Below are 61,426 nucleotides of genomic sequence, written 5' to 3'. Positions count from 1 at the left end.
TTTAAAATTCACATATACAGCCATATACCGTATATACAATGACACAATGCCTTTCTACATGCCACAACAAAACTCCATTTAAAAATATTTCTCTCTCTACGTACAATGAAGTAGAGTCACAATCACTAACAAATAAAATATTAAAGGAATACTAAAAGTTGATATGTTTTATCATAATATTATATCACAAAATATATTTACGAAACTTTTTTAGGCTGGAACTGTGTATGTCAGAGAAAGAACAAAAAGTAAGAAACGCGAAGGAGAAAGGAAATACAAGAGGTATAATTGAAAATATAAAATTTGAAGTTGAACTAACTGATTTTTTTTTAAAATTAAACAATTTTAATTAATTAACAAAATAAATACTATTAATTGAATTTTTATGAAAAATAGCTCCACCAATTGTAAAAGAATCTACATCCCAGCAATTTAAATGAGTTTCTAAATAACTATTAACTACTTTTTAGAAATTAAGGTCTTGAAGTTTCTAATTCTCATATTCCTGAAATTAATTTTAGAGTTTTTATTAAGACATGTTAGTAACAAATTAAACAGAACTAATAATTGAGCCAATCATTTAAGTCAGTATGGAGTTTATAAACAGTTTATTAATAAAAAAAACTTTACTATATAGTTTCTAAATAAAAAACTCTCTCACATTCCTGAAACTGAATTATAAACTCTAATAATATCAGGGATGTAAATGCTCTAAGGATCGGTGGAAAGAAAAATTAAATTTTGTTATAAGGGATTTGCAATTATACATCACTGCTTATTCATAAAAATCAAATTAATAATACTTTTAAAATAATTAAAATTGATTCTATTTAAAAAAAAAAATCCTACCTGTTAAAATAAATGAGAAAAAAAATTGAAAGAGTTGAAAAGGAAGTATATCATATAGAAGTATTAAGGAGTAATAAGAAAATTAATAAGGGCTAGAGAAGAAACAATAAATTAAACCTAAATCTAAGGGTGAAAATGTGAAATGAATATCTAACGGCGGAGTTCGAAAAGATCCGACCTGATAACTCTTCTCCTCCCGAGTCCCGAGCACCACTTTCCCGGGTTTAGGGTTTAACTGGCTTCCTATATCGATACCAGCAATGGAGATGGAGATGGAGGTCGATGCGCCTCCAAGCCTCTTCGATCCCACTAACGACACCCACAGAGAACAGTACCGCCGCTACAGGTTCGCCTTTTCTTCTCGCCTTTGTGTTTTTTTTTTTTTTTGGTTCTCAGTACTCTCTGAAGAAACTCAGCTTCTGTATCAATCTTAGTTAGAGTTTAATTAATGAAAAAAACAGTGGTATCACAGTGTGAGAGTTAGTCTTTTTTCGGATTCAAATAATGTACCCTCCAGGTCTGGTATAAGAACTTTGTCATTACATATCTATGAAAAATGTGACATGATTTATTTTTAGCCTTTTGTATTTGTTCTAACCTGTAAAGGCACAGGAGAAGGCAATCTGCCTCATCCAATGTATCACCCCTCCTACAGGGCCCTGTGTCCAGATTCTCTGACGCGAGTCTCTTATACGAAGGAAATACAATACAAAGGCGTCCTAACTCGGCTTTACTTCTGGAAGAGATTAAACAGGAGGTATTACACTATCACTGTTATGTGTTGTACTATGATTTTCTACTCGTGTAGGTGTGTGAACCAGCTGGTAACAGGATGAACTGTCTGGTCTTACAGCAATCTCTGAGCTGAACTGAAGTAAAACAAAATGCTAATTTTTCATTCCCTTAAATAATTAGCGTAGGAATTACTGCTATTTTTTTGCAGCTGTCCCAAGCAAGGATAGAAATAGTGGACTTCTGGCCTTTGAAACTTGAATTACAGATTATTGCTGAGAGTATAAAGTAAATTCCTGAATGAGGTGCCAGAGAGAGACTATAATCGTTCTTTTCTTTCTATTTATATATGATTTTCCATCTTCTACAAATTTTTGGTAAATCCTGTTCCATCTAAATCATCACACTCTTCACAATTAGTGTAGAATTTATATGATTTCTTCCTCTTCTTCAATTCTCACGTAAATCCCTTTTCTAAATTACTACTGTCTTGAATGTAAGTAGAGTTGTGCTTGCTTCCTTATTTCATTGCATTCCATCTTTACTGAGCCAATAACTTAGTTTTTTAGTTGGAGACCGACGATGTTCATCTTTGCCGAGCCACTAACTTAGTTGTTTTTCAGTTGGAGACCGACGATGTTGATGGCATGGATGGAAATACCCCTTTAAATTCTGCAATGAGAAGGGCATCTATTGATAGTCGTGCAGCTGGTGAGTTCAGCTCCAGCTTTGGCCCTGCACGTCAGACAGGAAGGAACTCACTTCGACTGATCAAAAGCGAGGAAGAGGATCTGTCAGATGAAGGCTCCACCTTTAGTCTATTTGCCTCTCTTCTTGACTCTGCTCTTCAAGGTTTATGTTTCTTTGGCTTTGACGAGGATTATAATACCACCTTGTTGTAGCAATCCAAGAATTATTGCGGCATTCACCGCTTATTTCTATTTTGGCCTTAGATTATCCTCTATTTTCGTAGCTAAGGACAGAGAAAATAAAGGTCTTGTATTATCTCGAACCAATTCATACTCTTTTGGGATCAACTGGTACAGTTTCTTTAATTATTCGGTGGATTTCCATCTAATTTTTTCAATTTATGGTTATTGCAGGTTTAATGTCATTTCAAGATTTGATTTTACAACTTGAGAAAACATGCCGAGATGTGTCTGAATCGATCAGGTGCTTGTTAAATCTATAAATTGACTAGAGCACCTAGGAAGTGTCACTAGCCTCTTACTTGTGCAAATGCTGAGCTACTCTTAGATTTTTTTTTTCTTTTACATTTGATATTGAAAATGTAAATTTAAAATTTAGGTTTGGTAGCACAGTGAGGCACCGGGTTGTTGAAGACAAGTTCATGAGACAAAAAGCTAAATTATTAATTGATGAGGCTGCTTCTTGGTCACTGTTTTGGTACCTATTTGGTAAAGGTGCGTAATTTGAAGTTGTTCTGTTACTGCAGTAGGTTTGCATTTTTGTTGAGAGTTCTCAAGCTCTACAATATAAGGAAAAAAAGGAGAGCTTGGGGAACTTGAAAATGGCTAATTTGGAGGAAATCGTAATGGCACACAAATGCTAGTCCAGATTTTCTTGTAAAGTCAGATTTATATAGTTGCCTTCTTAACTTTATTTATTTTTGTGTGCATTTTTCAGCAATTGATGAACTTCCTGAGGAGCTACTACAGGTAATTAATAGAAAGTTGCTGAGTTTCTTTGTACCGGGCATATTTGAAATTTGCCTCCTGATGTTTCAAAAGTTTCTTCTTGTGCTCATCACAGGAAGTTTTTCTCAGGAACAAACATATATGAAAGGGATCCTTCTCAGTTCTCACTTATGTAATTGAACAAAAAATATCTCTTTCTAAATGGCTTATTCCTTCCGTACAGCCGTTAGATGATTTTCGTTTTGGAAAAAAATGCTGAAAAGCCAGTTTCATTATTGAAACAAAGTGCTGGGTATTAGATGCTTATACCACCTGTTATGAAACCTGCGAATATACTACTATTAGGTCCGTATGATTAAGAGATAGTTTGCTGCTGAACTTGCAATTATCCTGTTTGCCCCTGTAAATAGTGAAATATTCCTCGTTCTTCTAAGAACTCAATAGGATATTAACACTGCTTTGACAGGTTTTGCAATAATTGCATCTCAACCTTTCAATATTCAGTGAGGAATAAATTAAATTATTAATTTTTTAATTTTTTGCCTCCTAAATAAGCGGAAGGATATTTTTTTTGTCTTTTTTTCTTTGAAGGGTTGAAAAAGAGTTTATTTGAACTAATTGAATTTTTAATATGGTTGTAAACAGTCCCCACCGACTTCGCACCAACAAGCATGCCAGTTTGTCAGAACAGACCTGACGGCTGAGGCTTGTGTTCGTACTGTATTGTGGCTAGAAGGGCTTGCTTCTGAAGCTCTTGATTTGGAGAAGAAGGTACTTTAACAAGTTTTGACTGGAGAAATTGTATACACCCCCTGTTCTATCACTAAATTAAAGAACACCATACCATCAGTTTTTACTGTTAATTAAGACAAATAGATAAGTTAAAAATTTCTTTTAGATAGCCTCAAAACTTTGACCATTGGAGAAGTGAATCAGGGCTAATCTAAGTTCTATGGAAGGTTTTATTTTGGTTACTTGTTATAGTTAACCACATCACTATAGTGGGAATGTAAACATGCAAAGGTTAGGTATTGGCATAGCATTTTAAACAGTTTCATGATGCGTTGAAGGCTTTTATTTGCTAGTAATGAAAGAGAGGCCTCTAAGCGGAAATAATTATATTATTTTTATGTGGTAGGTAAGAGGGTCCCATGTTGGTTCATACCTCCCAAGTTCTGGTGTATGGCATCACACACAAAGGTTTCTCAGGAGAGGGAATTATGATCCTGCTGTTGTACAACATGTGGATTTCGATGCCCCGACCCGTGAAGAAGCCAAACTCATTTCTGATGACAAGGCAATTTTTTCTAATCTGATCGTATTTCGTTTGATTTCAGCTTTTCTCCCTAGTTTAGTCCACACCAAATGTAAAACAGACAAATATGATTGTACTTACCCGGTTTGTACTGGGACCTAAGATTGCTATCCTTTCTCGGAAGACTCAGTTGTGAGCCTTGGCATTGCTTCAAGTTATCCTCTTAATGTATTGTCTAATTTAAAAATGTGTTAGATTATGTAATTAGTATGTTGTTGTACTTAATATTATTATTTTATGGGGAACAGAAACAAGATGAGTTACTGTTGGAGGATGTGTGGACTCTCCTAAAGGCAGGAAGGTTGGAAGAGGCTTGTGAGCTGTGCAGTTCTGCTGGTCAGGCATGTTTCATTCTTTTCTATTTTTCATTTTTGTAAGACTTGCTATAAAGTTTGGTACTTGCCAGTACTAGTTACAAGAGGCTCATTATATAAGATGATGTTGCATTGATGTTTTAGGGTTTAGTGTCTAATTGGCTCATAACCTGTGGCACTGACTCAATTCACCCTGCCCATGGTTCAAAGAACCCTGACATGGATCTGGCCTTAACCTGATGGTTCAGTCTAAGCCAAGTTGAATCCAGATCCTGTCAGGTTGACCCATTAGGTGTAGGTCAACTCTGCCAACTGAACCAGTATGCTCTTCTTGATAAGTTGATTCTGGTAGGCACTAGCTCGTTTTGCATAATTTGCGTGAATACACTAAATTAGGCATGGAGAGCTGCTACACTCTGTCCCTTTAGAGGAATAGACCTCTTTCCCTCTGTTGAAGCCATGATGAAAAATGGGAAGTCGAGAACTCTTCAAGCTATCGAGTTAGAAGGTCGAGTCGGGCACCAGCTTCGCCTCTGGAAATGGGCCTCCTTCTGTGCATCTGAGGTAATGGGTTTCTCAGAGTTTTTGTACCTTGTACCTATACAGGTATTGTGCTCCGCCAAACACATAAGACTGTCGGTTGACCCGATCTGGCATCAGATTCTTTTTCTCTGCACTGTCCTTTAGTTTACTACCTTTGTTTGATTTTTTTTTTTTTTTTTTTTGTTGGTCCTAATTTACCTTCTAAACAAAAGGTTTTGCAAAAAAAAAAAAATTGTTACAAAACAACTCAAATAGCACCGAGGCTTAAAAAAATGTTTGTCCTCTTGAATGTTTTCTGATAAACTGGGTCCTATATTAGGCTACAATATAGAATTTTAGCTGGAAACAGAAGTTATTATCCCAACAGACTTGAGCCCATTCTTGGTAGACTGTATACAGGCTGACTGACACAAATCATTATACATTTAAATGACTGCTCTGTAACATCTTTCTCTTTCGCATTCATTTTCTTGAAGAAAATTTCTGAGCAAGATGGTGGAAAGTATGAGACAGCTGTCTATGCAGTTCAATGCAGCAACTTGAAACATGTATTACCCGTCTGTACTGATTGGGAGGTACTTCATTTATTTTCTTACTTTTTTTTTTTTTCCTCTCTCAACATGCAAGGGCTTTTTTTGGAAATAACAACCAGTTACTTGCCCCTTTCCCAATTTACTTCCAGGGATCGTCTTTGATAGGTCCACTCAAATGTTATTTCAATGTTCTGTTAGTTGTTCTCAATATTAGGTTCTGTTGTGGCTCTGTTAATGTAAAGTTTAAGAATTATGGCTATTAGTAGTAGTTCAAGTTGGAAGTTTTGTTGTGAGTTTAGCACAGGATGGTTACTGAGTTTCCATACTAGTTGCAATCCGTTTTTTTATGTTTAATGAAATTATGTCTAGGATCATTATCAATGGATAAATATGTAGAGAATGGTTACGACTTACGATTCATGTCCAAAATATCTTCTTCTTTTAGGGTGTGCTCCACAAATTGGTCGTGTAATGGAAAGGAAAAGGGAAGGGAGGGAAGCGAGTTCACTTCCTTAACACCCCAAATCGGAGGTGAAATAATTTTGCTGCAATCTTCTTTCCTATGGATATTAACCTTACCTTCATGTGATTGTCACTGATTTGCTCATCACCTATTGCATTACTGATGAATAAATACATAAATTGTTCATCATCAAGTTCCCACAACGGGATTGGATTCATAGCGCCCAAAGCTTTCACAGCTGCTTCAATCCGAGTAGTAACCAATATTTTGCTACCTATCTTACCAACTCTTAAAGGGACAAATAACTGCTCTTGTTCCTGTCCAGTAACCCCTTTATCACACCAAACATCATCCAACACCAGAAAATATCTTTCTCCTCTTAATTTCTCTTGAAGTGCTGATTGTAGCCCTTCTAGGCTACCAAAATTGGGACACTTTTGAATATGGGGCATGGACTCTGTTATTGGAATATGGGGCATGGGTGGGTTGGGAAAGACTACCTTGGCACAATATGTTTGTGATTATGAGAGAGAAGTCAAGTACTTCTACCGTGTCATGTGGGCTCATGTTTCTCAAAAGTTTAGTGTTGACGTCATTTTGAAAAATATTTGGGAGTCCGGTTTTAAGGAAAAGTGTCCCGATTTTGGTAGCCTAGAAGGCAAATTAAGAGGAGAAAGATACTTTCTGGTGTTGGATGATTTTGGTGTGATAAAGGGGTTACTGGACAGGAACTAGAGCAGCTATTTGTCCCTTTAAGAGTTGGTAAGACAGGTAGCAAAATATTGGTTACTACTCGGATTGAAGCAGCTGCGAAAGCTTTGGGCGCTATGAATCCAATCCTGTTGCAGGAACTTGATGATGAACAATTTATGTATTTATTCATCAGTAATGCAATAGGTGATGAGCAAATCAGTGACAATCACATGAAGGTAAGGTTAATATCCATAGGAAAGAAGATTGCAGCAAAATTATTTCACATCAGTCATCCCCCTTCCCTCCCTTTAATGTACCCCTTCTGGAGCACACCTTAAGGTAATTTCTTGGGTTGTAGCTGGACATTAGAATATTAAGCAGCATGAACCCTAAGTCCCTAACTTTCATTCCATGTTCTAGAAAATTGCCCCTTCAGGACATTTACAACAATATTCACCACAAAATGAATTATGGGCATTGATGTACATCCAAATGTAGTGTTCATAGATCTCTTTTGAAAATTAAAAGAGATTGGTTTTTGTTTGCAACAATGACTTGACTTTCTCTTCTGCATTTCACATTTTATTTAGTCGGCTTGTTGGGCAATGGTGAAGTGTTGGCTTGATGCACAAGTAGATGTGCACCTATCCCAGCTTCAGAAAGGTGGTGGTGCCATTGGTTATGATAGAAGATCTAATGATGATGAAATGAGTGGATCTTTGTCAGGAGGTAGCGAGCACATGTCACTCCCACCAGTGAGCCCTGGGAGCTGGCCATACCAGATTCTGGACCAACAGCCACGTGACATGTCCTCCCTTCTCCAGAAGCTTCATTCCAGGTAATTACTTTTGTATGGTAATTAGCACTACTGGTTTTTTCTGAGTCCGCATCTGCTCCTGTAATAGTCATCATGCTGCTTTCATAGTTGTCATGGTCCTTCTGGTCAAAATCAAACGGTCCAGATTACATCTTGATTTTCGATAATTTTTTTTTCTTATTACCTGATATGAACTTCAAATTTTGATTGGATGGACCATGTACAAACTATGGCACATTAATGCCATCACTTCTATGGCAGTGGATGTGGAGTCAGTTGGGACTAGCTATGAGGTTGGTTTTTGTTTATATTTGAGTACTGGGATGCTCTAATATAGCCTTAATCCCCATGGTTTTGTCAATGAGTTGTAAAATTAAAGGTTCAAAAGAAATGACAAAATTATGAACTACGAATGAAAATATCTCATTTGGTAAAAAGAAAGGAAGAAAAATTATGCAAATAAAAGGGTTTTAGTAACTTCATTGTTGTTTGACACAGTGACATGGTTCATGAGGCTGTATCTCGATCATGCCGAGAGCAACATCATCAGATTCAGGTATGATATTTACCTGGCCTTATTTTGCATTTCTTGTTGTCTATTAACTTCCACTTGCACCAGTTGATATTCCTCTGCGAAAGAAAACTTGTCAGCTTTTGCAATGGAAAGCAGGACTTCCTTAGCTCTTTTAAACTTGATGAGGAATATTTCCTTATGTTAGATGCGTTTGATGCTTGGAGACGTGTCAAACCTGCTAGATCTTCTCTGGTCATGGATTTCTCCTTCAGAAAGTGATTGGGATGATAATCTCAGGTGTGTACAGATTCTTACCATTTTTTCTAGAATCTTCATATATGACTTACTGGGATTTGCTTTCCTTGATCAAAATGTATTTTCAAATCTTCAAACAGAACCAACTGAAATGCAGAGCTTTGATCATTCTAAACGGTTAAATGCTTGCACAGAATATTGATTGCAGTATGTTGATCCTCAGTAAACAACTCAACAACCAAAGACTAAAGTTTTAACTCTTTGGTCTGCCGCTGACAGTGAATTATGTATGATTCATTTAGGCCCCCAGGGGACCCAGAAATGATGCGCTTCGGAGCCCACTTAGTACTTGTTCTTAGATACATCATTGATGTTGAATTAAAGGAAGTTATTAGAGAGAAGCTTGAGACAATTGGTGACCGCATCCTCCACTTGTTAGTATCCCTCAACCTTTTCTCGCGTTGTATTACATTCATAAGAAATCAAGAAAGGAATTAATTGTCTGCCACTGTTGTGTGACCTACGCCTCTCTTGCATGCAAAATTTTATGAGATGTAATAGGTGGTATCTTTCCAGAATGAATTTGTTGTCATGTCTCAAGTGTTCAGGTAGTGTGTGAGATAATGATCAAGATTATTTGACTGAATTTCAGGTATGTCATGTACTTATTTTCTCAACAACACGAGGAGTGGGTTGGTGTTTACGCATCTCAACTTGTACGCCACTTGTGTGTTGACTTATTTGTTCAAATGATGGAGCTTAGATTAAATAGCAGGTTTTCCCTCCTTTTCTCTTTCTTTCTCTCCCTTTCATTTTCTTTTACAACTGCTTTTGGTCTTTTAGCTTAGTCCTTTGGGATTGCTATGGAAAACAACTCCATTTGTCTTGTTATATTGGGTAACTGGTAATCAGCTCAATCTTGTGTTTGAACAAGATTGAACTAATCAAAACGTTTTTTTCTAGCCCCCGGAACAAACGACTTGGTTTTCCGATTTTCAAAGTCCAAACAGTCGATCCAAACCGTTAGATTTTAATCTATATTAAAATGTGCTCGGAGACAAAATTTTACATTTTTTGGAATTTTTTTACTATTTATTAAGATGGTTTGAAAATTGCTGTTTTTCAATGATGCAGAATTTTAATAAAAACAGCGTTTTTCAAACCATCTTAATAAATAGTAAAAAAATTCCAAAAAATGTAAAATTTGGTCTCCAAGCACATTTTAATATAGATTGAACGTCTAATGGTTTGGATTGACTGTTTGGGCTTTGAAAATCGGAAAACCGAGTCATTTGTTCCGGGGGCTAGGAAAAAACGTTTTGAGCTTAGCCATTCTCTCTCTCTCTCTATATATATATAATACACTCTTTTTTATATGGAACCGAAACTCTCGTTAAGGAGATTGGTTTGAGCAGTTTAGATTTGTCATTTGAAGCCAATTCGATAAAATTTTGGAGGCCGGAAGCATATTATTAATATACTAGAGGAAGTGCGTTAGCTGTACTCATATATGTATATATTTATACGAGACAAACCTCAGGAAGCACTAAGAAGTAGAAAGAGGGGCTAGAAAAGGAAAAAACCATTGAATTGCATATAATATCCTGTAATTGGTAAAAAGATTAATTTTAGTTATTTTCAATGACAGAATGAGTGTGAAACACAAGCTCTTCTATTCAGCTGTGCAGTACTTGCCTTTTTCTTCTGAGGATAACTCCAAGGCATGCTTTGAAGAAATCATTGACAGGTTTGTTTATTTGCTCACATATTGATGCCAGCATTTGCAGAAATTCAGTATGGGATGTGCTGTGTATTAGTACTTCTGAGCATCACAATCTTAATTGCTGAAAAAGGGGAAAAACATAAAAGTATATTTATAAGTATTTCAATCTCTAATTTGGCACTTTATTGGTTGCTTCTGTAATATTTATGCACTATTGGCACTGGACCATAGCTGGTCTGGCACTCTCAACTGCTTGGTTATTTTCTTTGAATGTTCTGCTTCTATTATATACTTGTATTTTTTTGCAGAAGTTGGGCTTAAGTCTTCAAATTTAGTTTTCGTGAGAATATACATGCTTATTTCTGTACTAATGTACTTGTGATGTACTAGTTATTAAGGTGATCAGTGGTAGAGGCAGCACAGTTATATAAAATCTAATAGAACGTACATTTTTGTATCGCTAATCTAGCAGTCAAGTGCTATCTACACAAGTGAAAAGGTGTCAGCTGTGAACATACCATAATATTGGTTCTAATTTGATAAATATTACTTGTTCAGAGTTCTTTCGAGATCAAGGGAGACAAAACCGAGCAAAAATGATGCTGATGTGGCAGAGCATCATAGGTTGCAGTCTCTAGAGAAGGCCATGGTTATTCAGTGGCTTTGTTTTACACCTCCTTCTACCATAAAAGATTTTCAAGGGATTAGTGTGATGCTTCTTGTCAAGGCACTGATGCACAGGTTTGTGAATTGATAGCTTCTATTTAGCAGTATCAATCAAGTAGTATTTGCCCTTGTCTTGATATTTAGGCATCAATTGAGGGCTCAAGTTGACTACAATAACAACAACAACAACAACAACCAAGCCTTTAGTCCCAAACAAGTTGGGGTAGGCTAGAAATGAAACCCAACCGGAGTAATAATGGTGCCAATAATAATACTAATAATAACAATTGAGGGCTCAAGTTCTGTTAGGTAAAATATTAAATAAGGTACAAAATGGGAAATAACAGATGATTTTGGTGCCCAATTTCTTAGTACCATATTTCTTATTTGATTACTGTTATCATCATACTATTATCAGCAAGTAAATTGACAAGCTTGTTTAATTTTCTGGTGGTTCAGTAATATACTGTTCAGAGAGTTTGCGTTGATATCAATGTGGAGAGTCCCTGAGACACCAATCGGAGCCCACAAGCTGCTTGCGTTTTTGTCAGAGCCTCTCCAGCAACCAAAAGATAATCTTCTTTCGTTAAATGATCCAGATGTTTCTGATAATTTGCATGAGTTTGAAGATTGGGTTTGAGCTCTCTCTCTCTCTCTCTCTCTCCACTTTCCATTTTTCCCTACACGTGTTTTCGAAACAAAAGTGAGCCAAGCTGGAGCACAGTTTTCAGTGCAGGATGTCTAAATTTTGAGTTAGCTTGGTTCGCTTTCGAGCTTTAGATATTTGCAGTCCCTTTGTGGATGTGAACTGCAAAAGTATCCTTGTTACTACAAGGTTGATGTGGTTGTCAATATTTTGTTGCAATTGACAGCATGCATACTATTCTTGGGATGCTACATACCGCAAATGGCTAAAGGCTGAGTCCGAGAATGGGGTGGTCCCACCTGATGATCTCTCATCAGAGGAGAAGGATGCCTCCATAGCTTTTGCTAGGCAGACTTTGAGTTCAGCTCTCCCTCTTTTGATTAGTAAGCTAATACAACATATTTTGTTTAAGTAGATTTTGCGCAGAAAACATTTTTTCTTGTGGGGGGAGGGGGGGTTGGGTCAGCAAGCCCAAAATCATCATGTCTACAGTTAGAATGGTGGAGCAGCATGAGTACTATTACAAAACCAAGAAGTACCATGTATAATACTACAGAAATAATAAATATCAGTCAATCACTTCGTCATATTCTTTCTAAAATATGGAGGGTGATTAGTAGTTTGATATACTTACAAGGAAGCAAGAGGGGATTGGTGGGGCCCTGTGGCACCTATTTCTCTTTTTGCTGGTATACTGGATAATTTGAATTGCAATTGCCCGTCAGATATCCTTTTTTTTTTTTTTGTGTGGCTGCCAATACCTGAAGTTCTAAAATCACACACTAACATCTTCAAATTGTCATGTGTAGGAGAAGGGGATCCATGGTTGAGTGCAGCTCAGGAGTCCGCATATAATTCCACTGAGCATGTGTTCCTTGAATTGCATGCAGTTGCAATGCTGTGCCTGCCCTCGAGAGAATGCGTTGCACCAGATGCTACTCATTGCGCTGCTTTGACGAGCGCCCTTTACTCTTCTGTTAGTGAAGAGGTGGTCTTGCACCGCCAGTTAACTGTAAGAAACCCCCTTCCCCACCTTGCTGGCCGACCAAAATAAAATTGCAAGTTTCAAAATGCTTTGACATGAGCATTAAATTGCAATAAAGCTCCTCTGGTAAGGAGTTCATAATTCTCTACTGTTAGTCTGCCTATGTACAAGAAGTTGAATAAATCTATTAGTCTCTTATCTTAAGATACTTGAATTAGTGATTGTGGAATTAGAGTAGAAGTGACATGAGCAACGTTTGTTAGGATTTCCTTTTCGTCAACTTGACCAAATGTTTGGAGTGAACAGCAAACCAGAAAAATACTTTACAAGCTGAAGCTCAATTTTTGTAATTTCTCATATGAGTTGGTATTCTTTTTGGGTTATGTAAATTGCCATTGTTTTTTTTTTAATCATTTTCTTACTATGGGGTTTAATTGAACATTTTTGTTTGACTCTTGTATGAATTGTCTACTTTCTTGTTGAAGATATCTATCTAATTATTTGTTTAATTTATTTTACGTGGATAGGTGGAGGTTACAATCTCATCAGAAGATAGTTCTTGTATTGAAGTAATGTTGAGGTGTCTGGCTGTAGAAGGCGACGGCCTAGGCTTTCATGAAGCAAATGATGGAGGCCTCTTAGCCACTGTTATGGCTGATGGTTTCAAAGGTTATAGTCCTTGTTATTTCTTTTTCTTCCTTTGTGGAGATTTTTCCAGTCAAGGTCATATGTACATCCATATAAAACATATGGCTTTTTATTTCCCCCCTTTTAAATAGAAAGTTTTGGTAAACAGCTGCTGATGCTTTAGTCTACCCCTCTATATATAAAGGAGAATGGATGGGGGCAGTTTTGGTTACTTTTTGGAAAAAAAAAATATTGATAATGGTAAATTATGCTGTCTTATACAGTTATTTTTGTCCTTGTAGGGACACAGAAATATATTGCTCTTGTTTGACAACTTCTGAAACCTTAAATAATGCAGGTGAGCTGAATCAGTTTCAATTTGGAGTTGCTATGGAGATCTCGAGAATTGATGCTTGGTATTCTGACAATGACCACTTGATGGGACCCCCTGCTACATATGTTGTAAGAGGACTCTGCCGGCGCTGTTGTATACCAGAAACTATTCTTCGTTGTATGCAGGTGAGATTCAGATTGAGATGGTGCCATTCCAAATATCAAACCTTGTAAACCAGACCACTGAATTAAAATGCCAACCATCAATGCATATCTTGAAATCCATTGACAATGAATTAACTTGACAATCTTGAAAATTGTCAAAAATAATTTCTAATTTTGGAATTGGATAGTTATAACATGATCAATGCATATACACACATTAAAAATGATGCATGTTTTACCATTGAATGACTTGAAGTTTGCTATGTTCATATTCAATATCCTATGATGGAACTTGTCACTGAATCAATCTATATGGCTAGTAACATGTCTACAGATAAATCTATTTTAAATTCTTTGGGCTTGATTTTGAGAAATTTGTTAAGAATGTTGAGTTATCTGTTGTCAATGGATCCCAACCCACTACAAACTAAATTTGACAACAATTGGTCTCTTTCTCCCCACCCCCACCCCTCTCCATCTCTGTGTCCAGGTTGCAGGATATCTCTCTCAAGCTGGTGACTCGGTCGAGACTAGTGAAAAATTGATTGAGTTGGTTGCTTCCGCTGATTATGGAATCCTCCATTTATTTAGTCAGCGTCAATTGCAGGTACAATTGTAGAAATAATTGTTCAGATATTTGTAAATCTTTTTTTTTTTCTTTTAATTTTCAAAATTGAGCCTACCTCAACTTGTTTGGGACTAAAGGCTTGGTTGTTGTTGTTGCTAATTTTCAAAATTGAGCCTTATTAAGCATGGCATGCCCTGAAGGAGGGCTTGCTGCTTAGGTGGTGCATTTCTTGTTTTTTTCCAGATAAATGGTTGGAACTTTTATGAAAAATTAGATCTGTATACTGCCTATAATTTTCATTGGTTGTCTTTTATGTAAACAATTTTTAATTATTTTAAAGCCTTAAGAGTTTAAATATGCTTTTTGTAGGAGTTTTTATCACTTCAAAGGGACTTGATGCTACATCAAATGGTGCTTGAAGAAGAAGCTATTGCACTGGCTGCTTGACATGAGTTTATATATGTATTTCATAGGTATACATAAATTTAAGAGTATATTCTGTACTCATGCAACACTAGTTTTGGACATGAACTATACCTTGCGCCGGTACTGTCCAGTCCTATACTAGCACTAGAAGACATACTATTCATGTTCTCCCCAAAATTAATCCCAAGCCCAACGGTCACAAGAATATTAATAAATTCCTAATTAAGTGCTGTTTATTCACTTTGATCTTGGACATCAAATTTGTGTATTTCAAAGTTGATGGTAAGCATATTTTTCTATCTTCAGATGAACACCGAGAGCAAAGCCAGTGGTGTAATTAATGCTTCATTGGGTCTACTAAGAATTTTTGGTACTAGGTTTTCATGACAACCTCGATGTTACTTTGTTGAAATTAAGTTCTAGTTGTTGAAGCTCTTGCAAGTATGGGTGTTCTTTTGTGATTCTTCTTTCTCTTCTTACGCTCTTAACTTATTTTTTTCTTAGTTCTTGCTATGTTCTGCCAGATTTTTTTTCTTGCATTTTATTGTAATTGTACTTGTTCTGTCTCGTAAGAAGGAACATTGGAAAGATAACAAAACACATTGACAAAACTTGTTTTCCCCTGTTATAGAAAAGCATTGAAAGGTAGTAGTAGGAACCGATTTTAACTTGTGAAATTCCTTAAATAAAATCCCTGAATTATGCCAATGTCTCTTTAGAGGCCGAATTACAAGACTTGCAACTAACAAAAATTTATTTAGGCAAAGTGGGTTTCATGGATTCTTGAATCTCTTCCAATGTACTGCCTTTAGTTTCTGGTACGACCTTGAAAATAAACACAAGTCCTAGTGCGCACACTGCTGAGAAGATAAAGAATGTTCCTGACAAAATAGAACAGTGTCAATTTAACTAGATTTTTCGTGTCCTAATTTGTCAATGTGAATATTTGAAAAATGCTCTGTTTAATTTGGGAACCATGATTTCCGAAAGAGTTAAAAACTCACCATGCGAACTCCAGCTCATGAGAAAATTGAAGAAATATGAGACTACCCATGAACCAAACCAACTCATGATCGTTACCAAGCTTCCCCCTATTCCTTTTATGTGAATTGGGAAAATCTGCAAACGCACATTATGTTTGTAAATGTTTGTATTTCCAATGGACTAAACAATCTTTCAAACTACGAGTTAGGGATGAATTGTTGTTTTACCTCCGACATTATAACCCAAGGAATACCACCCATTCCAATCGAAAAGGTTCCAATGTAGACCTGTTTCAGTAGAGAAAATCAACGGTCTATGTATTTCAAGTATTTTGGAAACCCATTTTTTGTGCATGCATTTAAACTAGAACTGTTAAATATATTTTTTTTGTTGCTTCTTGACGTACCAGAATACCAGTTAAAGCAAGTCCAGGGGAAAACTCTGGATAAATTCCATGACTCTGCTAGCACAAATAAACATTACATTAAGCCCCTTGAGAGAAGTAGTTTTTGCCGAGTCTAAAAGGAAAAAGAAAAAGAAAAAAAGACATGCCTTCAGATAGAAGGAAATTGCAGTTATGAAAGAGCCAAAGAATAACCCAGAAGCTGAAATCTGAAAAAAGAATTTGATGTTGTTAGAATTTTTTATTAAATGGATTTATTTATCATGAACCAGTGTGGAGAAAATTCTGTAATATTTCAGGGAATGCCTTTGATCAGCAGATTTTACAAAAAGCCACCTACTGCATGATAGTTTGATGATAAAATTTTGTAGGTTGACAGTTCAACAAGTATTTACTGTAAGCTGGCCAATCTTACCTAGTTTGAGATTCTATCTTAGTCTAGAGTCTTGACAATCTTTCTAGGTATTTTTCAAATATAATACCAATAATTTTTTTAAATCCGCTTTATTTTCGTACCATGAGGAGAGGCCTTCTTCCACTTCTGTCCATCAACACTGCTGCTAATAGTGTTACAGGTACCTATTAAAAATAATCAATTAATATAAGGGCCATAAGAGTTGCTAATATATAAGAAGGTTTAAATAGCGTTTATCGCGTCATAGCGGAACGGTAAAAAAAATGGCGCTATGTCCATATAGCGCGGAATAGCGTGCTATAGCGCCGATAGCGCCATAGCTTTTATGGTCCAAAAACGCTATAGCGTTACTATAACGCGCTATTTAGAACCTTGAATGAAACTTAAAAATATGACAAGATTCACATTACCTGAAAGCATGCAATCAAAATTGTTCCTAGGTTTCCTGATGCAAAGCCTACAAATTGAAATTGAATCTTTGTTTTAAGTTTACATTTTTTTTGGAATTTTGGGTTTCCTTTCTTCTTCTTTTTTTTCAATGAAAAAAAGGAAGAAACAAAGATTTAATCCTAACAAGTTACCAGCAGATTTAAATATTTCACTTGCATAAAAGAGGATTCCATTTACGCCTCCAAATTGTTGGAAGAACATCAAGCCTACTCCAACCTGAAAAAAGAGAAAAAGAAATCAGATATTTCTTATTTCTATTTTCATTTTTCTTTTTTTCTTGGATCTTTCACCAGTTGCGCCTTGGAACAGCACGAAGAAGTTAGCTTACCGTAACCGGACGAATGTATTGTCTTTGAAATGCATCTTGTATCCTGGCTTTTGGCACATTTTCATTTGTTGTGATGTATTCCTGTCACACAAACAATACAACTTATTACTAATATGCATAATGTGGCTGTTTAGTAAGCTTTACACACTGACATTCATTCTTTGATAATAAAAAAAATAATAAAAAACAATGGAATGAAAGGGCCAAAGTATTACCATAATTTCTGTGGCTTCTTCACTGATATCAGCACCCTTTCCACGGAGTTTTCGCAATGACGATTCAAATTCATTTTGTCGGCCTACCTTTGCCTACATCAGTTTTGGGTTATATATTAGCTATAATTTTAAAATTTCAATATTATGCAAATGAAATTTATGAATTTGGCCCCCTTAAAATGCACATTTTCTATATACAATGTGTGTATCTCCATAACATGAAAACAAGCAGTCTTATGTGCAACTCTTCTAACATTGCAATATCAAGTAAATTAACCTCTCTTCTTTTTCCTCATAAAATAACCTCACTACACTGAAATATCCAAAGCATTCAAACACTGGAGGGAGGAGGTGTAGCTTATCATGTTGTGAGGTTTTGCACAAAAGGACATAAATCCGAGTTTTTCGTACAATTTTGTATTTTTTTTTTCTTTCTAGCTATTGCAACAATAATTTGGAATTGCAGGTAAGAACTTACCAACCAGCGAGGTGACTCGGGGATGAAAGTGAGACCCACAAGGAGAATTATACATGGAATAAGACCTAATCAGAGTAAAGTTCCACTATTAGTGTTGTATATCATATTTCTAACCAAAGTATAATCCGAGGAGAAGAAAAAAGTATATAACCTGTCAGTACCAGCATGCGCCATGTGATAATGGTCCCGATTATATAGGTCATTGACACACCTAGGACAATAAACAGCTGATCGAAACGGATATTTTGCAATTTTGTTAGATTATTAATTTGACCTTTGGCAATTCTTATCAAGCTAGAGAAACAAATTAATAGTTATGTATATACCTGGTTTAGTGTAGTAAGCATGCCCCGAAGTGTTTTTGGTGCTATCTCTGCTATAAATACCGGTACCTGATACACCATGCATGCGCATAGTTACGAAACAAAATACTTGATCAGATTTTCATAAAGTACATGATACAATGACACCAATTGACTATGAATGACCCCATTTATGGGGTCTGTTCCTGCCAAAATAAAAATTCACTATAAATTATATCTTTAATTTGCATTAACATCAAAATATGAACATTAAGAATTCAACTTATTACCACGTAGGAGAAAACACCAACTCCATATCCAGTGCAAACTCGGCCGATATCAAGTGAAATGGGACCCTATATTATTGGAAAAATAAATTCAACAATATTAAGTTTTTCAAAAAAGAAATAACTATAAAACATGACACTTTTTTCTTTTGAAAAAGGTGCATTTACTTTGGCAAAGTAGATGGCAAGCCATCCAATAATACAAACAACAGCTGAACTGCTCATTGCCTGTATCAAAGAAGCAACATGAATAATTAGCCAAATTTATTAAAAAAATCTTAAAAAATATATAAGTGCTTGATATACTTATAAATTTTTAAATTTTGCATTCACCCCTTTGCGCCCAATGAAATCAGTAATACGGCCACTTGCAACAGCTCCAACTAATGCACCAATTGTCACAATAGAACCAAAAACTGAAAACTGCAAAGCTTGAAAATTAAGGCAAGCATTAGTTAACACAAATTAATTAATTAATTAGGTTTTCTTAAACAATATAAGTATCTCATATTTGCTTATTATATATAGGCCTCTTGATGTTGTCATGAATTTGCAAATTAATTAATATGATAATATAATCTTTGAGATGATGGTGAAATGTCTGTATACCTCCCCAAGAGAAAGGTTGAGATCTTCTCTGATTTGAGCCTGAGTGGTGGCAGAAAATCCAACCTTCAAGTCATGAAACATATAAAATTTAAATACAATTTTTGTATTAAATGCATTTCTTTAATTCAGAATTATCTCTTGATAAGTTGGTTCATCTTGCAGTTAAAGAGAGCATAGATATGTACCTAAAGTAGCTGTGATACCAAATACCTATAATATATATAATTTAAATTTGAACAAGCATAAATGCCATGCTTCTCAACATAATTAATACAGCTGTGTAGATGCGTAATACATGTGGCCATGTGAAACATGCGGGAAGCTGACGTGTTACTGTGTGTGAATTTCTATAATGAAATTAATTAAGAGGTTAGGTGTCATCTTTCATGCTCGGTTTAATAAAATGATAAAATAATAATAAACAAATGCATGCAAATGACCACAATAAGAATAAATAAGGACAAACATCCTAGCTAGCTTGAAAAACCTGTTTTTTTTATTCCAGTTCCGATCTGCAATAATTCAATTTGTAATTTTCGATCTCATTAATTGGTCCCACCGACCAGTGGCCACCGTGATGTCCATGTTAAAAAAAAGAAAAAAAGGTCAAATGAGACCAAAATCCAGACAACTCCTGATCTGAATAAGCCCTTTTTAAAGTATCTTTGAATTAAAAATTTGAAGATATTAAATCATTGTTTAGTACGATTTTACCCCATCCTCCAATTATGTCGGTACAGAGTACAGAGTACAGAGTACAGTGAAGCGCCTCAGATGCAGTCTACTGTGTACACCTACTCCAGTCGTAAACGACAAAAATAATATCCAAGATCATAGGCAATAGTATACACACTATATATATACACACACAAAGCATGCTTGTATTTTGCTCTGATGTAAATAAAAGAGACGGAAATAATTTTTTTTAATAAAGATGGCTGAAAACTAAAATGTAAAATGTGGTGAGTTGGATTTGAATCTAAGACATCTCAAATACAAAATAGAACTCTAAGCCTCAAATTAATAGACTACAATTAAACATTTGTTTATTATTGAGGGGTTGAACTATATAGAAATTTCTAAAAAAAATAAATTAATTAAATTTCAATAAAAATAACTAAAATTTTAAAATTATAGATGAGACTTAGCCACCTTTCCAATGTATTAAGATCCGCCGCTCCGTCAATTTGCTACAGTTCCACGACAAATTAAGATCTTAACTTCAAGATTTTGACAAAGATGATTATTGTTTGAATTGGTGCTACACATATTAAGTATGTTTGAATGAATGAAAATATAGCACTAATTTAGAAATAGTGTAATATTCTCATTTAGATGTGGACCAGATATTATTATTTTTCTTCTCAAAATATAGTGTTAGATTAATTAGCAAATTTTTTTATCTAATTAAAACACATTTTGTAGGAATAACATTTAGTACACTTTTAAAATTAATACTTATTTCAAATAATACAATCAAAATGCATTTGCAATGTTTTAAATAGGACAAAATTAACAGTTTTGTCATATTATTTAAATTAGTATTTTTCTAATTAATTACATTATTCTCACACAATGATCCAAATAATAAATACTATTCAAGATCCTTCAACGTCCCAAACACACTATTGAATTAATATGCAAGTACATCCAATGAGTTATATATGTTTTATATTTAGAATTCCTTTATATAACATTAAAAATATTAAATTAAGATAATGTTAAATTGAATGGAACAGAAAAAAAAAACTGAAGAAGTTAAATTATAATGGAAATATACAGTCAAATTCTTCTTTTTTGCACTTTAGTCCATCTATTTCATCCCACTATTTCATAATAGAGGTGAAATTAAAGAAGACTGAAGAGTGACTCAATTTCACTCTTCTACCATTTCAAACATGATAAACATAATTAATTGTACGGAATAAAAGCTTTTTTCCTTTTCCACTTTTCCACTAAGGGAGAGTGTTGTTCTTTCCTTAATTATATATGTCTATATATATATATATATATATATATATATATAGTTGATCCCCTCGTGCAAACCAGAATAAAACAAAAAAAATGCACTCTACTCTATTGTACTAAAACATACCCTGCTCGTGCTTTACAATAATATAAACTTTATTTAAGAAATTAGAAAAAAAACTTACAGCTACGCCAAAAACGAAGGAGCCCCATACGGAAACCGCGGTACAGAGGAGAACCATGCAAATGGAGCCTCCATTTTTGTCGTCCGAACAGGGGAACTGCTCTTCCTTGGCAATGAGAGGTTCCTTGCTGATTCTCTGGTCACCTTCCATTGACAAGTTTTAGTTTAATTTCCTGTTTTGTCAAATGAGGAAGGGATTTGAGAGAAGACTGACAAGAGAACGGCTCGATCCGATTAATTAGTCTTTGATAGTTTTGGTTCTACTTCTATGATCGATCCACAAGAGCACCGCTAGCTATTTATATACGACACTGGTCGTGGTTGGCTGAGGCTCTCATGACTTCTGCATCAGATCACAGTATAATTACGACAAATGTTGAATGGACTTGGTTTACCATTCAAGATACAAAACCATTAATTAATTCTATAGTAGTCGGGGCATAGCCATACTTATTTTTGTAATTAATAAATGATTCATTAGACTCTGTCTCAGTTTGAATGAAAGATGAAACAGGCGTAGCTTTGTATTGTACAGTCATCGGGGCCCACCGGTGTTAGACGTCGAATTGGCAGTCCTTGGCGTTTTCCTGATTTTGTATAAAAATCCGGACATGGACATCCCCCATGTGTTTTTTTTTTTTTAATTATTATTTTTTATTATTATAATAGAATCAATTTTAAAGTTTGGTTTTTATAAAAAAATAACTTAATCAATCTGCATTATTGATTTGGTTTTTATAAAAAATAGCTCCACTGATTCGCAGAATCAGTGGAGCTATTTACTAATGATTTATGTAGTTATACAATATAATTATATAGATGAGTCATAAAATGACTCCACTGATCCAGAGCAAATGTCTTTATACCTCCACCGATTCACTGGATCAATGGAGTCATTTAAATTTGATTTTATTTTAAAAAAATAATCCCCATGTGATGTATGAATTCATTCGAGAGTCCGGATCATCAAGTAACTCAAAATTTTTAGTTTAAATCTGTTCCGTCCGTCCGATTATTATAATCTGAACCAATCAGGTCGGTCCGAATTGAAATACACATATTATTTTAATATTTATGTCAAAACAGATCTGATCTAAAACAAATTTTAGTTAGTTTAGGTGATATAAAACATTATGTGCGCTTAAGAATTTTTTTAGATTTTTTTTTCTAACAAAAAAGTATGATATATTTTTTTTGAATAAGAGAATTGGAGGCCTGAGTCATCCAACATCTTTTTTAAACTACTGTTATTACAATAAATAATTTCTTTTATTCGAGTTTCAAACATATAACCTCCTGCAATAAAAAAAAATATATGCAATTCCCACTAAATCAAATGCTATTAAAAAAAAAAAATCTATTATTAGTCTCTGAATTATTATGTTTGATTATTGAGTAATCCAATTAATCGAGTTCCATTCAATACCTTTGTGAATGTGTTCCTTTACTGGCTCTTCCATCTCTTTAATTAGCTCTATATTTTCTTCTTATTCACCAAGTAATGGGGATAACAAGATGAGAGACTCTTTCTTTACAAGAGTGAGTGATGGCGGATAACAAGATAAAGAGAGACACATCCCTATAGGGCTGCTAATGGGCCAACCTTTTACCCGAACCATAACCTGTTCAGAAATTCGAACAATATAATCGGGCCCAGTCCAAAAATATGGAGATGGAGGAATTGGAAACAAATCTGCTGTGATTCTTGAGAATGGACCCTGATTTTTCAAATCTATCCATTCATTTGTTTTGAGATTTGTGCATATAAAACAACAGATTTTGAGATTTGTGCATTGAAAAAAATAGAGGGGTGGATTTGGAAAAGCAGGGTCCTGTGATTCTTTTGAGAATCACAGCAGATTTATTTCCGGAATTAGGGGTGGTTCGATGTCAGGTCAGAAGTCAGAACTATCTGATTCATTAAGATTTTGTATAGATCAAATCAAATGCATACAAATTTTGATACGGATTGAGTGACTCTGATAAGATATCAGACTGAATTTTGTTGATGATCATCAGACCGCCCATCCATTCCGAGATAGAGAGATGGAATGATTGATTAGATTCGCTTACATGCTCTACTGAATCAAACACAATATTTCAGGAGTTAATTATTTTATTTTTTTAATTCTGAAGTAGATTCGCTTACATGTAGATCCAAATTATTGTTGTTTAGAGTTAAAGAAATTTTCAAATTAATAATATCTAAAATAACTAACAGTCATTAGTCTCATTTTGTATTCTAATTTGAAATAATAAATGTCTTATGTTATATTCATTATAGACATCTCATATTAAACATCACGATTACATATCAACCTATTTTAAATCAGATTCTAATGAATCAGCCGAAATATTTTCAAATTCAAACTCAAACCAAACTACATAAGAGTCTAAATTGACCTAAGCATAGATTAGCCTAGTTTATCCCTAATCCTAAATACCAATACTTAAGGAAACCGGACATAGATCGGACGGTGCGGGTTACATCTGATAAGTGTATTAAGATCGGACGGTACAGGTTACATCTGAACTTGGTCCATGAAAATCCAAACGGTCAAGGTAGATATTTAGCCGACTATATTGTGGACCGTTCGATCTAAAGAGAACGGCATAGATACGATTTCGAAAATTCAATGCTTCCACTTCTTACTTGGTAGGAGAGCAACCATTTGTAAAGACAAAAGAGACGACCATCGTTTTTCTCATCGGTGCGGTGCGGTGCGGGGACCGAGTTTCCATTTTCTATTGCATAAGGTGCTCTTCTTCTTCTTCTTCCCTCTTTTGCATTTCTAATTATCATTTCCATTAGGTTTGATTGGGTTTTTTTCTATATAGCTAAAATCCACATAAAACTTTGATAATCAAAGAAGAATTTCCAAGAAGAAAAATCCACATATTCAGAAAAATTGGTATGGTTAGTACTGGCTTATCAATACCTGATCTGCTTGCCTTATTTGCTGTGACTTTTGGTGAAGCATATTTCTTTCTGTTTGATTGCTTGAACTTTAAATAGCTCAACTTTAAATAGCTCAGTCGGTCGAGTGGGTCGAATAATTTGCTGTCTACTCATCAAAAGTAAAAAAAAAAAAGGATGGATAAATTAAATTTGGGAGGAATAGGAGAGCGGTTGAAAAGCAGCGGAGAAAAACTTAAACCAGTGGGAGAGCGGCTGAGAAGTGGAGGAGCTGAGATGGGCCGAATTGTAAGCGGCAAAATGAAAGAGATTCTTCAAGGTCCTTCTCAGGAGGGAAAGATGGTTGATGAGGCGACGTCCGACAAGCTCGAGCAGCCCGATTGGGGCCTCAATTTGAAGATATGTGCCTTGGTGAACAGCGAGGAGTTTGATGGGTCCCAAGTTGTCAGAGCTATCAAGAGGAAGATAGGTGGCCGTAGTGCTATCAGTATCAACCTCAGTCTCGAGCTGTTGGAGCTATGTGCCATGAACTGTGACAAGGTTTTCTCTGAGATTGCCTCAGAAAAGTTACTGGATGACTTGGTCAGGCTGATTGAGAACCCACAAATGGAGTATGCCAATAGGAAGAAGGCATTGCAACTGATTAATGCTTGGGGTCAATCAGAAGATCTAGCTTATCTACCCGTTTTTAAGCAGACTTACATGGTAAGCTCTCTCGCGGAACATATTTGGTTTGGTTTGTAATTCATTAGATTGGATTATTTGATTGATTTGGTTTAAATGTATGAAATCTGAATAATAAATTTGGTTGGACAATTGTTAGTTTGGTTCAAACCAAATGACCAATCAACACCCTACTTTCATTTGCTACTTTCTTTACCATACCCGCAATATAAGACTTATGAACCCTGTCTGTATCTGATTGGTGCTGATTTTTACCTAATTGCCTGGGTGAAGATGTTGTAGCAATGATAAATCAGATAAGTTGTTTTTTACATCAGGTTCACCTTATTCCATTGTTCCCCATTCTGTTTTATTATTATTTTTTTTTATATATATATATATATATACACACACACACACTTCATGGTGAATTATGATGAAATGAAGGCTACGAAGGAAAAGAATATGGCAGAGATGATAGAGCAAGTTGAAAGATGGGCACCGCATGTTTCTTCAAGTGAAGCAAGCTTTGTAGTAGGCACAGCTCCTCCTGTACCAGAGTTTTATGGTGGGAGGCTGACAGAGGAAGAGAAGAAGCAAGCTCTTGAACTCACTCGAAACAGTGTTGATCTCCTGTCCTCCATTGTCAACTCCCCTGACTTTAAAGAAAACCCAACCCAGGATAATGATTTGACAAATAGCATATTGGAGAAGTGCAGAGATGTGCAGCCTGTGATAAAGAGAATCATAGAGAGCACTTCAGATGACGACGTCATGTTGTTTGAGGCAATTGGTCTTCATGACGAGATCGATGCTGTTCTTACCAAATATGGAGGAATTAGTTTGGAGCATCGACCTGAAACTGATGATTCACTCATCTCCCACAAATCAAATGCTTCTCATGTAGGAGAGGAAAATAGCCCTCCAGAGAAAAAAGATGGACATCTGACAGCACCTGATACTACCAATCCACCAGCTGGTTCTTCAGCAAAAGATCTCGTGTAAAATAATAATAAGCTTAGTTGAACCATAGTTCTTAATTTTTTGTTGTTGTTGTTACAATAATATACATCTCCATTGGCTGGACTTATTTTCTTTCTTTGGTCTTGTTATGTACTGAAGCTAAATATTCTTTGCTGCTTTGAAGTCTGTATACAAGGGAAGTGGATTGGATATGGGCCTTACCATGTCATGTTGTTTATTCTTTTCTGAGCTGTTATGAACTTATTGTTATTGACATGGGCAAACAAGGCTTTATTAGGAAAAAAACTAACAGCACTAAATATAGAAAAAAAGCTAACTGATGGATTATATCCAGACCTTTATCCAAACGTTCCTAGATCTTGAATCTTTCCTCATTGTAGTTGTAGACCTAATCTGGATTTCTGTTAATGGTACTGTCAGGTGTGTTCTAATCTAGGATACCTGTGTTGAAACTCTTTTTACCCACCATTCATCCTTCATAATCGCAAATTAAGGATGGCAATATCGAATTTCCCAGCTGTTGTGGGCCATTACTATCCTAATTCGGACCATCACTATTCTGAGATGTTCTCTAAATCTTGTGCCCTTCAAGAAAAACCGAGGGGTCAATCTCCCAAGTTATGCTTTCTTTTAATCACACAGGAAGCATCCCAATTTCAGGGCTTGAATTGCTAGGTGGTCCTCTTCAGTTACTATGGTATCATCAATCACCTCTGATGAAACCGAACCTGCCTTGAACCCTGTGATCCCTCCAGAGGGGCTCAAGTCCTATGAGAAGAGAGCACTTATTGAGTTGAAGGTGAGATTGGAAGAGGCCATTGTCACAAATCAACTCTGCAAGCCCAGAGGTGGACAATGCCATGACAAACGCAATAGCCGAGTTGTGGCACATCCGTGCACTCCAGAAAATAATGAGATGATACTCATGAGCACAAAGCCGAATGAAGACTCTAAAACTTCTGATTTCAAACTTTGGGGGGTGCCGCTGCAACCAAGTCAAGGTCATGAATCCACGGATGTCATCCTCCTAAAGTTTTTAAATGCCAGGGAGTTCAAGGTCTCTGAGGCCCTTGACATGATCCGTAAAACCCTTATTTGGAGGGAGGAGTTTGGTGCTGATGAGTTATTGAATGAGGAAGGTCTGAATTTGCCTGAGCTCGAGAAAGTGACATTTATGAATGGGAAGGATAGATCCGGGCAACCTGTGTGCTACAACACGTATGGGGTGTTCAAAGACAAGGAGTTGTACAAGAGCACATTTGGTAATGAGGAGCAAACAGAGAAGTTTGTGCGATGGAGGGTGCGGTGCATGGAAAAGGGAATAGGGCAGCTTAGCTTCAAACCAGGAGAGGCGGAGTCTATATTGCAGGTCATAGATTTAAAGGACTGCCTCAGCCATTCCATGAAGGAGTTCCGCACCGCCACGAAAAAGGTTGTCTCCATCCTCCAAGACAATTATCCCGAGTTTGTCTCGAAAAATGTAAGCAATTCCTAGATTTTTTTTTTCTCTCTCCGTAAAATATGCGAATATGCAACTTTTTACATAGTTAATTAAATGCTTATTGCAGATATTTATTGTTCTTTTATTGCTTTACTTTTGAAAAAAATGATGGAAGTTATTCTTTGCAGATATTCTTGAATGCATCATTCCGCAGTTATGCATATCATGCTTTATTCTCTCACTTCACCTCTCCGAGAAGCAAGAGCAAGTTCATATTTGTCAGACCAAGCCAAATCACCAAGACACTTCTCAAGTAAGTTCATTCCTATATAGACTCGTTGAACGTATTTGTCAATCGGTATCAACATTTACCCGTGGTTTCATTATTCGATAGGTACATAGCACCAGAGGATATACCAATACAATATGGGGGCTTCAAAAGGGAAGATGACAAAGAGTTTTCAGACTTAAACGGAAAAGTTACCGAGGTCACACTGAGAGCTGGGTGCACAGAAACTTTGGAATTTTATATCGCAAAGGTAATAGGATTTTTCTTTGTCAGCTATGTTACATAAAGTGAACCCGCTTTCACCTTTTCCTTTCCTTACTATAAAATGACAATGATTGTATCAGCCAGGAGAGACTCTGGTGTGGGACATAAGTGTGGTTGGATGGGAGGTGAGCTACAAGGAAGAGTTTGTACCTGATGATGAAGGATCATATACAGTATTAATCCAGAAGGAGAAGAGGCTGGAAGAAACCATCAGAAATTCCTACTACGTGAGTGAGCCAGGGAAGGTGATCATCACCGTCATCAATCGAACCGTAAAGAAGAAGAGATTATTTCACAGATCAAAGAGCAAACCTACCATCCCATTGTATACTCTGCGCCGCCATCGCCGCTCACATTCCGCCATATAGTTTGCTTTATACGTTTTGTTTTGTATACATGCATGCCATTTTTTGTATAAACAAACAGCCAAAGATCTACTTCACCCAAGCACACAACAGAGATCACAATGTACTCAAAACTGTTAACATGGCAAGATAATAGGGTTCCTGTACAGAAATATTCTCCATATATAATTACTTCAACGTGGCCACAATATTATCAAACATTAACAACATCAACAAGAAGTGACACTGGAAGCATTGCAGGCAAATTCTTTTTAAATACGATTTTATGAGCGAATGTGTATTCTAAAACAGTTTTAAATTTACAAACTAAGTAGAATTAAAAAAATAGTTAAAAACAAAATATAATAAGACATTGCGTAACCTTAGATTAATTTGAACGAGTAAAAAGCAAGTCTAAGCAATCATGCCAAATACCAAATCTAAGAAGAGAACCAAGGATATGCAACTTTCCAGTTCATGTTGATAGAAGAAGACTCTCAGAACTCCATAATAGTTGAAACTAATTACAACATTAAAGCAGCACTAGCACTAGCACTAGGGAACAGTCAGATTGTTTATACACAAAACACTCAAGTACACATCATTCTCTATACTTCATGAGGTCAAATGTTAACGTTCTTGAGCAGCTGCACAAATTTACCAAACATCAGCTTCAAAACAAAAGATAAATAGAAAAGGCAAAAGAAAATGAAAGCGAGAAAGAATATGTACTTGATATCAGCATCCCTGTAGACACCAACCAGGGCCTCAGCTTTGTCATAGAAAGTGTCTTTGAGAGAGATGACTATACTTTGGAAGGCAGGACCGATGTCCAGGGTTTCTGGATCTGATCCTCTGGCCCAATCACATGACTTTGACCTTATAAACCTAGCCACCTTGGCCACATTTAAATTATCCAAAGCAGCATCCACTTCATCCAATATGAAGAATGGGGATGGCCGGAAGCTGTGGCAAAATGCACGTAGCTCAATAAGAAATGAAACGGACAACAGAAGGACGTTGAAGCATATATGTTTAAAAAATATATACGCTACATCTTACAGGTAATTGCATAAAGCCCCCTTATATGTGATATTTGCAAACAAATAATCACAACCAGAAGGAGAGAGAACATATCTTTCAGGTAATAACGACAACACACTTATTCAATAATCAAGGAAACTAATACAGTGCTTATAAAAAATAAACAATACCAGGTAACTTCTCTATGGTTCTATGGTTCAGATAGGCTGTATCAAATATGGTATGATCTATTACCCAATTGATCATCCATGGAGCGATTTGATAACTATACAATTTAGCTCTACTGGTGTTTGATTGGTGACCACAAAACATTCTTAGACTGCACTACATTTGGAACACAATCTATAACATCTAGAATTTTAGTATTACAGTCAGACAACTTTTTCTGTCAGTTTTGTCTTTGGTTGTCAAGTGCCAACATATCCATTCTCTTATTCTCTGTTATTTCTATACAGTCTAACCTAATCATTTTTTGGTCAGAATGAATCCAAATACATTGTACAAAAATAATAAAACCATTGAATTTGTTCAAGAAACAAAGAACTAAAAAAAGAGAGAAAATATTCAGTAAAACACTTTCAAATGTGATTTAAGAAAAAAAAATAACATCATGACAGTGTCGTAAATATTAGTATATATGCCGCTAGTTGATTACCTGTGGATGGAGAAGAGTAAAGCCAAAGCAGCAACAGTCTTCTCACCACCAGACAACTGGTCCATATCACGGAAACGCTTAGTAGGAGGCATGGCCGTGTACTTGATGCCGTACAAGTAAGGCTCATCCTCATTTTCTAAATTCAAATATGCTGTCCCCCCAAGTGGATGTGTGTTGCTCTTTGTTAATTGCTTGTATATTCTGTCTATGTTTTCTGATATGTGCTTGAAGGCCTCATTAAACAGCTCATACCTAATACAGATGCATACAGCAACAAGGCCTCATCTTTAGTAGTAGGAAAATTATAAAAGAAAATATTATAAGTGAAAAATTCAAGGATATATTCTTACCGTCGCTGCCTGATGGAGTTGAACTTGTCACTGATATCCTTCTCTTCCTTACGAGCCTCTTCATACTTCTTGCTGACCTCTTCCTCCTTCTTAAGCAAAACCTCATATTGGTCCAGTGCTTTGAGGTTGGGAGCAGTGCGGTTGATCTCAGCCACTAGTGATTCCATCTTTTGCTTAAATTCAGACTCAACCTTATCACGCCCAGTTACCCGCAGTTGTGCCTCACTCAGCTCACTGTAGTCCAAAACCATGGTTGTGGTCCCATCAATGTCCATCGCATCTTCAGTTGTTGGGAGCTCCAGTTGCTCCATCTTACACTTCTCGAGTATATCCTGCTTTTGGTGATTTAATTGTTCCAAAGTGGCCTCCTGTCATTACCCCCACGCCAACCTTTTTGTTAGCATGTAGTCTTCAGTAATAAATGGTTTGCAATGCTTAAACTTAATTCACTTCTTCTGTCATGGGCCCTAATTATAAAGAAGAAATAAATTACCTTAGATTTAACTTGCCGCTGCAGTTGTGCAAGAGTTGCATTGATACCGGCTTCTTTCTTTCTTAGTTCCTCAAGCTCTTTATCATACTCATCAGATTGGACTTTCCACTCTACAATCACAATGATAATAAGTATATAAATTAAAACACAAACAAGAGCAAGCATTTGGGCTAAATTTTTTGGAGAATTAGATAAATTAAACTTAAATTCACAAGTTAATTTCTCTTTCGTTTTCAACAGTTTCCCACGTTGCTTTTACAAAGGCTGCAAGAACACTAGATTTACAGGATTAGTCTTTCGCAGTACTTGCATATATATAGAGAGAGAGATTACCATCAGCCTCCATTTTGAGATTGTCCATCTCTTCTGAAATATTCTTAGCTTGCTCCTTGGCAATCTTTTCCTTTTCTCCAAGACCCTCCAACTCTCTTTCTAACGAATTGCGAGATGCGATAAACTTCGCTATTGGAGATTCCATATCTCTCCTCTCTTCATATTCAAGTCTGTAATTCCGAAATCAGTACTGAAATTAATGATAATACCATTTATGTATTGAATTGTCTTGTTTTCAAAACTAGTCTTTTACTCATCAGAAAGATGACATACTGATATTTCAATTTGGACATATGGTTTTGAAGACTGAGCTTCCTCTCCTGCAACTCCTGAGCAGCCTTGAGTTGATTCTCTTCATATTCACGAATATTGTTCACCCCCACAGACTCGCTGAAATCTCTGTATATCCTGTCCACTATCTCATTTATCCTTTTCTCAAGCACCCTTGCTTCCTCCTTTTTCTTGGAAATAAGTTTCTCTAGCTACAGAATCAAAAAATACAACTTAAGCACATAAAAGCATGTGCGGTTAAGGGCTTCATATACAAAACAAATCTAAAGCAATTAAAAGTACCTTACGGCGCTCTGGCTCAAGACGAGAAATCTCCTTCTCAATGTTAATCTCCTCAGCTTTTAGCCTTTCTAGTTTGTCTTGAACATTTTTCTACAACATATACCCTTTTATTATTAGCAATATTCTTTCTGGAAAACAGCAGCCAGTAGAAATACTTATGAGAAGATATCAGCCTGAATTGTTTATTTATTGCTCTACATGTGCCAGAATAATGTAGCCTGGTTGATACGAAAACTATACAGAAATATTGATGCAGATACCTGCTCAACATTCTGGTAGTGAATTTTCTTCTCTAATCCAGTGATCTTTTCTGAAAGATGAAGTTCTTCCCTCTGTAGATCCCTAGGAGACTTAAGTTTAGACAGTTCTGCTTCATACTCAGCCTTTTTGTTCTTCACGGCTGAACATTTGTCACACAATAAGAAAAAACAACGTTTATTAGAATAAAACACTAGCATGACATGTGAGCGACACTAACCAGAGGTATTGACATGAAGGATACAAACCTTCGATTTTGCCATCATCCCACTTATTTGATCTTGCCTCCATTCCGCCACTTATTCCACCAGTCATTGTGCCGGCTTTCGTTAGTAGTATACCGTCAACAGTCACAACTAAACATGGAAATTCTCACAATTACAAGGACAGATTTTAAAGATGCATCACAAAATTATAATTAGTTGAAAGCGGAAACTTACCCTTGTGCCTCTCACCACTCCAGCTTAGTTCTTTAGCTTCGTCAAGGCCATCACAAACAAGTGTATTTCCAACAGCATACAAGACAGCCTTCTCCAATGATCGGTCATATGTAAGCAATAGTTAAGTCAACAAAGAATTCATGCAGTTAAGAACCACATGGACTTAACTGGGCTAGAATGGCTGATTTGTTTGACACCAAAACTTCATTCCAAAGTTAGAACTACCCATTTTTTTTTTGGCCATCAAACTTCATTGAAAATATATAATTACCCAGTTGGCTGTTTTAATTTTTGACCTAAAAAGCTCCACTGCACTTGACTAATTCTTATTGCCCAATTAGATATAAATAATACACTGAGATCACATACACTGCTAGATTTCATTAATTAATTAAAATATGAAAATAAGACTAAGTTCCTTGCTGGCTGTACTTTTTACTTGAGGTACTATATACCTAAATCTAACTTTTTTCCCTTCAGTAATACAAACTGTTAGTGGGCAATTCGCCCACTAACCTTCAGAAAAGAAAATCAGACCACATTCTAAAATGAAGAATATCTAGGAAGTTGTAGAAATTAAAAATGACCATGGGATTTAAAATGTCAGAGAAATATAAAGTGAAGGATATTGTATAATATCGAAGACAAGACGAGCAGTTCTGCCAAGAGAACGCAGCCTTTCCATCACAGGTTTCACACGAATACACTGGAGAGGTATGAAGGTCATGGGAGGCTTCCTCTGCTCTTTCAAATACTGCATCAGATGCACCCACATTAGCACTAGGCTGCTACTGTTTAAATGTTCAAACCAATAGACAAATTATCATAGTTCTTCCATTGCTAGTGGGTCAAACTACAACAAACAATCACAGACACTAATGAACAACAAACAGTATGGTACTGCTCTCGCCGCTTTCTCTGTTTTTTTTTTGTCAACAAGTTAGCTCCAGCAGATAATATGTTAGGTCCCAATTATTCTTCTCTAATTAAGCATGATTGACCGTCTATCTGCGCCAATTGAACATTGCCTAAATATGTCCTCGACTATAAAGAAACCTTGACCTGCACATACCATGTATAAAAGCAAGTACCAGACCCTACCAGAACTATAACACAAGTAAAGAGCCAACCTTTAATTTCTTCGGGTATCTTTGGCAGAAAGAAACAGACAACAAGTATACCCAAATTACTACAGCAACATCAAGTTTGTGCACAAATAGAAAGAAGAGTTGGTACCTTAATGCATTCTTTGCCAGTGTTCTCATCTTCAACTACAACAGCATCCATAAATTTACCCATAGCAACAGTGACAGCAAGGTTATACTTCTTTTGTGAGGGCCTACAAAGTTCGGTCATTCTACCATGCACACCTGGGAACAGTTGTTTCAGACTTTTTACTGTCTCAGCAAGATGACTATCTCTCTGACTCTCATGCTTGTCTGCCCTTAGTTCCCGCAGCTCTGCCTCTTTTTCCTTCACTTGAAGCATCAGTTTGTCATACTTTGTCCTGAAATCAGATATATTTGAATTAACAATGGCAACAAAACTAAATTCAAGTCAGAAAATGCAATGAGATAATGAACATACTCAGTAGATCTGCGTTCGTCAGCAATCCTCATGATATTCCTTTTGTGATCATCGAGTTCTTTCTGAAGGTTGGAGATATTGTTTTTTATTTTCTTAAGTTTAGCTTCCAAATCAGCCTCATGAGAAGAGATCTCCACCTTCCGATCCCGCAGCTGTTCCATATTCTCATTCATGTTCTTGAGAGCCTCTTCATCAGCATGCAACTGTCTGTCATAAACCTCCTTCTCATCTTTCAACTTGGCTGTTTTCATCCCTGCCTCTTCCTTGCTGGCACAAGCATGCAAAAAGGAAGCTTTATATTAGACACAAGCATCCAACCAATACCATTCAGCATTTTTTTAATAAGACATTTTGCAAATTCAACCAACAAATTTTCTGTTGTGTTTGTCCACAACCTCAATAGAGCACTAAATCATCTAAAAGTTTGGTGTTGTGTGCGGATATCACATGAAGTCGAGTTTTAGTTGCAAGAATCAGAAACATTGGGTATTATCAGCAAGTATCACAAAATGTCAGGAGCATTTGCACAAAAAAAAAAGGCCCTTAAGAAGTCTGAGTTGAATTTTACATTCGATGGTACTCCATGAGCTGATCATCAGCTAATTCAAGTTTGCCGATACTACTATTGTGGCCCTGATCATTAAGCATTTCAATTGATCTTCTCACATCTTCAAGGTCATCACGCAACTTCTTCACTTCTCTTTCATGCTTCCTCTTTTCTTCATTCTTTTTCTCAAGATCTTTAGCACAGCTCTTCATTTTTGATTTGATGCGTGATGTCTGCTCCTTTAGCTTAAGAAGATCAGGTTGCTGAAATAGAAAAGGCAATGTCAAAACTGTCTTAGTACCTAGTTTTAGCCAACATCGTCAGAAACCATATATGAGAAAAGGTATTGAGCAAAAGAACTATACCTTTTTATCAAGTTCAAGTTTCTTCTTGGCCATAGTCTTTTCAGATGAAAGAATTTTTTTCAAGTACACACTTTGCTCTTTCTTCTTGGCTTCTAGTTGATGCTCACAATCCTTGTGCTCTTCTTTAACCTTCTCAAGACCTTCTCGCTCTTCTGCAAGTTCAGCATCTATTTCTTCTATTTTTCTCTCTAAGATGTACAGTTGCCATAGAGCATACTTAGTCTTCACAACTTTCTGCAGATTCAAAAGTAAAACACAACAGCCAGACATCATTTGCAGAATAATCACATGATAAAATAGTAAGATGATAAGAATACGGTCAATGTGATACCAGCTCTTCTTGCAAAGCGAGATGCTTCTCAGCCTCCTCTTTCTGAGCCTTCTTTTGTTTCCGCTCTGCTACAACATTCCTCTTTTCAGAATAAACAAGTGCAGATTTCGCCTGAGCTGCTGAAACTTGTTCACTAAGATCATCATAGTCTCTTTTGAGCTCATCAGAACCTGATATCTGCTCAATCAACCCAGTCAATTCCTTGGGGTTCTTAGAGGCAATTGATTCAACATCTCCCTGTCAAAAATCCAATTTATTTTTCATTTTCCATTATCTATGAAGTAATTCATTCAGGAAAAGACTAAATAGTACAGTAGACATGAGGGAGCCAGTAGGATACCTGGAAGACAAGGAAGTTGCGAGCCTTGACGAGGATGCCAAAAGACTTGAGCTTAGCATTGTATTCATCCCAAGTGCAAACTCTGTTGTCAAGTCGATACTCGCTTCCACCCTGCCCAGTGATGGTGCGGGTGAACTGGATTTCATTCTCTGACCCGTTATCAATCTGGTGGTATATAAGCCGCACAAATGCCCTCCTCCCTCTCTGCTCCTTCTCCTTGTCATCAAAGGCATAAATCAAATCCTTCAACTGGGCCCCACGCAGATGACCAGACCGGACCCCGAGCACAAAGCTGATGGCATCCATCAGGTTTGACTTTCCAGCTCCGTTCGGCCCAATTATAGCTGTGAAATCGCAAAACGGCCCGATTGTCTGAAACCCTTTGTAGGATTTGAAATTCTCCACCTCCAGCCGATGGATCTTTCCTTGACCAACCACCCACGACATGGCTTCCAACGAGAAATCACTGTTTCTCTTCTGGTAGCTAGGTTTTCAAGTCGTACTCCAACCCCTAGAGGTTTAGGGTTTTGCAATTCCAGCGAAATGCTACGGTTAAACCGATTGGTGTTCTGAAACACAGTTCAAATTAGGGTTAGAAGCTTGGAAATTTTTGTGTTTTGAAGGACAAACTAGGATCAGAACCTTCAAGTAACCAAAGTGGATTCCTCAACCGGAGGGAATTGTTTTTTGGCTACGGAAATTTGAGAAAAAAAGGAGGGAAAAGAAGAGATTTGGGGGGAGGGAATGGGGAATTTACCTCATACGGGTGTGGGTCGAGTGCGAGTTGCTAGTAGACTAGCGTCGACTCGACTTGCCTTCAGTTATCAGCATAGAAACGGCACTTCCTTCCCCAACAAGCAGCAGTAGTCTAATGGGCTAAGAATAAATTTGGGCCAAAATTATAAAAGAAAAGTGTAGGGGTGCCTTATCCAAGCTATCTCCAGCCCATATAAGGCCCGGAATGATTTTGAGCAGCCGAGAATTTTTAGTTCCGTTCTTTCTTTGTTCAGTCACTTCAGTGCATCAATTATACTTTCCCTTTCAAAAGCCTTATCATCTTATCGTTCCGCAGGCGCGCGCCAAAAAAAACAACAGAGAGAGAGAGAGAGAGAGAGAGAGAGAGAGAGAGAAACTGAAGAAAGGTGAGAAAGATGGCTTCTGCAGCCATGGCAGGTCGTCCTTCTCCCATCCACACTCTCGGCCGTCTAGAGACAAAGCCACCAAAGCTGTACCGCTTGGGCATAACTGGCCGCACAAGGCAACGGACGCCTCCAGTTCGAGCCAAGCTCGCAGAGAAGAACCAGCTAGTGTACAAAACCCTTGGCGATTCTGACCTCCTCATCAGCGAAGTCACCCTTGGCACTGTCTCTTTCTTCTCCTTTGTTTTCCAATTTTCCAATGTATACAATTTCTTCATGTTGTACTTCTCTTCACTAAATTAATGTCGGTACTTCCTCTATATATAGATGACATTTGGAGAGCAGAATACTGAGAAGGAAGCTCATGACATGCTCGCTTATGCATTCGACCATGGAGTCAACACTCTTGATACAGCCGAAGCTGTCAGTTTTACTTTTATATCTTTTTTTCTTGTCAGGCTTTTTATCGAACACTTGGTATTCATAAAACAGGTTTCTCATAAAACATGAAATCCATCTCTAAACCCATTTAACTTAAATTTATTCACTATTTGATATAAATTGACCACCAAATAAGTTAGTTTTGCAATTTTTCATCAACATATGGGTATGATCAGGCAACTAATTTCAATTGTTTTGATGTTAACTTGACGTGCTTCCTTTGTGTCAAGTATCCAGTCCCAATGAAAAAGGAGACTCAAGGATCAACTGATCGGTACATTGGTAGCTGGATGAAGTCTAAACCACGTGACAAGGTACATAAAGTTCTGATAATGTTTCTAAGTTCTAGTGTTTTATCATTTCCTTTTACTCAATTAATTGATTTACTTCATGACTGTTAGTATTTTAATTTGCTTTCAACAAGTACATCTATGTTATCAATCTGATGCATAATTGACAATTCTTGATTTTACAGCTTGTTTTGGCTACAAAAGTATGTGGTTACTCCGAGAGATCTAGCTATATACGTGAAAATGCAAATGTTCTACGAGTTGATGCTCTTAACATCAAAGAAAGTGTAGAAAAGAGTCTAATGCGTCTCTCGACTGATTATATCGATCTGCTTCAGATACACTGGTTTAACCTTCTATAAATTAAGATGTTATTTATTCATTGAAATTTAGTTGCAGGTATAAGTGATCTTTTCAAGTGTTTTTATAAAGATGGAGTTATAATTTAGTCTTGATCCGAGCAATATCTTTGGAAGAGGCTCCTAATTCCTATTCTTGTAACAGTATTTGAAGATGATCTTGGTACAATTCATGCGAACGTACATCCATTAAGATGTTATAAACAATTTGTAACTTAAGCTTATTTTCCAAAAGTATTCTTTGAAATTAAGCCAACAATTTTCAATATCTTTCTGTTTCCTTAGCTAGTCTCATGTCCTTTTGTTCAATAAGCTGTTTTCTTTTGTGTGGACTCAAATATCTCAGCTAAAACTTCTCTCATGAAATTAAACTCTTCTTTTAGGCCAGATCGATATGTAGCGTTATTTGGGGAGTTCTCTTATGATCCAGCCAAATGGAGGCCAAGTGTACCCTTTGAGGAGCAACTGAAGGCCTTTGATGAGCTTATATCTGCTGGCAAGGTGATATGATATGATTTATATTTTTCTTTCCTTTTATTCAATTTGCTTTATATTTGTTTTTCTGCTAAGAAACCCTATATTTTTATGAGTCTAGGAAGACTTTGATTTTATTAACACTTAAAATTAAGAGCATTGATTTTCTGTAACAAGGAGTTCAACTATATTACTGAACATTTTGTTTATGTTATGTAGGTTCGGTACATTGGAGTTTCAAATGAAACATCATACGGGGTGATGGAATTTGTGCATGCTGCAAGGAATGCTGGGCTTCCCAAAATAGTTAGCATTCAGAACAGCTATAGCCTTCTTGTTCGGTGCAAATTTGAAGGTTTATCCAATCTCCATATATGTTCTTAGTTGTATCTCCATGATTGTTACAAGTTCTGACCGACGCACAGTCCAACTAAGATATGGTTCAATTATTTTTGGTTGAGGTCAATATCGAATTGGATAGCTTTGGTAAGTCCTCTTGTGTCTTGGTCTGTTTAAGGGTGGCTATTGATGCTGAATTCTCCATGTCATGTCCGATTTCAATTTAAATCATCATTTTGATAAGGGGTCAGAATCAGATTTCAGTTATCCTTACTCAGATTTGGGTTGGATTGTGCTCGTGTATAAGTTGGTTGCTAGGTTTTGTGGTTTGAGTTGGGTCTAATAAAGTGAATTCCTGTGTTCGAGCAATGTTGGTGTTCAAGTTATTTTCAGCTGGATTGCATTATGCAATTTCATTTTGTGCTTACAAGCATTGAGTTTTCTGAGAAGTTTCATTTTCGCAATCCTGATTCAAGCATCAATTTGTCATATTTGTGCAGTTGACCTGGTGGAAGTATGTCACCCCAATAACTGCAACATTGGGCTATTAGCTTACTCTCCTCTTGCTGGTGGGGTTCTCACTGGTAAGTATCTAAATAACTCTCAGGTTGCACAGAGAAGCCGGCTAAATCTTTTTCCAGGCTACATGGACAGATACAACAAATCTTTAGCCAAGGTACTTCCTTTCTTTTGTACAGTGAACTTGGTCAAACTAATGAAGTAAATTACACGAATAACACCTGACATATCTCATTTTTTTCATTTTACAAGGTCCAAACATAATCCCTAAACTTCTGAACTTGTGGAGTTTTGCTTCCCACCAAAACCTTGTGACCAAAAGCATGGATGAAAATGTTAGCAAATAATTTAAATAGAATAGTTACTTAGAGGATGTCTTCTGTTAAAAAATTACTAATGCCACGTTACCATTGACCATAAATAAATTCAATTTGTTGAGTGACCTGGATCGACTGGTACTAATTTGAATGCCTTGGGACCTGGAAATGTGAAATCCTAGGGGTAATTTGTGTAATGCCTTGATGAAAATGTTAACTCGTTCTAGCCAGGGGAAACTCAGATCCTGTACTCTCTATTCATGTGTTTCAGGAAGCAACTGGTCAATACATAGAGCTGGCAACGAAGCATGGGCTTACTCCTGTGCAGCTTGCACTTGGATTTGTGCGTGACCGACCTTTCACGGCAAGCTCCATAATTGGAGCTACTTCTGTGGATCAGCTCAAGGAGGACATTGATGCATTTGTCACAACCCCACGGCCACTTCCTGTCGAGGTTACTGATGGCATTGAACAACTCTTCAAGAGATACAGGGACCCTGCTGTGATTTGACCATACTGACGTGTTCATAGATTTCTTTTACCAAGTCAGGAACTTTAAAGAGACTACCTGAATACTTGCAGATATAATTTGTTTAATCAATTTTTGTTGTGTTCTTTCCCTTTGACCCCATATTTGCTTCCAATTATTGTTCTGTTAAACCAAAATGAAAAATGAAATTTTAATTTCTGTTCCCTCTAATATTTGGGAATGGAAATTCTACATTGGAATTACGAATCCACAGAATGACAGTTGCTAAATAAATTTCTTGGTGGAGAGTAAACTACTGCTTTGCAATAGAAATAAATTTGAGCTCATTCTTTTAAATTCTTCTGTCAAGTAACATCATTATCTTGGAAATTTATCTTTGATGAGTACAATTTGCCAATAGGCTTTTATGTTTAACAAAGTTGAAAAAATAATAGCATAGACTACTAAGGGAAGGAATTGCTGGTATGATGATACTGGCACAAGCAATACCTCTAATTCTTTATTTGGTTACCCTTGGTCTTCTACGAGACAAATCTAAATGAACCAAAACACTTTCACTGAGCAGCTTGCAACCAGAAACTCAAATGATCATGCAAGTCAAACCTGGCTTATCCCGAGAAAACCATGCGGAACAGGAAATTAGTTGGGAAAAAAAAAAAAAAAACTGAAATGACTGAACCGAGCTAGTGGCTGAAGTGATATGTTACTAAGGGTGTGCTCGAGTTGGGAGGGACGGAGGGGAGGGTGAGAGAAATTTCTACGCTAACCTGCTCGACAATCGAATATCGAAAGGGAAGAAAAGGCAAAGCGGGTGGATGGTTCACCCTGCGGGACCGAAAACCGTCACCCCCGATTTGGGGGTGTACGTGAAGGAAAAATGCCGATTTTTTTATTAATAGAAAAAAAATAAAAAAAATATCGAAATACGAGAGTATTGTTAGATTTTTTCGAAAAGTAGGTAGGATGGGTCGTGTTAACCCGTCCCACCGGACGGGTCTAATTAACCTGTCCGGGTTAATCCTTGATCTTACCCTTAACGACCTTCACGGAAAAAAAAAACAAAAGAAAAACCCGGACGGGTTTAGAGGTCCCGTCCCCCCAAAAAAAAAAAAAAAGAAGGAAAAAACTCGGACGGATTTAGGCTTCTCGTCCCGACGCTAAATCAAGGATGAACCGCCAAAACAAGGATGCAAGAACTACTCTACTACCTTACTCTTCCGGAAACAGAGAGAAACATTTTGGATATGGCCAGCAAAGGTACACATAGCCTACTGACTGCCAAGAGAATAATTTTGAATATGATCCGCAAAAGAACCGAGAACTTTTTGTGAGAATGGTAATTGATAACAAAAGCATGTTGGAACATGTGGATAATCCTTTTTTGGAAGAGTTTGCAAGGTCCCTTCAGCCATTGTATTGCCATGTAACTCGGATGGCTGTTGAGGAAGACTGCCTCACCTTTTATAAAAATGAGAAAGCCAAGTTGAAAGATGAAATCACCAAGCTAACTTCTAGAGTCAGCCTTAGTGTGGATTGGTGCAATAATCCTAAATTTTCAATCTGGAGTCCGAGTTTTTGTGTTGCAGCACATTTTATCAATAATGATTTCAAATTGGTAAAAAGAATAATTGGGATTGAGTCCGAGTACTACTTACGATTTGGTGCTGAGAGAATCCTGAATGATTGGGGACTTGGTGAAAAAGCTTTTGCATCTACTAAAAAAGCTTATGATGTCATTGAAAGTGCCAAGTTCAATGTGAAGTGCATTCTGGAGTGTTTTCGTTCAATAGCTTTTGTATTCTTTAAAATTGAAATTCTCACAATTTCAAGTATTGAAAGAATGATGAAGGACGTGAATGAATATTTTCTAGAAAAAAATGTGCTATTTCAACCAAATTGCATCGGAACATAATCTTCCTACTAAATTAGAGTTCCTGCTTAATAACGGAGTAGTACTGGGTTCTTATTTCAATATTTTAAAGGAGGCTGATAATTAACCCCGCACCTCCCACCCCGCAATTAACCCCGCACAAAATGCCAAAAAACTTCAGCTGTCATTTTTTTTTCATAAGGTATTAATACTTACGTACATAAGTATTTATCTCTAAGAACGAAATTATTTATCTCTAAGTACGAAAGTATTTAGGGGACCATGCACATTTTTTTCATGGAGGGTGAGGGGAATCTCAAATCACATGGAGGGGGTCATGCACGTTTTTAGAGGTGGGTTTTTTTTATCTCATTTCAATCTCGTCCACATTTCTCACAATCTATGAGAAATTTTGCGAATCTAAAACCACGAACGTTTTCTACGTAATTTTCTCTTTCAAATGAGATCCATGATGACATACTTTCGAGCAAGTCGTTACAGAAGTATTTATCCCTCATCGTGTAAGTATTTATATCTATACTGGAAAGTATTTTTTTGCATATAATACTTATAATACATGATATTAATACTTTCATATATCAGTATAAATACTTATAATACATGATATTAATACTTTAATATGTCAGTATAAATACTTATAATAATTGATATTAATACTTTCATATGTCAGTATAAATACTTATAATAATTGATAGTAGAGGAGGGTTCAAATGCACCCTATCCTTTTTCTCCGTTTTCGAAGTCCGAATAGTCAATCCGAATCGTTAGATGCGATCTATATATTAAGATGTGCTTGGAGACCAAATTTTATATTTTTTGAAATTTTTTTACTATTTATTAAGCCACTTTGAAAAATCACTGATCCAATGGTCCAGAAAATGTAAAATCAGCGATTTTCAAAGTGGCTTAATAAATAGTAAAAAAATTCCAAAAAATGTAAAATTTGGTCTCCAAGCACATCTTAATATATATATCGCATCTAACGGTTCGGATTGACTATTCGGACTTTGAAAACGGAGAAAAATGATTTGAAATATAGGGTGCATTTGGGTGCACAAAAATTTGGGTGCATTTGAACCCTCCTCTTGATAGTAATACTTTCATATGTCAGTATAAATACTTATAATACATGATATTAATACTTTCATATGTCAATATAAATACTTATAATACATGATATTAATACTTTCATATGTCAGTATAAATACTTATAATAATTGATAGTAATATTTTCATATGTCTGTATAGATATAAATACTTGCATGATGAGGGATAAATACTTCTGTAACGAGTTGTCCGAAAGTATGTCATCATGGATCTCATTTGAACGAGAAAATTACGTAGAAAACGTTCGTGGTTTTAGATTCGCAAAATTTTTCATAAATCGTGAGAAATGCGAACGAGATCGAAATGAGATCAAACTAATTTGGAGAGAGATAGAGTGGGGGAGTGGTGGGGGGGGATGGAATGGGGGGAGTAATATAATTGTTCTATTTTAAATGATGCTTGTACCTATAAAAATGTTCTTTGCCCACTAAATGACATGGAAGGAGGATGGGGCGAAGTGGAGGAAGTTGTTCATCTTGTAAATTCAATAAATGATGTGATTGTGAGGCTCTCTTCCCTTGAATTTCCCACATCAAATTTACTTCTAAATTTTGTTTTTGAAATCAGAGATGTCCTATCAGAGGCCTCTCCTTTTTTTTCCTCGTACCAAAGATGCTATTCATCAGTCCCTAGAGGATCTGGATAATTATTTGGCTAGAAGTAATACAATAGTGCTCGTTGCTTCCTTGTTGGATCCTCGATTCAAATTAAGATTCTTAGAACGATGCATTGGAAAGATCATTGCTAACATAGAAGATTTTCATAAATCTTTCTGTAGTTTGTGTTAGTTTGTAATAATCTAGAAGTCAATAATACGATAATTTATCATAAAGCTTTGTTCATGAATTGAATGTTTAATTATATATCATTTTGTTGCCTTGAATATTATTGTATTATGGATCATTTCGAGTTCATGACTGGAATTGTGAAACTCCATAATTAAGATGATATATATTATTAAGAAGTCACTAACCGAGGTAATTAGCAGGAACACTAATTAACCGTTACTAGGTTAGTATGTGGATTAAAAGATTGTTAAGTTTTACAAACCATTGACACGAGATGTCATTTTAATCACATGGATACATGTTCTAGGAACATGATATTTGACAGATCTCGAATGAAACATTAAATAGAATTGTGTTCGTGTCATTAATGTTTTTCATTCAGTGTAAAGTTCTACAGTATGAGGTATTCATCGTTCTAGCTAAGAGATGTGTATGTGTGAGTGTTATCTAACGCTGTCCGTAAAAAACAGTCATAACGGTAGCACTTCCATATGTATAGCTTAGCTAAGGAAGTGATGGTTTACCAAAAGTACTATTGTCCCTCGTATTTTGTACGAGCTATAGCATCACTGGGCCCCTTGGTAGAGTTAGATTATCTGCATGCGGTATAATTACAAGAGTAATTATATTTGATAATCTACTCAAGTCAAGAAAAGATTCAGTTAACAAGGATGACACACATCTACCTTGAAACTGATCTGATAGCTATGTGACAAAAGAACTGACACAAGTAAATTGTTTACTGGATCGTGATATTGTATAGTACAGCATCATCTGTGTAATTGGATGGTCATGATGTATACTGCCAGATGCTGCTCATGATTATAGAAGTTAAAACAGTTTTAACTCTATTTACCAACATAACACAGATCCTATTGGGTCACACCATATAGGAGCTATTCGGAGAATCTTACTGATTAATTATAAATTGATTGTAATTAATATTAAGATGGTTATAATTAATTATACGTGTTATAATTAAATTATATTTGTCATGTAAAAAATGACAAAGCTAAAACTAATGGTTATAATTAGTTATACTTGATATAATTAATTATAATTAATTATAATTAATTATACGTCATTTAGAATGACAAACAGAAATACTGGTTAGTTTATAAACGTGTTTGGCATGTTGTATAAAAATTACCAAACGAAAACCGCAGACGAATATAATTGTACATGACAATTATACATATTTGATTTGGATATTTACTATTCATAATGGGTTTGGGTTAATGGGTTTAGAATCCATTAAACTAATCTAACCAATATGAAGTTGCAAAATCAAATTTGAATGCCACATCCAAAAGGGCAAAATGGTAATTTTGGCAACTTCGGGGGTATTTCGGTCTTTTGCGAACCTCCTCAAAATGCCTATAAATAGAGGGGCATAGGTGAAAGAGAAACTTCACTAATTCACGTGTTAATCTGATTACTTCATTAATTGGAATTTCTCTCTTTCTCTGTTTACGGTTTTTCGATCGGTGAATAGTGTTTTACCGAATTTTCGCGATATTTCAGTTTTGGTTTATTAGTGAATCTGATTAAACAAAAAATTTCGATGAATAGTGTTTTTGCTGTATATCGCGGTTTATAGTATTTCTGACAAAAGAAATAAACCGCTCTCTGGTTAGTCCTGGTGGATAACCAACAGAGGTATCACACGTGTGATACTCCGAGTCGATTTCTTCCCTGGTGTAGCTCTTCTCGCTCGGTCTGCATTCCAACTGTGATTTGGAAACAAGGTATAAATTGTTATATTAATCTATTTAATTGGTAAATAGATTTAAAGCTTTAGAAAATTAATTATGGAGTAGATCTGTAAATAGGATTAAACGAATATTCTTGATTCATTTAATCCGTAGCTTAAGGTAGATGTAAAAATTTTTTTTTACTCTTTCCGCACCTTAAGCAAATAAATGGGTTTGAACCGTCAAAACCCCAACATACTTAATCAATGGGTTTGAACCGTCAAAACCCCAACATACTTAATCAATGGGTTTGAACCGTCAAAACCCAACAGTTTGTACAATAAATATCAAAGTGAGAGCACAAACAAATCCAAATTTGACTGTTTATCACAAATCCTTCTTTGCCTTTTCTTACTCTCTCTCGCACCATTGTGAAGATTAAGATGTATATATATATATAGATAGATGGGCTATGATGCATTGCAATGCATGAGCACCCTTGTGCATTGGACCATAAATCACCGATTCAAAGTCCAAATGACCGATCCAAACCATTCATCTTGTTCTTCATATTAATATGTGCTTGGAGACCAAATTTTACATTTTTTGGAATTTTTTTACTATTTATTAAGCCACTTTGAAAATCGCTGATCCAGTGGTCCAGAAATTTTTACTGTTCACCCAGATTTTCAGATTTTCAAAGTGGCTTAATCAGGATCACTATAATAGCATGCATAATTTTTTGGAATCCAATCCTCTATTTGTCCAAACAAGATATGAGCCGTCCATTGAAAAGATCTGAGCCACTCATCAAAAATATAGTTCAATCTCAGCCATTAACCATTAATTTTGATTTTATATATCTATTTCATGCTGTCAATTATGTAGAAATCTAAATTTAGTTCAAAACGTATTCACCACATGAAAAGACACATGAAAATTATATCATTTAAGACAACTTAGAAGGACGCGCGCCAGTCTTCGCTTCTTCCCAACGCAAATAGGCATCTCTTTCCTTTTTTTCAAACCACCGACTAGGCATCTCCTTTATTTGCAATATGATACATCAGAGGGGTGTTCGTGGCAACCATTCTCTCTACAAAAAAATATGTTTGTGCAATGTCAGAAAGATACAAGTCGCTAACTTTATCTCATGCCAAAATAATACAAGCCTTTGTATCTTATGCTAATTCTGTATTAAAAGATGATTGCATGATAGTTTTATTAGAGATTGACAATTGATTTAAAAGGGAAATTGATCTTATGCCAAAGGGATTGATACCTATTGAGTCTGTTTTCCAATCTGTTCAATTTTTCAGAAGATAAGGGGAAGAAGGAATCTAATTATTTATAATTGATTATCTCCCCTAAAATTATTTACTAATAATGTAGATAATGTAGACAAATAATATATTATCAAGCTCTAAAGTTATCGTTCGCTCTTATTATTTATTAATACATGATAAAGAAATCAAATAAAAATTAAGAACATCTAAAGAAAATTATCAAAATAATATTTCAATTTCCGTTGCAACGCACGGACACTTAACTAGTAAATAGTAAAAAAATTCAGAAAAATGTAAAATTTGGTCTCCAATCACATATTAATATGAAGAACAAGATGAACGGTTTGGATCGGCCATTTGGATTTTGAATTTTAGATTTATGGTCCAATGCACAAATCCCTCCATGCATTGCAATGCACCATAGCCCATATATATATATATATATATATATTTTTTTTTTCTATTAATAAAAAAATTGGAGGAAAAATGGGCCCACCAGTGAAATTGACCAACTTTGCCCTCTTCCCACCTCCGAAGCTTCATCGCCCTCTTGGCGATCTCAGCTTTTTTCCCCTCCCCTCCCCTCTCCTCCAGTCCCTCTCTTATATAATTACTGGAGCACAGTCTAAGGTGACTTCAAAAAAGATGAGTTCAAGCTTTAGATAGTTCAATATAGAGAACTATTGCCTCCACCACCAGAAAAGGAGGTAATATCATGAAATGTCAGCTGAGTATGGTGACGCCCTTCTAGAAGTTTTTCATAGTGATTAAAAAAAATCCAGCAACCGTTGTTTGAGGTCCAAGAACCGCTTAATTACACTATTCATGCTCTCATTTCATTGTGTGTTCTTCATATCATAATAGAAAACTAAAAGTATGTACACTAAAACCCATTTAGTATGGTTTCTAAATAAATCTTTCAACCGAGTATTTTCATAAAGGTTATACTTTTTAAGCATATCATCTAAAGCTCCTAATTTTTTTTTCATCTTCACAATTATAAACACAATAACTAAAGTTTCTCTCAAAGGATTTCAAGCGATTAAATACGTGATTCAGATGTTTGGCTGTATTCTGATACATATGCAAAATTATTTTTGTCCTCTTATGATGTATGATTTGTAATTCGGATTGAATTTAGAATTTTTATTTTTTTTAATTATAATTGATAATTAGAATTATAAATTAGAACATTAGAAATTACAAGTAAGAGCATTGGAAAATAGAAGGTAAAATATTATTTTTTTATTGAGTAATTAATTAGTTAATGAGTTTAAATTTGATTAGTTATTTAAATTCAATTTAATATTATTTTGTTTCCTCCGACGAAATTTCTGGATCCAACTCTAGTCGCAAGTTCAATTATGGAGAATAACAACTAAAGATGCTAGATGCATCTGGCTGGCCCTTTATTTAAAAAAAAAATAAAAAAAAATAATAATAATAACAAAATAGCATGCACTTACTTCCTTTTCAAAAGACTTATCATCTTATCGTTCCGCAGGCGCGCGCCAAAAAAAAAAACAGAGAGAGAGAAACTGAAGAAAGGTGAGAAAGATGGCTTCTGCAGCCATGGCAGGTCGTCCTTCTCCCATCCACGCTCTCGGCCGTCTAGAGGCAAAGCCACCAAAGCTGTACCGCTTGGGCATAACTGGCCGCACAAGGCAACGGACGCCTCCAGTTCGAGCCAAGTTCGCAGAGAAGAACCAGTTAGTGTACAAAACCCTTGGCGATTCTGACCTCCTCATCAGCGAAGTCACCCTTGGCACTGTCTCTTTCTTCTCCTTTGTTTTCCAATTTTCCAATGTATACAATTTCTTCATGTTGTACTTCTCTTCACTAAATTAATGTCGGTACTTCCTCTATATATAGATGACATTTGGAGAGCAGAATACTGAGAAGGAAGCTCATGACATGCTCGCTTATGCATTCGACCATGGAGTCAACACTCTTGATACAGCCGAAACTGTCAGTTTTACTTTTATATCTTTTTTTCTTGTCAGGCTTTTTATCGAACACTTGGTATTCATAAAACAGGTTTCTCATAAAACATGAAATCCATCTCTAAACCCATTTAACTTAAATTTATTCACTATTTGATATAAATTCACCACCAAACAAGTTAATTAGTTTTGCAATTTTTCATGAACATATGGGTATGATCAGGCAACTAGTTTCAATTGTTTTGAGGTTAACTTGACGTGCTTCCTTTGTGTCAAGTATCCAGTCCCAATGAAAAAGGAGACTCAAGGATCAACTGATCGGTACATTGGTAGCTGGATGAAGTCTAAACCACGTGACAAGGTACATAAAGTTCTGATAATGTTTCTAAGTTCTAGTGTTTTATCATTTCCTTTTACTCAATTAATCGATTTACTTCATGACTGTTAGTATTTTAATTTGCTTTCAACAAGTACATCCATGTTATCAATCTGATTCATAATTGACAATTCTTGATTTTACAGATTGTTTTGGCTACAAAAGTATGTGGTTACTCCGAGACATATAGCTATACACGTGAAAATGCAAAGGTTCTACGAGTTGATGCTCTTAACATCAAAGAGAGTGTAGAAAAGAGTCTAATGCGTCTCTCGACTGATTATATCGATCTGCTTCAGATACACTGGTTTAACCTTCTATAAATTAAGATGTTATTTATTCATTGAAATTTAGTTGCAGGTATAAGTGATCTTTTCAAGTGTTTTTATAAAGATGGAGTTATAATTTAGTCTTGATCCGAGTAATATCTTTGGAAGAGGCTCCTAATTCCTATGCTTGTAACAGAATTTGAAGATGATCTTGGTACAATTCATGGGAATGTACATCCATTAAAATGTTATAAACAATTTGTAACTTAAGCTTACTTTCCAAAAGTATTCTTTGAAATTAAGCCAACACTTTTCAATATCTTTCTGTTTCCTCATAGAAAATGTTAGCTAGTCTCATGTCCTTTTGTTAAATAAGTTTTTTCTTTTGTGTGGACTCAAATTTCTCGGCTAAAACTTCTCTCATGAAATTAAACTCTTCTTTTAGGCCAGATCGATATGTAGCGCTATTTGGGGAGTTCTCTTATGATCCAGCCAAATGGAGGCCAAGTGTACCCTTTGAGGAGCAACTGAAGGCCTTTGATGAGCTTATATCTGCTGGGAAGGTGATATGATATGATTTATATTTTTCTTTCCTTTTATTTAATTTGCTTTATATATGTTTTTCTGCTAAGAAACTCTATATTTGTATTGTTTCTATTGCTAAGAAACCCTGTATTTTTATGAGTGTAGGAAGACTTTGATTTTATTAACAATTAAAATTAAGAGCATTGATTTTCTGTAACAAGGAGTTCAACTATAATACTGAACATTTTGTTTATGTTATGTAGGTTCGGTACATTGGAGTTTCAAATGAAACATCATACGGGGTGATGGAATTTGTGCATGCTGCAAGGAATGCTGGGCTTCCCAAAATAGTTAGCATTCAGAACAGCTATAGCCTTCTTATTCGGTGCAAGTTTGAAGGTTTATCCAATCTCCATATATGTTCTTAGTTGTATCTCCATGATTGTTACAAGTTCTGAGCGACGCACAGTCGAGCTAAGATATGGTTCAATTATTTTTGGTTGAGGTCAATATCGAATTGGATAGCTTTGGTAAGTCCTCTTGTGTCTCGGGCCAATATGTTTAAGGGTGGCTATTGATGCTGAATTCTCCATGTCATGTCCAATTTCAATTTAAATCATCATTTTGATATTCGGGGTAGTTTGGGCTGCACAATTTAATTTGGTGTTGCAGCTTATTAATTATTTTCAGTCAAATTGGTTATTTTAGGTTTTATCAGAACAGAAGTCACTTTTGGTTGTCTGCAATGTAAGGGGTCAGAATCAGATTTCAGTTATCCTTATTCAGATCTGGGTTGGATTGTGCTCGTGTATAAGTTGGTTGCTAGGTTTTGTGGTTTGAGTTGGGTCTAATAAAGTGAATTCCTGTGTTTGAGCAATGTTGGTGTTCAAGTCATTCTCAGCTGGATTGCATTATGCAATTTCATTTTGTGCTTACAAGCATTGAATTTTCGGATAAGTTTCATTTTCGCACTCCTGATTGAAGCATCAATTTGTCATATTTGTGCAGTTGACCTGGTGGAAGTATGTCACCCCAATAACTGCAACATTGGGCTATTAGCTTACTCTCCTCTTGCTAGTGGGGTTCTCACTGGTAAGTATCTAAATAACTCTCAGGCTGCACAGAGAGGCCGGCTAAATTTTTTTCCAGGCTACATGGACAGATACAACAATTCTTTAGCCAGGGTACTTCCTTTCTTTTGTACAGTGAACTCAGTCAAACTAATGAAGTAAATTACATGAATAACACCTGACATATCTCATTTTTTTCATTTTACAAGTTCCAAACCTAATCCCTAAACTTCTGAACTTGTGAAGTTTTGCTTCCCACCAAAACCTTGTGACCAAAAGCACGGATGAAAATTTTTGCAAATAATTTAAATAGAATAGTTACTTAGAGGATGTCTTCTGTTAAAAAATTGCTAATGCCACGTTACTATTGACCATAAATAAATTCAATTTGTTGAGTGACCTGGATCGACTGGTACTAATTTGAATGCCTTGGGACCTGAAGTGTGAAATCCTAGGGGTAATTTGTGTAATGCTTTGATGAAAAATGTGAACACGTTCTAGCCAAGGGAAACTCAGACGCTGTACTCTCCATTCGTGTGTTTCAGGAAGCAACTGGTCAATACATAGAGCTGGCAACAAAGCATGGGCTTACTCCTGTGCAGCTTGCACTTGGATTTGTGCGTGACCGGCCTTTCACGGCAAGCTCCATAATTGGAGCTACTTCTGTGGATCAGCTCAAGGAGGACATTGATGTATTTGTCAGAGCCCCACGGCCACTTCCTGTCGAGGTTACTGATGGCATTGAACAACTCTTCAAGAGATACAGGGACCCTGCTTTGCTTTGACCATACTGACGTGTTCACAGATTTCTTTTACCAAGTCAGGAACTTTAAAGAGACTACCTGAATACTTGCAGATATAATTTGTTTAATCAATTCTTGTTGTGTTCTTTCCCTTTGACCCCATACTTGCTTCCAATTATTGTTCTGTTAAACCAGAATGAAAAACGAAATTCTAATTTCTGTTCCCTTTAATATTTGGGAATGGAATTCTACATTGGAATTACGAATCCACAGAATGACAGTTGCTAAATAAATTTCTAGGCGGAGAGTAAACTACTGCTTTGTAATAGCAATAAATTTGAGCTCATTCTTTTAAATTCTGCCGTCGAGTAACATCATTATCTTGGAAATTTATATTTGATGAGTACAATTTGTCAATAAATTTTTATGTTTAACAAAGTTGAAAAAATAAAAGCATAGACTACTAAGGGCAGGAATTGCTGGTATGATGATACTGGCACAAGCAATACCTCTAATTCTTTATTTGGTTACCCTTGGTCTTCTACGAGACAAATCTAAATGAACCAAAACACTTTCACTGAGCAGCTTGCAAGCAGAAACTCAAATGATCATGCAAGTCAAACCCGGCTTATCCAGAGAAAACCATGCACAACAGGAAATTAGTTGGAAAAAAAAACAAACTGAAATGACTGAACTGAGCCAGTGGCTGAAGTGATATGCTACTAAGGTGACTTTAAAAAAGATGAGTTGAAGCTTCAGACAGTTCAATATAGATAACTACTACCTCCACCACCAGAAAGGAGGTAATATCATGAAATGCCAGCTCAAATGACCAGCAATCGACCCAGTCCAAACCCAAAAAAATTGAGAGCCGAAGTAAAATTTAAACCAAACCTGAAATAACTAAATTCTGAAAAGTACGCCACAAAATGACTTGCGATCCAAAGCAATTTAAATACAATAAACCATTATTTGCTGCTCTCAATTTTTAATTGCTTGAATGTGCTTGCAAAATTGAGGTAAATCATTAAGATGATAAAGAGGTCAAATCATGTCTCAACTGGATGCATGATTGCCCATCTGAGATCTGATTAGTAAAAATGCTAAGTTGAGTCTCAATCAGAGGCATAACTGCACATTTGAGGTTCAGTTAGTAAAAAGTGAGAGAAGATTACACTTGAGTAACATAATCAAGCTTAACTAGGGCTTGACAAAATCATACTTCTATATTGACACTTGATTGCGGGTATTTGGCTAAGCTGGATACTGCATTTCAACAATATTGACACTTGACTGCAGGTGTCCTTGGTGACCAGTCTTGGAGTGTGCCAGCTGAATTTTAACAATAGATTAGAATGACAGAGACTGGTCTAGTACATTTGTAATTTCAGCAAGAGTAACAGAACAGCATGCAACCATATTTGAAAAGGAAGACACTAAGGAAATTATCAACAACACATGCAGATTAAGATAATCCAGTAAAATGTTAACCAAAATACAAATTATTACTTCATAGCATCCCTTTGTTCAAATATAACCACCACTCATGGGTACCAGAGAATATTCAGCTTATAACAGTGAAGAGCTCACTAATTAGATACACTGAAAGACCAACATAAAGCATGCAAGTCCAGTTGGTAGTTGTCATCTTACCCACACAAACACTATCCAAAAAAATACAAGTACCAGAGAGTTGCCTAGGCCATAAACAAAATTTAATCTAAAAATAATAAGTGAACCTCTAGCACAACTCTTCTGTGAATACCAAATTTGGAATATCAAGGGTAATAAGATTTCAAACACACTAGATGTCCGTACTTGACGTGCACAAATAACCCCATTAACTAACACGGCAACAAAGACATACAGAAAGATCTTGTACAATAACTAATCCACAAACTGGTCGACTGTTTTATCTCCTGAAACAGCAGGAGCAGCAGCGGAGGCATCAACAGCAGCATGCTTATGGTCAGCAGTGCAGCATCCACCAGGGCCATGATGGTGATGGTGGTGGTGGTGGTGGTGATGGGAAGCAGGAGCCATCCTCCTGCCCTTCATCTGTTTGCGCATGTCAAAGGCATCCTCACCATCAGCATAATACTTGGCCTCCACATCATGGATCTCATAGCCAAGGGTAGAGGTATAGAGGTTGAAAGCAGCACGATTGCTGCGGCGGACATGGAGAGAGACGTAGTTGGCTCCAAATACCTGTTCCATGGCATTCTGTGCGGCTGTCATTAGCTTGGTGGCGAGACCGAGCTTGCGATGGGTGCGGAGGACAGCAAGGGAGGTGATGTGGCCGTGACAGGGCTCAGAGGGGTCTTCCTCCATCTTGGCCAGAACGTAGCCAACGATCTTGCCACCGTAATCCTCCGCAACGAACAGCAGCTGCGGCCACGAAAGGAGATGGTACAGGTAGTACTTCATCTGGTAGTTCTCCGGGAGGCACATCAGATTGCACGCCTGCATCGCCAGCAGGTCCTCTATCCGAGCTTGCCTGATGCACACCATTTTCGCTTCCTTTTCCTTTTCTCTAGATTAGGGTTTTGATCTGGTGGCCGTCTCGCCGAGATAGAAGTTGGGGAGATGGATGGAGTCTCTGACTCTGACTCTGACTCGCTTGCTTGACCTTTCGAGTGGCGGGCTGGTAGAATGGATAAACAGGCTGGACCGATCAAGGCCCAAAACACAAAAGTGCTCCCGGCCCAATATTCATTTATTAACCATCTGGTGGCCCCCTTCAAGTCCCACCCGGCTGTAGCCTGTACAGCATCTTGTCACTCTCTCTCTCTCTTTTTTTTTTTTTTTTCTATTACTGATTTACTTCACACTATGACCAAATATCTACTCCGATCATCGATCAGTCACATCCTCCTCCTGTGCATTTGCGATTAAAGAATCGACAAAAAAAATCGAATCTGAAGAAGCATTCACTCAGAAAAGAAAGAAGCTAGTTGGAAGAATCGGCGTAACCGACGGTGAGTCTCTTCCGATTGAAGAGTTCTTTCCGCCCAAAACCCGGGCAGTCGGTTTGGAAAATGGTCCAATAATCGGATCATGGCTGCAAATAGATTGTCCAAACCCGGTAGCAACAATGTACTATTGCTTTCTATTGTAGAAGGTCCTAATTTTGAGTATGGTGCTTAACAAACAGTAGAATAGTGGGGTAATTTATGTTACCAAAACATTTCAATGAAATATGCAGCAATTATTGGAGAAACAAGGAAGAAGTGAAAGTGGTGTTAAGCTCATATTTTACTTCATTTGTTGTAGGTAAAATGGACAGAAAAAGTATAGGGGCACTAATAAACAGCATATCAAGGCTTTTGCATCTAGTTTCTTGTCAGACCAGCAAAACTGCAGCAATAAATGAGTTCAAGTGCATAGTTGGCATGTTAAAGCCGTTAAAATGCATAATAGATGAGGCATTTGGTTCTCCCTTCCCTTGGGATGAACAGCTGGTGACAGCAATTGAGGAGCTTGACATGGCTGTCAATGAGGCTCGAGATTTTTTGGAGAAAGGACCTCATAGGTTCGGCAAGATCTACAGTGTGAGAGCTCGCTTGCTTCTGTTTCTTTTCTTTTTCAACTTGTTCAAACTAAGACTGGTCATATTATTTCATTAAGAAATGGTCATTGTTGCTTTTTATTTTTTTATTTTTTTTATTTACTAGTTTATCAGAAGCAGCCAAATGGCGTCCAGCATACGCAATTTGTCAATGCGCATTTGTCAACTCTACAGCGATTTGCTGCCCGTTTATTCCTTTCCTTCTCTTTTGTCTGCCACTCAGGTACTTGGTGTGATTTAATAAGGTGGTATGTTTTGTGCTTTTAATTGTGTATTCTTGTTGTTATTTTCAATATCGGCAGCATATGATTATACCATTTTGGTTGCTACTGGTTCAATTATGTACTGGTCAAAATTTCTGCCAGTGCTTAGTTGTTATGTTTGCCTCTGTCTCTTTTTTATTGTGTCGTTACTTAATTTTGGCTTAATGATGCTCATTAAGGCCATTTGTATTCCCAAATAGGGTTCAATGTCATGATATGGCCACATGATATTTAAGGAAAAAAAAAAACCCGAATATAAACAGTCAGTAGGAACTTCATTGAGTCCTGTTCCTGGTATGCTCCAGCCCAAATTTTATATCTTAATTAGATCATTTGTTGGAAAGCCTGTTGATGTCCCAACTTTTTGATTCAGCAATGCATGCGGGAGCTTGAATGTAGACAAAGGGACCCACTGACAGAACTGATAGTGGTTGCTCAGATGGACCTCAAGGATAACCTCGTTCCCAGCATAGAAAAGATTTTGAAGATAGTGGATACTCTTGGTCTTGCATCAAACCAGGAATTGCTGATGGAAAGCATAGCACTCGAAAAGGAAAGACTGAAGCTCGAAACCAAGCATAAACCTGAAGACCTTGCCATGATAAATCAGATGATTCAACTTGTTTTGCATATCCGATATTGTGTTGCAAAATTTGAGAAATATAGCTCCATAAATGGGGTCTTGATCCCTACCCATTTCAGGTGTCCTCTTTCTCTGCAACTTATGTTGGACCCGGTAATCCTTGCCTCGGGACAAACATTTGAGAGGTCTTATATACAGAAGTGGCTTGATAATGGGCTAAGAATTTGTCCCATGACCCGGCAGAATGTTCAACATACTGATCTTGTTTCAAATTGCACTGTCAAGGCATTGATCTCAACTTGGTGTGAAGAAAACAATCTCATGCATCTTGAGTCCATCTCTTGCAACGAGTTTGCGAGCCCCTTCATGATAAGTCCTTCGCAGTGTAGAGAACCAACTTCCATATCCAATACTAAGCCTGTTAATCGAGTACAAGCACAAAAATATGAGATTTCATGTGTAGATGGAGAGGAGGAGAGTTCCTATTGTACCAGCAACCATCAAATGCAAAGCAGCTATTTCCTCGATCATAGGAGCTCTAGTACCCGTAGCGAATCTAATTCGAGTGTGATCTCCAGTATTGATGTACTAGCGAGTAAATTTGATGAAAAATTGAGCTCTCCTTTCAGTAAGGATGTCAGACCCTTGCTCTCTCCTGATTTGTCCCGCACTAACTCATCAAGTACAACCCATGATGATTCGACAACCAGTTTTCATGTAGAAAAGCTAATGGAGGGATTAAAAGACCTAAACCCTGATACACAGGCTACATGTGCATATGAGCTGAGGCTTCTCTCAAAGAATAACGCTGAAAACCGCATTCTAATAGCCAAATTAGGAGCCATTCATCCTCTCATTTCCTTGCTTCATTCAAAATGCACTGATGTACAAGAAAACGCAGTCACTGCTCTGCTTAACCTATCTATTAACAATGGGAACAAGGGTCTAATAGCCGAAGCTGGTGCATTACAATCTCTCATTTATGTGCTCGTGTCTGGTACACCTATGGCTAAAGAAAATGCAGCTGCAACCCTGTTCAGCCTCTCTACACTAGAAGAGTACAAGATCAAAATTGGTAGCTCAGGTGCAATCCACGCATTAGTTGATTTACTAGGCACCGGTACTCTGAGAGGGAGAAAGGATGCTGCTACAGCACTGTTCAACTTGTCAATCCAACATGAAAACAAGGCACGCATAGTGCAAGCAGGTGCGGTCAGGTATCTGATATTGTTGATGGATCCCAGTACTGGGATGGTAGACAAGTCCGTGGCGCTCTTGGCAAATCTATCGACAATACATGAAGGTCGTGTTGTGATTGTTCAGGAAGGTGGTATTCCTTTGCTGGTTGAGACCTTGGAGACTGGTACGCAGAGAGGGAAGGAGAATGCTGCATCTGCTTTGCTGCAGCTCTCTATTAATAGCACCAAGTTTTGTAGCCTTGTTTTGCAAGAAGGCGCTGTACCTCCTCTTATTGCCTTGTCTCAATTTGGTACACCTAGAGCAAGGGAAAAGGTATGCAAACTATGCTTTTCATTTTACCTTCATTTTGGTACAACAATGTGCAATGCTCCCATGTATTTCCTCGCTTCAAAATTCCAGATCTGATATGGTCTGACAGATGTCGAAAAGTCGTTTTGTTTTATTTTTTCCTCCTGTCTTTTCTGTTTCTTTAGTTTTCCTCAGGTTAAATCAGGTGTTCACTCCTGGTTAATGTGAAAAATATCATTTGTGCCCTGTAAATTTTAAATACCCTGGATAACCCTACAAAACTACCTAAATAGCACGGAACACTTTATTAGCACAATTCTATCAGTAGGATGATCACAATATTATCTAAAATATTGTCTCTTCACACATTCTCTCCAAATATTCCTTATCCTTCCTCTGGAACTGTGGTAGAGAGAAGGCGAGTGATTTGGAATGAAAATCTAAGAACTATAAAACCATGATAAATTTGATTCAATATTTTCAAGAGTGAAAGAGTCATCTTGAAGTTTATTTTATCTGATCACCATGTTATTTAATAGGAAATTATTGATACAGATTAGACAAACCTAGTCTGATGGCTGAGCAGTGGTTGGGTTGTATGTGATAATTTACCAGCTTTAGAGGGCATATGTAAAATTTATTTTAGCAGGTCACCGTGTTATTTTAATAGGAAATTATTGATACAGATTAGACAAACCAAGTCTGATGGCTGAGTAGTGGTTGAGTTTTATGTGATAATTTGCCAGCTTTAGAGGGCATATGTAAAATGTTTGATAGTTTTGTACAGATTTACATAATATTTCATGTATTACTGATATATGTCAATATTTCAAGTTTTGTGGGCGCCTTGTGAATTTGAAATGCAGCCTTTTCCATTTTTCTTTTCCTGCTTGGAGGGATTGTGCGAGGAGAGAGGGAGAGTTAGGAACACACACACACACACACAGAGTACTTATATGCTCCGGTCACAAGTTTTGGTACTTCTCGTCCAAACAAGAGTAATGTTTGATTATTGACAAGTAAATCTGCAAAATCGTATGCTGCTGCAGGCACAACAGATTTTGAGTCACTTTAGGAGCCTGAGAGAAAATACTGTTCGAAAGGCGAGGTGATATGACAAGCTTAAAATTAAGCTCTATGAGCAGGCAAATGCTATCAATAGAAGGACTTAGATTATTATTGCTTCTCTCCAGGGATCTGTTTTCTGTGGATATAATTGTAAGATAACTAGATGGTTTTTTGTACATATAATTTCCTTTATTCTTTTTGAGCTTAGATTGTATTTTTTTTTATTATTTTTTTACACCTTTCCATTGTTTGGGGAAAGACTCATCTGCCCTTGGTATTTTAGTTATGACAAGGACTTGTAGCCAGTAATAGATCATAACTTGTGATTTTTTTTTTAGTCTTACCTTCTTCCATGCTGGCTTTAAACTTTATCAATGAAAAATTCTGCATGTTACCGTAAAAATATAATAAGAAAGGTAAAACATACAGGTGTATTGATCTCAAAGCTGACAATTAGAGATTGCTGGGGCTGCTAAAGGTGAGTAATATAGGCCTTCACAACCTATTTTGGATCAAGTTTGGAATTGGACCGATTTTGACAATAAGAGATTTCAGGCTTTATCCTTTAGAATCATGCCTTACAAAAATTAGCCTATTAACTCTGATGCAGTCCAGAGCAATAATATTTTTTTGAATCGCTTGCTCAATTATTTAAGCAAGCGAGATTGTACTGTTAGACTTAGACACCAATAATGTGCATGTTGGGATCGTGCGTTCAAAGCAGCAAAGAATGCCTCGTGCGAGTCGTGTCAGCACAGACATGATAGCAACACGCCATTAATTGTTTTGTTTTTATTTGAGAGCATTGTCTATATGTTTTATGTAGGGATCATATGCAGCAGACTCATTATCACTAATTGTTATAATATATTTCCTGCCCAAATTCTGTCAAATAACATTACATAAATAAAATAAAGATAAATAAACGGATGGCAACTAAAAGAAAATAAGCGGTGTTTATTGTGGGAAGTGGGAACTGTGGTAATTCCAGGTACTATATATATAACCAATCTGGTAATTTTCCATTTATCTTTTTTTTTTTCCCCTTCTTTTACCTTGCACCTTGTTTGGATGGAGAGTAGAGGAAGGGAGAGAATGAAAAGAAAAGAAAATTTCCGTCGAATCGTGTTTGGTTGATAAAATTATGTCGGAGGTGAAGATTACAGCACAGGAAGTGAAAGGTTTAATCTTGTATCATTGTAATCAATAGAATCGGGTTTCCTTCTAATTTGGATTGTAACACAAATGCCTAATCCCATATCTTAATTATATAATTCTCATACAGGTTTTTTTGTCATGATCCTATAATATCCACCAAATTTCTCATGAAACTTCTAAATTTTAATCAATCAAACAAGAAATAAAATATAAAAGAAAGTTAAATTTATTTCCCCTTATTAATTATCCAAATACAAAGAGCTTAAATATATTAATGTTTTTTTTATTCCATTTCATTCTCTTCTATTCTTCACCTCGCATTCCTTCCGGCCATTTTTATTAATACCCTTAAAACCCCCCCCCCCCCCCATTAGGATTTTTTTTAAAACTGCCCTGATCATCTGGCGTACGGGCGGTCCAGATCTCTGGCAGACTGCTTGGGGGCTGGGTGGTCCACTAAGGACCAGACCGCCTGTGGTCTGGGCGGTCCAATAGGGACCCATTAAACTCGTGAAATGGCCGCATTCCTTCCTCTACTCTCCATCCAAATAGGGTGTTAGAGAATTGATCCGTTACCATAAATTTGTTCAGGATGGAACATAAAATTTGAACAGTCTCTGATCAAGCATCTTATTTATCAGAACATGTATTTCAAATAAGTGCCATTAATAATTGTAAAGAGCGGGTTTCTTATGAGTGAATCCGTATCACCTCAGGTATCTGAGCATTAAGAAGTTCGCGGAAAAATTGCACACGGTTGCAATTCACACAATACAAATTAGGAACTTTTTGGATTGTGTGCTTATAGTTATGACTGAATCCGTATCACCTCAGGTATCTGAGCTGCAAGTAGAAAATTCAGACTGTTCTTTTAGCATGGCACAAATCTCAAAGCAGACCCCCCTACAGTCATATTGTCATAATAGAAGCCAGATTGAGTTGGATATGAATGGAATTAATAACGCCTCACTGCTATTTTCCCTTTTTTCTTTTTGCACAAATATACACTGTACATGGAGTATCTTGTGGTCAAATTTGGTTCAACAATTTGGATCCAAACTCAAAATTAGGTAGGGATCTGAGTTCCACCGATAAATGGACCTGGTATTTTACTATATCAGTGAAGAATGGGCATTATATATGGACATGCAGGAGCTAAATGTATAAACAAAGTAAAGCCAGGAAAGGCTGCAAGGGAGTGATCTGTTGATTGCTGATATAACATGTGTTAGTACTTGACTACTTGGTACTTATATGCTCACTTTTTTTTTAGATCAAATCATATCCATAGAATGGGACAGGGACGTGAGATCAGAAATCAGCCTTATTTATATTTCTGATGAACTTTTAGGAATAGTACAGTGACAAGTCTATGAAAGATTAAAACTTTATGAGATAACTTCAATTTTGTTTTTTTGTTGGCTTCTTGTCTCTAGCTAATTCATACATCTAGCTTTACTCGTTGAATTTTATTTTTGTATTCAAATTTCAAATTGAAATATTATCCTCTAATTTAAATTCAAATGAACACATTTGGCAATCAAAAGTTTCAATTTATTAGATTCTACATTT

The 61,426-nt window shown here is 36.4% G+C and overlaps 9 protein-coding genes across 15 annotated transcripts; 6 read left to right on the top strand and 3 right to left on the bottom strand.

The window, feature by feature from the left end:
* The first annotated feature begins 967 nt into the window (after positions 1–967).
* Positions 968–15,328, top strand: LOC144543768 (nuclear pore complex protein). Of its 4 annotated transcripts, XM_078292163.1 has the most exons (26): positions 1,033–1,195; positions 1,456–1,606; positions 2,151–2,433; positions 2,685–2,754; positions 2,890–3,005; positions 3,229–3,260; positions 3,885–4,010; positions 4,378–4,536; positions 4,803–4,895; positions 5,265–5,432; positions 5,888–5,986; positions 7,691–7,938; positions 8,416–8,473; positions 8,637–8,728; positions 8,989–9,120; positions 9,339–9,461; positions 10,335–10,433; positions 10,968–11,150; positions 11,535–11,709; positions 11,948–12,104; positions 12,531–12,733; positions 13,234–13,375; positions 13,692–13,852; positions 14,322–14,438; positions 14,769–14,872; positions 15,132–15,328. In XM_078292163.1, exons 1-25 carry the CDS (start codon positions 1,110–1,112, stop codon positions 14,844–14,846), a joined length of 3,351 nt encoding a protein of 1,116 aa, XP_078148289.1. In that variant the 5' UTR covers positions 1,033–1,109; the 3' UTR covers positions 14,847–14,872; positions 15,132–15,328. The 4 variants fall into 4 exon arrangements, with proteins under 4 accessions (XP_078148290.1, XP_078148291.1, XP_078148289.1 ...); XM_078292164.1 differs by having other exon boundaries at positions 968–1,195; positions 2,205–2,433; positions 14,769–15,266; XM_078292165.1 differs by having other exon boundaries at positions 977–1,195; positions 1,462–1,606; positions 2,205–2,433; positions 14,769–15,266.
* Positions 15,329–15,427: 99 nt separating this feature from the next.
* On the bottom strand, positions 15,428–21,709 carry LOC144543770 (sugar transporter ERD6-like 7). The gene is made up of 18 exons (XM_078292166.1): positions 21,450–21,709; positions 19,297–19,359; positions 19,021–19,110; positions 18,856–18,915; positions 18,691–18,756; positions 18,425–18,490; positions 18,250–18,325; positions 18,099–18,163; positions 17,621–17,713; positions 17,406–17,486; positions 17,209–17,293; positions 17,038–17,084; positions 16,729–16,791; positions 16,362–16,421; positions 16,216–16,269; positions 16,037–16,096; positions 15,830–15,944; positions 15,428–15,706 (listed from the first exon to the last, which is right to left on the bottom strand). The coding sequence occupies exons 1-18, from the start codon at positions 21,597–21,599 to the stop codon at positions 15,579–15,581; spliced, it is 1,422 nt and encodes a 473-aa protein (XP_078148292.1). The 5' UTR covers positions 21,600–21,709; the 3' UTR covers positions 15,428–15,578.
* Positions 21,710–24,122: 2,413 nt separating this feature from the next.
* LOC144576154 (TOM1-like protein 2) lies at positions 24,123–26,203 on the top strand. 2 transcript variants are annotated; one of them, XM_078326437.1, is made up of 3 exons: positions 24,123–24,205; positions 24,485–25,070; positions 25,476–26,203. In XM_078326437.1, the coding sequence occupies exons 2-3, from the start codon at positions 24,543–24,545 to the stop codon at positions 26,031–26,033; spliced, it is 1,086 nt and encodes a 361-aa protein (XP_078182563.1). In that variant the 5' UTR covers positions 24,123–24,205; positions 24,485–24,542; the 3' UTR covers positions 26,034–26,203. The 2 variants fall into 2 exon arrangements, with proteins under 2 accessions (XP_078182563.1, XP_078182562.1); XM_078326436.1 differs by having other exon boundaries at positions 24,480–25,070.
* Positions 26,204–26,349: 146 nt separating this feature from the next.
* On the top strand, positions 26,350–28,612 carry LOC144576153 (patellin-4-like). Its single transcript, XM_078326435.1, has 4 exons — positions 26,350–27,492; positions 27,642–27,766; positions 27,848–27,992; positions 28,087–28,612. The coding sequence occupies exons 1-4, from the start codon at positions 26,707–26,709 to the stop codon at positions 28,372–28,374; spliced, it is 1,344 nt and encodes a 447-aa protein (XP_078182561.1). The 5' UTR covers positions 26,350–26,706; the 3' UTR covers positions 28,375–28,612.
* Positions 28,613–28,723: 111 nt separating this feature from the next.
* LOC144576152 (structural maintenance of chromosomes protein 1-like) lies at positions 28,724–36,512 on the bottom strand. Of its 2 annotated transcripts, XM_078326432.1 has the most exons (19): positions 36,424–36,512; positions 35,667–36,235; positions 35,327–35,563; positions 34,996–35,229; positions 34,652–34,893; positions 34,084–34,350; positions 33,733–34,003; positions 33,126–33,250; positions 32,497–32,606; positions 32,305–32,412; positions 32,059–32,198; positions 31,799–31,888; positions 31,499–31,707; positions 31,226–31,395; positions 30,893–31,002; positions 30,400–30,767; positions 30,050–30,301; positions 29,083–29,316; positions 28,724–28,997 (listed from the first exon to the last, which is right to left on the bottom strand). In XM_078326432.1, exons 2-19 carry the CDS (start codon positions 36,111–36,113, stop codon positions 28,952–28,954), a joined length of 3,660 nt encoding a protein of 1,219 aa, XP_078182558.1. In that variant the 5' UTR covers positions 36,114–36,235; positions 36,424–36,512; the 3' UTR covers positions 28,724–28,951. The 2 variants fall into 2 exon arrangements, with proteins under 2 accessions (XP_078182558.1, XP_078182559.1); XM_078326433.1 differs by lacking the exon at positions 36,424–36,512 and having other exon boundaries at positions 35,667–36,408.
* A 206-nt stretch (positions 36,513–36,718) lies between these two features.
* Positions 36,719–40,217, top strand: LOC144576151 (uncharacterized). Its single transcript, XM_078326431.1, has 8 exons — positions 36,719–37,030; positions 37,133–37,228; positions 37,477–37,560; positions 37,722–37,882; positions 38,279–38,396; positions 38,589–38,724; positions 39,209–39,384; positions 39,816–40,217. The coding sequence occupies exons 1-8, from the start codon at positions 36,818–36,820 to the stop codon at positions 40,053–40,055; spliced, it is 1,224 nt and encodes a 407-aa protein (XP_078182557.1). The 5' UTR covers positions 36,719–36,817; the 3' UTR covers positions 40,056–40,217.
* Positions 40,218–48,281: 8,064 nt separating this feature from the next.
* LOC144576149 (uncharacterized) lies at positions 48,282–52,038 on the top strand. Of its 2 annotated transcripts, none has more exons than XM_078326430.1 (8): positions 48,282–48,570; positions 48,673–48,768; positions 49,021–49,104; positions 49,266–49,426; positions 49,834–49,951; positions 50,177–50,312; positions 50,922–51,005; positions 51,529–52,038. In XM_078326430.1, the coding sequence occupies exons 1-8, from the start codon at positions 48,358–48,360 to the stop codon at positions 51,606–51,608; spliced, it is 972 nt and encodes a 323-aa protein (XP_078182556.1). In that variant the 5' UTR covers positions 48,282–48,357; the 3' UTR covers positions 51,609–52,038. The 2 variants fall into 2 exon arrangements, with proteins under 2 accessions (XP_078182556.1, XP_078182555.1); XM_078326429.1 differs by having other exon boundaries at positions 50,922–51,097.
* Positions 52,039–53,210: 1,172 nt separating this feature from the next.
* On the bottom strand, positions 53,211–54,334 carry LOC144543584 (Acyl-CoA N-acyltransferases (NAT) superfamily protein). The gene has a single exon (XM_078291893.1). The coding sequence runs from the start codon at positions 54,235–54,237 to the stop codon at positions 53,614–53,616; it is 624 nt and encodes a 207-aa protein (XP_078148019.1). The 5' UTR covers positions 54,238–54,334; the 3' UTR covers positions 53,211–53,613.
* Positions 54,335–54,546: 212 nt separating this feature from the next.
* On the top strand, positions 54,547–58,891 carry LOC144576147 (U-box domain-containing protein 3-like). The gene is made up of 5 exons (XM_078326427.1): positions 54,547–54,704; positions 55,000–55,277; positions 55,401–55,517; positions 55,931–57,652; positions 58,678–58,891. The coding sequence occupies exons 2-5, from the start codon at positions 55,005–55,007 to the stop codon at positions 58,738–58,740; spliced, it is 2,175 nt and encodes a 724-aa protein (XP_078182553.1). The 5' UTR covers positions 54,547–54,704; positions 55,000–55,004; the 3' UTR covers positions 58,741–58,891.
* Positions 58,892–61,426: the final 2,535 nt, after the last annotated feature.

The sequence above is a fragment of the Carex rostrata genome, chromosome 25 (assembly GCF_964058835.1).
Source record: "Carex rostrata chromosome 25, lpCarRost1.2, whole genome shotgun sequence".
NCBI classification, from domain to species: domain Eukaryota; kingdom Viridiplantae; phylum Streptophyta; class Magnoliopsida; order Poales; family Cyperaceae; genus Carex; species Carex rostrata.
The sequence above is the reverse complement of the archived record's forward strand: the minus strand, read 5'-3'. Positions and strand labels throughout refer to the sequence as shown.

Bases quoted from the DNA above. Each gene is read 5' to 3' on its own strand.
- LOC144576154 (XM_078326437.1), top strand. From the start codon at position 24,543: ATGGATAAATTAAATTTGGGAGGAATAGGAGAGCGGTTGAAAAGCAGC. The intron at 25,071-25,475 runs GTAAGCTCTCTC...GATGAAATGAAG, and splicing joins TTTTTAAGCAGACTTACATG to GCTACGAAGGAAAAGAATAT.
- LOC144576153 (XM_078326435.1), top strand. From the start codon at position 26,707: ATGGTATCATCAATCACCTCTGATGAAACCGAACCTGCCTTGAACCCT. The intron at 27,493-27,641 runs GTAAGCAATTCC...TATTCTTTGCAG, and splicing joins CCGAGTTTGTCTCGAAAAAT to ATATTCTTGAATGCATCATT. The intron at 27,767-27,847 runs GTAAGTTCATTC...ATTATTCGATAG, and splicing joins ATCACCAAGACACTTCTCAA to GTACATAGCACCAGAGGATA.
- LOC144576147 (XM_078326427.1), top strand. From the start codon at position 55,005: ATGGACAGAAAAAGTATAGGGGCACTAATAAACAGCATATCAAGGCTT. The intron at 55,518-55,930 runs GTACTTGGTGTG...TTTTTGATTCAG, and splicing joins CTCTTTTGTCTGCCACTCAG to CAATGCATGCGGGAGCTTGA. The intron at 57,653-58,677 runs GTATGCAAACTA...ATGCTGCTGCAG, and splicing joins CACCTAGAGCAAGGGAAAAG to GCACAACAGATTTTGAGTCA.
- LOC144543584 (XM_078291893.1), bottom strand. From the start codon at position 54,237: ATGGTGTGCATCAGGCAAGCTCGGATAGAGGACCTGCTGGCGATGCAG.
- LOC144576151 (XM_078326431.1), top strand. From the start codon at position 36,818: ATGGCTTCTGCAGCCATGGCAGGTCGTCCTTCTCCCATCCACACTCTC. The intron at 37,031-37,132 runs GTCTCTTTCTTC...CTCTATATATAG, and splicing joins GCGAAGTCACCCTTGGCACT to ATGACATTTGGAGAGCAGAA. The intron at 38,397-38,588 runs GTGATATGATAT...TATGTTATGTAG, and splicing joins AGCTTATATCTGCTGGCAAG to GTTCGGTACATTGGAGTTTC.
- LOC144576152 (XM_078326432.1), bottom strand. From the start codon at position 36,113: ATGTCGTGGGTGGTTGGTCAAGGAAAGATCCATCGGCTGGAGGTGGAG. The intron at 32,413-32,496 runs GTAAGTTTCCGC...TTCCATGTTTAG, and splicing joins GAGTGGTGAGAGGCACAAGG to TTGTGACTGTTGACGGTATA. The intron at 31,889-32,058 runs GTATCTGCATCA...TATATGTTGTAG, and splicing joins ACTACCAGAATGTTGAGCAG to AAAAATGTTCAAGACAAACT.
- LOC144576149 (XM_078326429.1), top strand. From the start codon at position 48,358: ATGGCTTCTGCAGCCATGGCAGGTCGTCCTTCTCCCATCCACGCTCTC. The intron at 48,769-49,020 runs GTCAGTTTTACT...CTTTGTGTCAAG, and splicing joins CTCTTGATACAGCCGAAACT to TATCCAGTCCCAATGAAAAA. The intron at 49,952-50,176 runs GTGATATGATAT...TATGTTATGTAG, and splicing joins AGCTTATATCTGCTGGGAAG to GTTCGGTACATTGGAGTTTC.
- LOC144543768 (XM_078292163.1), top strand. From the start codon at position 1,110: ATGGAGATGGAGATGGAGGTCGATGCGCCTCCAAGCCTCTTCGATCCC. The intron at 2,755-2,889 runs GTGCTTGTTAAA...TTTAAAATTTAG, and splicing joins GATGTGTCTGAATCGATCAG to GTTTGGTAGCACAGTGAGGC. The intron at 4,011-4,377 runs GTACTTTAACAA...TTTATGTGGTAG, and splicing joins CTCTTGATTTGGAGAAGAAG to GTAAGAGGGTCCCATGTTGG.
- LOC144543770 (XM_078292166.1), bottom strand. From the start codon at position 21,599: ATGGAAGGTGACCAGAGAATCAGCAAGGAACCTCTCATTGCCAAGGAA. The intron at 19,360-21,449 runs GTAAGTTTTTTT...CATGACTTGAAG, and splicing joins CCTTCGTTTTTGGCGTAGCT to GTTGGATTTTCTGCCACCAC. The intron at 16,270-16,361 runs GCATGTCTTTTT...TTGTGCTAGCAG, and splicing joins CAATTTCCTTCTATCTGAAG to AGTCATGGAATTTATCCAGA.